General features: G+C 41.5%; 4 protein-coding genes and 1 long non-coding RNA gene across 5 annotated transcripts in view; 2 read left to right on the plus strand and 3 right to left on the minus strand.

Moving 5' to 3' along the window:
* The window catches only part of COPZ1 (COPI coat complex subunit zeta 1), a 13,795-nt gene extending 9,219 nt beyond the window's left edge, over window positions 1-4,576 (minus strand). The window contains exon 1 of the mRNA XM_053455966.1: window positions 4,473-4,576. Coding sequence (XP_053311941.1) covers window positions 4,473-4,550 — 78 coding nt within the window. The 5' untranslated portion in view covers window positions 4,551-4,576. The remainder of the gene's footprint in view (window positions 1-4,472) is intronic.
* Window positions 4,577-23,518: 18,942 nt separating this feature from the next.
* NFE2 (nuclear factor, erythroid 2) lies at window positions 23,519-32,003 on the plus strand. The gene is made up of 3 exons (XM_053455963.1): window positions 23,519-24,132; window positions 30,145-30,328; window positions 30,671-32,003. Exons 2-3 carry the CDS (start codon window positions 30,200-30,202, stop codon window positions 31,742-31,744), a joined length of 1,203 nt encoding a protein of 400 aa, XP_053311938.1. The 5' UTR covers window positions 23,519-24,132; window positions 30,145-30,199; the 3' UTR covers window positions 31,745-32,003.
* A 3,387-nt stretch (window positions 32,004-35,390) lies between these two features.
* On the minus strand, window positions 35,391-36,392 carry LOC128473716 (uncharacterized). The gene is made up of 3 exons (XR_008346291.1): window positions 36,099-36,392; window positions 35,923-35,985; window positions 35,391-35,474 (listed from the first exon to the last, which is right to left on the minus strand). It is a non-coding gene; the product is annotated as an uncharacterized LOC128473716 (long non-coding RNA).
* A 1,822-nt stretch (window positions 36,393-38,214) lies between these two features.
* Window positions 38,215-41,474, minus strand: HNRNPA1 (heterogeneous nuclear ribonucleoprotein A1). The gene is made up of 10 exons (XM_053455967.1): window positions 41,352-41,474; window positions 40,487-40,603; window positions 40,018-40,164; window positions 39,727-39,937; window positions 39,542-39,634; window positions 39,359-39,451; window positions 39,066-39,254; window positions 38,838-38,966; window positions 38,666-38,732; window positions 38,215-38,532 (listed from the first exon to the last, which is right to left on the minus strand). Exons 1-9 carry the CDS (start codon window positions 41,364-41,366, stop codon window positions 38,677-38,679), a joined length of 1,050 nt encoding a protein of 349 aa, XP_053311942.1. The 5' UTR covers window positions 41,367-41,474; the 3' UTR covers window positions 38,215-38,532; window positions 38,666-38,676.
* A 640-nt stretch (window positions 41,475-42,114) lies between these two features.
* Window positions 42,115-59,605, plus strand: CBX5 (chromobox 5). Its single transcript, XM_053455965.1, has 7 exons — window positions 42,115-42,200; window positions 44,418-44,474; window positions 49,371-49,454; window positions 54,014-54,176; window positions 54,444-54,609; window positions 56,214-56,311; window positions 57,794-59,605. The coding sequence occupies exons 2-7, from the start codon at window positions 44,450-44,452 to the stop codon at window positions 57,942-57,944; spliced, it is 687 nt and encodes a 228-aa protein (XP_053311940.1). The 5' UTR covers window positions 42,115-42,200; window positions 44,418-44,449; the 3' UTR covers window positions 57,945-59,605.
* The last annotated feature ends 12,484 nt before the right edge of the window (window positions 59,606-72,089 follow it).

Raw genomic sequence — 72,089 nt, forward strand, 5'->3', positions numbered from 1 at the left:
GTCCTCTCCACCGCTATAGACTGTTTGCTAGATCAAGGCTCCCAGTAGCACTACTGTTCAGCGGGGCCAGTTATCAGCGATCTCCTCAGCCAACCCACTAACACTATGGAGATCTGTGCCAAGCCCATGGTTCCCTTCCACCCCGTGCCACGCGTCCATGAAAGGAGGAACGCCAGGATATGATGTTATATCCCACCGCTCGGCAGTAAGGGAGGCAGCCACTGCTGGGGGCATATATTTGGCACCAAAGTAAATTCCGGGGCAGAAATAAAAACAATGGCCAAAACTCAAAACACTATGAGAGGAGTACAAGGTTTGTGTGCTGTTTTTTTTTTTTTTTTTTTTTTTTCTTTCTTTCTTTACTCTTTTTCTTTATACTTTTTCCTTGGACTGTATGCGCTTAATGAAGCCAATATGTATGGCAACAAGTAGCATATTAATCCCCTGTCTTTATATTATCTACTTTACCCCCATAAAGGAATCCAAAAACAAATCATAACCCCAACAGGGACAGTAACCCAACAAAATGGAGAAATAATAGTAACAATAAACATACATTCCTATAAACAGGAAGTCAAGATTGCTGCTCTTTTTGTATACACAAAGCAGTTTTCTAATATACGAATGCTTTTTAAACTATAAACAACAGTACATAAGTTAATTTAGTGTAAAGAAAGAGTAAAACTTTAATGTAAAAGCCACAGGTCCGCTCTAATTAGCCAACTCAATAACACGATCGTCTATTCCAATATAGTAAAGAATACTTGTAGACACATCGAGATATATAATCCCCTAGTCGCTGAAAATTCTTTTACAGCTCTTTCCTCTTGGCATTGTAGAATTATATTACCCAGGAGAGCTCTAAGTACGCTCTATGACACCCATGACTCACATTATTAAACTACAGGACCGGCCAGCCTGTAAAGAGCAAAGATTTTGTTAAACAAATGCATTATGGAAGGTCAAATAAATGAATATTTTTTTACGTTTCTGTTTTTCCATCAAAACTTATTATATGAAAATGTGCTGTTTACATTTGTATGCCGAGTTTTTTTTTTTATTATTATTTTTTTAATTAAAAAAAACAACATTTATTCCAACACCATTACCATAAAGTGGCTGACCAACGGATAATTTATATCAAATTTATTTTTTATTTTTTAGTCTTTAGGCCGTTTTGGCCAATACTGATTAAGGTAAAGTTATGTCTTAAGTGACACGCAAGATTCACGATACAGAATGGGCCATAAGTATAAAGGGCAATTCTGGGAAAGTTTTAAATATGAAACAAGCATAATTTATTGTATCCCTTTAATGATAAGAAGTTCTTTTAACAAGACTAGGGCTGAAACAACTAATCGATAAAATCGATAATAATCGATTATGAAAATCGTTGTCAACGAATTTCATCATCGATTAATCGGATCGATTTTTATCGATTATAAAAAGAGGTTTTTTTCAGAGCAAATGCTCTGAAAAACTCCTCTCCTTATATAATCCGACCTCAAACAGAGACCGGATTATAACACCGGAATCCAGATCCCCCGCGACGCTGCAGAGGACCTGGATTCCCCTCACTGTCGGCCGGTCTCTCACTTCCGTCTCTCTCCCCCTCCCATCTGCCTCCTCCCATCTGCCTCCTCCCCCCTCCCATACGTCACTCTGCCTCTCTACCCGGCACCGTTACTGAAGGCACTTTCCCTGCAGCTTCATAGAAGCCACAGTGTAAGTGAAGGTGAGTAACGGAGTCTGTCTGTGCGATGCAGACACTCACAGGCTGACAGAGAATCATCCTCTCTGCATCGCACAGACAGACTCCGTTACTGCCCTTCACTTACACTGTGGCTTCTATGAAGCTGCAGTGAAAGTGCCTTCAGTAACGGAGCCGGATAGAGAGGCAGAGCGGTGTATGGGAGGGGGGAGGAGTCAGAGGGGTGTATGGGAGCCACCCTCCAATACACCACTCTGGCTCCTCCCCCTCTCATACGCCACTCTGCCTCTCTACCCGGCTCCCTGGTGTCTTGTCAGAAACGGAGGTTCACAGGAGGCAGAGTGGAGTATGGGAGGGGGGAGGAGGCAAAGTGATGTATGGGAGGGGGAGGAGCCAACGCGATGTATGGGAGGAGGCAGAGTGGAGTATGGGAGGAGCCAGAGTGATGTATGGGAGGGGAGGAGGCAGAGTGGTATATGGGAGGGGGAGGAGGCAAAGTGATGTATGGGAGGGGAGGAGCCAAAGTGATGTATGGGCGGGGGAGGAGCCAGAGTGGTGTATGGGAGGGGGAGGAGCCAGAGTGGTGTATGGGAGGGGAGGAGCCAGAGTGGTGTATGGGAGGGGGAGGAGCCAGAGTGGTGTATGGGTGAGTTATAGTGGTGTATGGGGGGTATTATGAATTTTTAGGGCATATAGGGGGTATAAGGCATATGGATATTAGGCATATCAGGGGGGCATAAACATATCTGGGGGTAAAGGGTATATCAGGGGGCTCAGTGGCATATAGGGGGTATAAGACATCGATATTAGGCATATCAGGGGGGCATAAAACAAATCTGGGGGTAAAAGGTATATCAGGGGGCTCAGTTGCATATCACTGGCATATAAGGAGTATAAGGCATATCAGGGGCACAGTGGCATATCAGGGGGCACAGTGGAATCTGGCATATAAGAGGTATAAGGCATATTTGTGGCAGAGTGGCAAGCTGGGGGTCAGATGTGCATAACTGGGGGCAGTTTGGTAAATAAAAAAATTTAAACAAGGCTTTTTTCTCAGTTTTTTTTAAATATGAAAAATAGTTAACATATGAATTAATATTTACTAATAACTTTGTATTAAAACCTAGTTTGAGAAGCACTGTGTTTGGGTTCTTGTAGCTTTTATTATTATGTCAGTAAAATAAGAAGGTGAATAGAGAGAGGCCATTGCAATAAAGAGATGAAAGTGTAAATTGTACGTTTTTTATTGCAATTTTTCTTCAATTTAAAATAATGTATTTTTTTATCCGATTAATCGATTAATCGAAAAAATAATCGGCCAACTAATCGATTATTAAAATAATCGTTAGTTGCAGCCCTAAACAAGACATTGTTTAACCAATTCTCCCCACGCAACACGTTTGTCCTACAATGAACCAGAAAGGGATTGATGTACCGCTTATCATGACAGAAGTACTCCTTACTGCATATGTAATACAAGCTGAGAGATCCAGCCTTAAACATGCAAGTGACTCGGTACACTACATGTATGTTTTAATATATGTCAGGCAAGCAAGACTGCTTTCCAATACACGCGAATAATTATACAAAGTTTAAGTTTGGAGCGGCCAGTGCTACAACCACAAATACAGCCACCCGAAGCGCATGACCGGGGAAGGCTGTGGGTCATACTAATCAGATTTCCAGGAGGATTTTTATCTCCATTCGGTTGGCGTCTAAAGATTTTAGCTTCACTCGCTATGTCACCAAAGAGAATGTTTCACCTCTACATTTGTGAGCAACGTGACTAACACAAGGTACAGGTGAGTCTGTGTGCGTAACACAAGAACAAACCGTCACTGTAACGGAGCTCAGTCTGTATTCTTTACAAAGCCCAGATTTTCATCACGATAAAGGAAGACTACTGACTACTTCATTGCTCATTATGAAGGGCCACCACTAGCAGGGGCCGGCATCATTCATAAGAAATATCGAAAAAAAATATCACAAGGTAATAAACGGGTTTTCAAGTGCTGGTAAAATACTACGTATTGACACCCAACCAATAACGAAGCACGGTTTATATCACAGAGCAAATCTATTATTATTATGCTGTATATGTCACCACACTACTCAGCACTGTACAATGTTTTCAGTATGCTCATCTTTTAGCGGAATTTATACAAAATGCTTAATAAATGATCCAGTCTACTTATCGACCCAATTCCCCCGCTGCATGCATTATTCCCACATACAGAGTTACCGTTAGTGTGAAGGGTGTATTAAATAATATTAAGCTGTGGTAGCGGTGAGAGACTCCTGAAATCACCGCCAGTCCTTACATTTGCCCCCCCAGCTCTTAAGCCTCTGGTGGTGGCCCAGAAATCATTCATGGGTTCCCCCATTTCATGAAGCTTCTTAATGATCTGGAAGGGGCAGCAGCCTCCTCTGAGGTTAGATAGGGTACCGAGGGAGAGCGTTTGATCTGCCCCCTATATATGTAGCATAGAGGCTATGGTCACTTAGTAGTATGCGGGGATAAGCCTACTTATGGGCAAACTGAATGCATTTCATTGAAAAAGATGGCAGGTAAACTCATGCTGGGCTCAGGGGCAGCTCTGAGCGGCCTGCTACCCCAACACACGCCCTGGATGTGGTTCTGATTAACTCGCGAAGAACGTGCTACATTACGATTCATAACATAAACATTCTCCTCCGCGTAAACATTAACTCGGGTACCCGCTAACCCATTTTCACAGCCGGAACCCGGGCCCTTACTTACCAACAGCACCGCATCCATCTTGCTCTGTCCTGCCGACGTGGAGCAATACCCGGATTGGCAGACCAAGGTGACAATCATCAAACGAAACCACTCCCCCCTCTTTTTGATTGGGTAATGCTTGGGAAAGGCGAGTGTTGCTCTTCATTGAAGTTTTTGATTCGTCGGAGCCGTCTAATAGTGACAGTAAAGGACTCGTCGTCTTACAGCTTGAGGCGGAAGCTGCTGCCATTGGGCCACCGGTTTCCATGGTGGTTACAAAAGCCTTTTCCAGTTGGCTGACAGTTACGTAACATGGTTGATTTACGATGAGTGAGTCTAATATTATTTTCTGATTGGACCCTTTCGTAAGGCCTCGTTTACCAATCATAACTATAGTTAAGGGAACTGGTATGTAATTGGGTAGAGCGTTCTCTTGGTAACGGAGACGTAGCTTCCGCTTTGTTGCTGCTGTGTGATGTGTTGGACTGGCTGATGCACGTCTCTTGTGTATCTTTCTCTATAAGGGATATTTCTTTTTGCAACCGAAAACGGGTTTTCCTCTCACATCATCCTTGATATCCCGAATATCTTGGGCCTCGTAACCAGGACCGAATCAAGGCTCTGATGGCCCCGGGCAAAAAACATAGTAGCGAGGAACCCTTACACACTAATGCCCATAGTCACATATGCACTGCCCATGTACAAACATATACTCTGCCCTTACACACATCTGCCCATAGACACAAATACACATACTCTGCCCATATACATGCCTGGCCATACACATACATACTGGCATCTTACAGCACCCCTTTCTCTCCATCAGATACACTCCCTTTTCTCACTATCCCCTACTAGACGTTGGTGCCAGCGAAAAGTTTGTTTTCAGGGAAGAAAATTTAGTCGTATTCGTTGAAATTTGTACATCTTTGTTAGTAAAAGATTTGTCCAACATTATTGTTTTCAAAAATTACATTTGTCGGTCCGGGTTGCCATGGAAACACATAAACGTGTAGAAGAAGTTGAATTAAAATGGCGAGATTATCCTCAGTGTAGTTAAAATGGCAGCTGTGACGAACAAAGATTTTCGTATTGCTTACCTTCGTTTTTCATTTATTTTGTCCAGTATTGCGTTAATTCGTTCATTATTTGGGCGAAAAGGTAAAATTTGTCAAGTCCCAAATTGGGACAGAGGTAGAGCTTGTCAGGACAGCAGGATTCAAGATCACTGGGACATGCTGTCTGCAGTAAGCCTGCCCTGGCGAGCAAATACTTCTCAAGTTCCGCCCTGATTCACTGGGGGAGAAAGTTGTGAGGTATGTCAGGGTGTCATCAACATTGTAGGCACTGGGGCCCCTACTCCCCCCCAAAAAAACAAAAAATGTGAGCTGAGGATTAACAGAAGTATGCATATATGTGTATGTATAAGAGAGAGCAGGGGAGGGCTAGCTTCTTTCAGTCTGGCGGCAAGGATATGATGTCACACAGTGGATGCCCATCCACACACACACTGCCCTTACAAAACAACAACAAAAACTCACCGTTCGTGTTCGCCCGAATATGAATGCACAAGTCTAGTAATCATTACTTCATAGTGTAAGATTCTTGCAGTTATAGCTTGTCAGGAACTGGGTCCATACAGACTAGAAGAGACCACTAGATGACCGGAACAGTGCTTAGCAGACAGACCTCCTCCAAGACAGGAATCAGGAACAAAGGTTACAGGGACAAGACACCCCTCGGCCGGGGCTCAGGACTGTAATCAGGGTAACAGAACAGGGATGAGGAAGCCGACTCTTGCAGACTCAGGTCCAGAAACAGGTGTGCATCATAACAGGCAGGAAGAGCTGACAGAACACTGGAACCAGCATAGCACAGAAGCAGACGAGCTGAAAGCGCTGCAGTCTCCACTCTGCAAACTCTCAGCATACTGCCTGCGGCCATATGTCAGGAACTGGGTCCATACAGATGACTGTAATGACCCAGAGCGCCCAATGATGGAGTTCAGGATGAGCATATGGAAATCCAGGAAAGGATTACAGCAAAGGGAGAACTGTAGCAAGGACTAGGGAACAAGCAGAAACATGCAGCTCCGCAGCCTGGGTAGAGCATGACATAGCTTCAAATTCAAGCCCCGTACTTGCCAGCAATCCTGTAGAATTTTTCTCTGCTTCATGATATAATTGATGGTAACAGCTTCACACAAGTATCAGACACATATATTACATTGTTGTATTAAGAATCCACCATAATACATTTTACATTCTTAGAAATTAGTCTGTATTGAAAATGAAAGAGGATGTTCTCCGTTCTTGTTACAGCTCCCAACAGAGATAAGCTGCGGTTTCTTAGGGAGAAATGAGTAGATTATAGTAAATTGCAAAATTACTTAAAGGGTTTTAACAGCCAGATCAAAGTCCAATTTCACAACGATCCTAAATTAAACACATTTTTTTCGGTCACAGCTGGTTCCTTTCTTCTGGTTGCATCATCACTTTTAAATTTGATATGCTGTCCAGCTACTTCACTTGTCATATGTGCATGATATATTTTAATATGTTGAGATAGATTGACAAACACCAGTTCACACTTTTAATTCTAAATTGAATACCTAGAGTAGGAGATTAAGGTCAGAGCAGGTACATCTGATTCAAGTCAAGGATATTGTAGAATATTCAATTTCCTCAGATTGGCTTCATTTGTTATAACATTTGTGTTTTTGTTTTTTTTATCATTTTACTTGCACTTGCATTTCAGTTTCCAGTGTAGAAAATAAATTAGCTTAAATTATTTATTTATTTTTTTAATTTCATTTGAAACCGCAATGGTCAGAGGTAGAGATAGAATAACATTATCCAAGTAGAATTGTAGAACATGGTTGAGCGAAGAAAACTCTACTTGCTAAAGTAATGGCTAACATGATCTTGAGAGTGAGAAACCATGGGGATACTTCCAGGCTCAATCGAATAAAGCATCAACTGATGATGCACTAAGTTCAAGTCCCATGGAGGCATTCTAGGTGTTGTAGTAGGACGTAAATGTGAAACTGCCATTAAGAACCCTTTGATCCAAGGATGTTCAGCAAGTCTATAGCTGAAAAGAGAACTAAGGATGGAGATCCGGACTTTCAGAGAAGCAGGATGTAATCCTTGGTCAAAACCATGTTCAAGAAAATGAAGATCCTCAGGAGGAAAAGGAAGCAAGCGAGAAATTCATGGCACCAGTAAAAAGACCTTCCAAATAGTTCCATGCTTCAAACAAGTGGAAATCTTTCAGCTATGTAGAAGTGTCTTCACCACCCCAGGAAAAAAGCTCCTTGCTCGTTAGTAACATGCTTTCAATCTCCAAGCTGTCAGCTTAAGTGTACCTGGGTTTGAATGGCAAAAGGGCTATTAATTTAGAAGGTACTTACGGAAATAGAGGACAGGACTGGCCTGACATCCTCACCAGATGTGAAAAACAAGCCCTCCAAGGCCAGGCTGGAGCAATCAGAATTACTGATGCACCTTCTAGTTGGATTTTCTACACAACTCTGGGTAGGAGTGGGAGAGACAGAAAACTGGAGTTCCCCACTATTTGCAGAGTGTCTGAAAAACTTCTGAATTTAGAAACCATTCTCTTGGAGATGCCTGCTTAGATACCGGTAATCTGTAGTAGTATTCAGTCCATCTGATATGAATCGCTGATAGTCTTGCTAGATACAACTCTACCCATGAACGTATCTACCCTGGGAGGACCTCTATATGACTGCTTCTTGTACCTACTTGTTTCTTGATGAAGACTACTACAGTTGAGTTCTCGTTTGCCGCATGCAAACTGTTTTTGTCTTAGTTGATGTATCTAGTGACACATACTCCTCCAAACTGCCAGAGGTTTTGGTGGTTGCTTGACAGATGTCCCATATGTGCTCCTCAACCAAACAGACTTGCTTCTGAGGTGATAATTATCCAATTGTGGATACATCCTGACTAGGAGTACCAGAAACTGCGGTAGGAGTTTGTTGGCTGGAGGCAGAGCCACCCTCAAAGATTTGTAATGAGGAGTCAAGATCGGAAACTCCAGATAAGCATCCTTGATCTATGGCAGGGGCGTCCAACTTGCGGGTTCGAGTTGCGGCCCGGGTGAGCAGGGCCTCACTGGCCCCAGGGAGATTTCCAGGTGGGTCACCCAGCAGACCATCATTCAATGCGCCCACCCGGACACGAAGTTCAAAGCAGCCGTCATGTGGCCGCGAAATTCAAAGCAGCTGTTGTGTGGCTGTAAGACCGCCTCCGCTGGCTGCCGAATGGAGGCAGCAGTGCCTCAGCTATTCGTCCTGCCCCTTTTAAGACCTGACATTCAAGGGGGCGGGCTCATGTCGGAGGACAGCAGGGGGAAAAAAACACGAAAATGTAAGTATTACCACATTTTTTTTAATGGTTATAGAAAAGTGGACCCATATTCAAATACAAAATGGGGGGTGGCTGGGTTGTGGCATTAAAAAATCAATAGGGGTGTGGCTGGGGGGTAATACACATGGAAGTGGGGGCATCAGTAGACAAGAGGTTGGTTGGGCATCACATTAGTCAATACAAAAAAGGTGGGGGCATCAATACACAAGGGAGGGGATTGTCTGGCACATCACATAAATCAGGGCTCGACAAATCCCAGGTCGCCATGGCGACAGAGAATTCTGTGTTTGTCAGAGGCCTAGGTGTTTGTCAGCCTTTTACATCCACCAAAAATTGCCCCCGCGTCACCACAGCCACTCCGAGCCCGCCCCCGAGCCTGAGATCACTCCCACGGAGTGATCCGGTAGGCTGAAAACGTGGTTGCAGGAAAACCAGCAATCGTGTTTTCAGCTGCCACAGACAGCTTCAGGGAAGGGGGTTGTGTGTTGATTAGGTCCCCCTGCTGCCTGATCGCTCCATGAGAGCGACAGTGCAGCGTTAACCCCTTCAATTTTAGGCATTTTAGGGGTTAATTCCCCTTTTGTACGGGGCTCTGCTGCTGGTGGTCTGCCTCGAAGCCCAGGCAGACCAGCAACAGCAAAAACGAGCCCCCACAAGCCCTTTGATGACTCCTGTAGGCATGGAAGCCTACAGCAGTCATCAAAGAGACTCCCCCTGCAATGGCGTCCCAGCTTCAGAGAGGCAGCTTCAGGGACAGGGGGAGAGGGTGTGTGTTTCGGGGTCGGTGTGGCGGAGCCTGTACTGGTGTGTGTGTTTGGGTGTCGGTGTGGCAGAGCCTGTCTTGGTGTGTGTTTAGGTATCAGTGTGACAGAGCCTGTCCTGGTGTGTGTGTTTGGGTGTCGGTGTGGCAGAGCCTGTCCTGGTGTGTGTATGTTTCGGTGTCTTCGTGGCAGAGCCTGTCCTGGTGTGTGTGTTTGGGTGTCAGTGTGGCAGAGCCTGTTCTGGTGTGTGTGTTTGGGCATATTTGTGGCAGAGCCTGTCCTGGTGTGTGTATGTTTGGGTGTCGGCGTGGCAGAGCCTGTCCTGGTGTGTGTGTTTGGGGGTCGGTGTGGTAGAGCCTGTCCTGGTGTATGTTTGGGTGTCAGTGTGGCAGAGCCTGTTCTGGTGTATGTGTGTGTTTGGGGGTCTGTGTGGCAGAGCCTGTCCTGGTGTGTGAGTGTTTGGGTGTCTGTGTGGCAAAGCCTGTCGTGTGTGTTTGGATGTCGGTGTGGCAGAGCCTGTCCTGGTGTGTGTGTTTGGGTGTTGGTGGGGCAGAGCCTGTCCTGATGTGTATTTGGTTGTCTGTTTCCTGGTACTTTTCTTACTGCAGGAATAAATAGAACTATGTAATTTTTACTTATTCAGAGATAAAAGTCCATCCTGAATTTGTAGTCACTTCAGAGGACAAAACTTTCTTGGCCCAGAAATCAGTGAGAGGAAAAATAAAGGTTTTGTGTTATTTACTCAATCTGTATATTTTATTAAAAAGGATTAGTGGCACTAAATTGTGGCGTCCCGTGTATGACGACTTTTTTTTACTCCCAGTCACATAAGATTGTATCCTATATTATCTGCCCAGCACTGATGTCATCTTTATCCAGGATACATCGATGCCGATGAGTTTAGATTTGTGATGGGGACGCCCGCCGAACGTTGCTTCCTCCGCCACATGGCCACCGTGACACCAGCGATTAACCCCTTCAGCGCCAGACAGAACCAGCATACAGAGAGAAGGGGCTGCCTTACCACTGTGGTATGTGCTATGTTTCTCCTGTACTCTGCTTAGCTCCCCTACTCCCAACCTGCAGCATCCTGCACATTCCTCTGTAGAGTCTCATACCTGCTCCAGGGTGCCTGCAGGTTATTACTTTGTTTTGAACTGGACAACATCCGCTATGTCAGGGTGCTGGTACGTGGCTGCACAACCCTGGAGAGTGCAGTCGCCCTGCACCAGGCCCTGTCCCACTCCGCTACTGCGCAAATACTCCTGAACACCATCTTTGGGCACTCTGGGTCATTGTAGCCGTCTGACCATGGACCTGGGACCTTACAACTATACATTATACAGAGTCAGACAAGCTCTGTATACAGAATGGTGCGTTACATAAAATGTATCAAAAGCCCATCTTGTGCTTTAAAGAAATAGTTGATTTGCATGGGTGCACAATAAAAATCAAAAGATTAGCTGAACAAAGACGTATGACAGGACATGACAATCAATGATTAAACAATTCTGAATCTTATTGTGTAGCATAGGATTGTTTTGTTGGAGTTAACTAAGGCACACAATCAGGAGTAGTCGACTTTTGCAATTCCATCTCCTGGGGACCACAGCTCTCTCAGGACAACAGATGATGATCCAACTGGGTAGGAGTGATTGATGTCTTAGTAGTACAGCACAAATGAGATGTTTACTTTCTCGGAAGTTTTTCAAAGTGCCCTGGCATCAACTTTACTGCTTTCTTCTACATTTTGCCCTTTTTTCCTTACTGTAGCAATAAGGAGGAGGTGGTATTATTAGCGGAAGGCTGAGGCTTTAGATAAACTCCTTGAAGGGAGTAAGGGGGACCTGGTTACTGATGTGGTTTATTTAAAAGAAGCTTCTGTAGTGAAAACCACATTCCCATCCTGAACAGCAAATATATTGTGCAACATGTCCTCTGACAGCTATACAACGGAAGAACAGCTAGACCCGCTCTGCAACTATGGTACTATCAAGGCAAAACATGGCATGGGCCCTCAAAGGTTAAGGGTCCCGCCAGGGGAGGATCAAGGCCAGGTTGTTTTTTTACAAAAAATGCATACTTGATTTGGAAACTTTAGTTCATTTTAGAACAAATATTACAAGTTCCACATAATGTTTGCAAACTATTTGGTTTTTCAAATTATCATGGTGGGACTCAATGGTCTTTACAGATATCAAAACAACCCATAAAACTATGTTACTGAAAAGAAGACAACCCAGGGTATTTTACCAGGGCCATTTGACACTTTTTTTAAATGTATTTCTTCCCACACAAACATTGCACGTTGCAATAAGTGACTGCAAAACCCTCCCTAACTATTTTATATACAGCAGTATGCTCAGTTAATTTAGCCGCTCCCCAATTAAAATTACCTCATTGTTTTCTTGGAAAATTAGTCAAAAAAGCTTATTTTTTGGATATTTTTACTAGATTTTTTAGGTACCTGGGAAGCATTGTAGGGATGTATAGAGATCTAATTAATGTGTTCTATGACCCCAGGGATCTCTTTTAGCACATGGGAACCGCTGTAATGGCACTGGTAACATCACCTGTTATGGCTTCCCAGCACAGCAATTGCCCATAGGGATCCTCTGTGCAGGGGAATCCAATGGGGAACCCTCAGAACGCTCTGCGCGAGCAGCCTTGGTTTCACCGCAGCGTCAGGTAATGTAACGTGACCCTATTGTGTTCCTGTCTCCCCAAGCCGGTCTAGGTTGGAAGGGCCCTTTCTGAGCTATTTTGAACTGTCATGAGAATACAGTAATGAGTGGTTGCAGAGGTCGTAACTGTGCCAGGGCTGGTCCCTCTAGGGCAGACCTGGGCAAAGCACGGCCCGCGGGCCACATCCGGCCCGCTGAATAGCTCGGACCGGCCCGCAAAGAGTGTCCTGGTGACTCACCAATGAGTCCGGTGTCCCCCCCCGCCCCGGTCACTTACCTTAAACTCCTGTGTTGGAAGCGTTTGTCTCGGGTGCCGGCGCTTTACGCTGGGCGCCGGCATATGACGTCAGACGCCGGCGATCAGCAGTGAAGCGCCGGCACCCGAGACAAACGCCTCACGCTTCCAACACAGGAGTTTAAGGTAAGTGACCGGGGCGGGGGGGGGAGATCCTGAGAAGGGGGGGTTAGGGAGTTAGAGGGGAGATACTGAGAAGGGGGGGTTAGGGAGTTAGAGGGGAGATACTGAGAAGGGGGGTTAGGGAGGGAGGTCTTACTGTGTGTGTGTGTCTTACTGTGTTTGTGTGTGTGTGTCTTACTGTGTGTGTGTGTGTCTTACTGTGTGTGTGTGTATCTTACTGTGTCTGTGTGTGTCTCACTGTGTCTGTGTGTGTCTTACTGTGTCTGTGTGTGTCTTACTGTGTCTGTGTGTGTCTCACTGTGTCTGTGTGTGTCTTACTGTGTCTGTGTGTGTCTTACTGTGTCTGTGTGTGTCTCACTGTGTCTGTGTGTGTCTTACTGTGTCTGTGTGTGTCTTACTGTGTCTGTGTGTGTCTCACTGTGTCTGTGTGTATCTTACTGTGTCTGTGTGTGTCTCACTGTGTCTGTGTGTGTCTTACTGTGTCTGTGTGTGTCTTACTGTGTCTGTGTGTGTCTCACTGTGTCTGTGTGTGTCTTACTGTGTCTGTGTGTGTCTTACTGTGTCTGTGTGTGTCTTACTGCGTGTGTCTTACTGTGTTCATAGCTTATTCAGTTATTGTAATAAATATTTTAGCCCATTTTTTAGCTCAAAATATTTTTTCCTTTTTTTTCTCCTCTAAAATCTAGGTGCGTCTTATCAGCAGGTGCGTCTTATAGAGCGAAAAATACGGTATGCACTCCGAAGCCTTGTTCATTTTGTTCACTTCTGTGCTGTGCTAATAGTTATTCAGGCCTTACTTATTCAAGCACCTCTACCAATGACGTAGGCTTGAATAACTTTATTAAACAGCACATAAGTTAACAAAATGGACAAGGCTTCGGAGTTTGTAGTTTGTAGAGGTCTGGCCCTCTAAAACCATTCCAATTTCTCATGTGGCCCCATGGGAAAATTAATTGCCCACCCCTGCTCTAGGGGGTCAGGATGACCCCTGTAGTTACGCTACTGCACAGCATAAGAATTACATGGTACAGGACATTACTATATTGCAGTACAGGCACATACATAAATGGGTCGAGCTATCCAGGGGCGGACTGGCTGAAGGGAATTCTGGGAATTTTCCCGGTAGGCCGAATATTCTTGAAACATGAGCTGGAACACTTGGGGAGATCACGGTTCTCTCCCTAACCTGCCAAACATTGAGTGAGCCCTATGCAACAGACCTACAGGCAATGTTCCATCTAATTTTTCTTAGTTGACGTGCGCAGAAAATTTATCTTCTGCAAAAATTTTCACAGAGCAAACTGTTGTGCACACAATTTTTGGACGTGTGCGCTCTCTAAAAAATCTATGTGCGCGCGCACAAGCGCACAGCTTAGAGGGAACACTGCCTACAGGTAGACTCACAGACTCAGAGGCCTTGGGCAGTGAGGTAAGGGGATTAACGCACATATCAAAATATGAATCGGGGCATGCTGGGGGGTAGTATGAAGGGGAAATAATGCTGGGTATAGAGAGGGAGGGGGATGATTTTGCATTCACAGAAACGTAGTTATCATCCTCCATCACCACCTGCTGCTCTCTCTTACGGTCGTCTGCACTTCAGCTACACACCTAGACCTGGAGACGGACAGGGAGGGGTTTTGGAATTCTCCTCTCCCCTGCTGCACCTTTCAACATCTGGCACCGAATTCCCTCTCTCTCCTTCTCATCTTTTGACGGACACTCTGTCTGTAAACACTTTACCACCAGCTCTCTCACTTTCTTTCTTCCGCCATCACAACACTAATCTTGGGAGATTTCAATGTACCCACTGACGACCCATCCTCACCTGCTGCCTTTAAACTGCTGTCACTCGCCTCCTCACAGTGGCAGTCACCAAATCTGCCCTCGGCCTATTTACATTCAACCTTGCCATACCTCCCACACCTCCTTTACCTAACAAAAACATCACAAACCTACCGAAACCTCTGTGACATTAACACTCAGCTTACTAGCACACTTCTGCCACTTCTCTCAAGCATCTCTACCTCTTCATGTCGCTACAGCTCAGTTTAACCATATGCTATCCTCACACCTAGATATGGTTGCTCCTGTAACTGTGCGCCACCCCCCACATTGTCCACCTCAACCATGGCATTGCACAAAGACCCATGTCCATGGCTTCCGTAACACAGCTCTTTCCTAGTTCAAATCATTACTTTTACTGTCTCCTTTACTGGAACTTTTTATGATGAAAATGGTGGTTGGGGATATGACTTATATGAATTATGATGCGTGATAGTGGTCAGGGGCAGCTCTACACTTACACATACATACACACACATACATACATACACATACATACATACACATCATAAACACTCTTTATACACACATGGCCACGCCAACACCATACAGTTGCACACAATTACACACACAGTTATTCCAACTCCATACACTAACACATAAGTGTAGATGTCCCAACCCATTGCATGTCATGGGCCACAGTGATATTAAGAACTGTGCTTTCATATGCATCTGTATGTGTGTATATATGTATATGTATATATATATATATATATATATATGTGTGTGTGTGTGTATATAGATAGATAGATAGATAGATAGATAGATATAAATGTGCATGTTTTGTGTTGGTGGGAGGCACAGCTGGGACTTTACAATGGCTGATCCTTGCATGTTTCCATGGAAACAGACCGCTAGACAAGGCAGCCTGCTACACCAATGCCTGGGTCAAGGTTTTTAACTTACTGAGTTGCTGGCAATTGATCTGTGATTTAAATTAGTGAGACTTCATCTGTAGTAGGAGGAATGTGCTTAGCTTAGCAACCGATTGGCAGCTCATTATACTACAGAACGGTAATTTTTAGCAATTGCTTTTAGTGATCACTTTGAGGAAAGCTTAGACTGCCAACCATGTATGAAATATGTGGTTGGAAAACTAGGCTCAGCTTGCCAACAAAATATTAAATATGTTGTGGTACTTTAACACTCCAATTTCTTAGCGGCGCCCAGGGCCAGACTGATGACCACTGTAAGCCCAGTGGCCACCAAATGACATAGGTGCGGCCAATGGATGGATGGATACGCGTAGCCACATGCTATGGTTTTATGCTGGAGCGGCAGACCGTGTGAGTATGGGGTGCCAATGGCTATTGGCCCACCATTTGCCTGGTGTGCCAGATGGCCAACCCGGGTCTGGCAGCACTCTCCTTATATATAATATATATATATATATATATATATATATATATATATTCATTAGCAGTAAGGCCTAGGGCAGTACCGAAGTCAAATATGTTATTTTTTGTATGTGTGGTATCAAACTATGGTAATTTTTTTATTTGTTAACTATGAATGATTTTATTCTCCAGCAGCTGCCTAATAACAATCATACTAGGTAGAGCCATAGTCCACCACCATCCCTGGGAACTCTCTGCTTCTCCGGGTGACCACCAGAAAACCCAACTCCCTGCCCTTTTCCCAGTTAACACCCACTGACAGCAGGAATGCCCTCTGACGCCAGCGGGACCGACCACCGACTTCACCAGGACTCCCTGCCCCATCTCAAAAGTCTGCCACCGTTTAATTTTTGTACCCAAATGTACCCAAGATGTACAGACACTGGAGTGCCCTATTAAAATGGTTGTGAGGTAGATCATTATAATCTTTTATTTTTTTAGTGCTAACTAGTTCCATAGCTTTCTTGTACGTAAATATACCATATTTAAACAGAAATTAAAGATGTAGAGACCCGGTAGCTAGAGCATACCTGATATACTGCACAATGAGTAATGGTTGGTAATTTTTGGAAATGGTAAGGTTTCGTTTTTTCATTAGAGATTTAAAAAGGAAACGTACTTTGACTGGATGTAAATGTGGTGCCTTGACTTGCTTTGGGCAAAATTAGGTTGTAAAACCTCATTATATATTTGTAGGTCCAGTATTTTGCTAATACACAGGGCCGGCCCGACAATGGAGCCGAGTGGGGCAACTGCTCCAGGCGGCACTTTTGAAGGGGCGGCACTTTGCCGCCCCAAGCCCTTTTTTTTTTTTTTAAAAAGCGGAGGCTGAGTGGTTTTCACTTACCAAGTTGCCAGTACCCGCTCGGCGCCCCTCTCTCTCCTCTGTGAGCCCTCTAGCTCCGTCTTGGTGCCGGCTTGTAATGTTGAGCGCCGGAAGATGACGTCATTTCCGGCGCTCAGCATTACAAGCCGGCACTGAGACCGAGCAGGGAGACTCGCCGCAGGACTGCTGAAAGGTAAGTACAAGGGGGGAGGGTAGATAATGGGGGGGGAGGGTAGATAATGGGGAGGGCGGCAGGGAGGGAGAGGAAGGGTAGATAATGGGGGGGGGCATTTTAAACTTCCCCCCTTGGCGGCATTTTGTCTTGGGCCGGCCCTGCTAATACAGCTGAATCTTTGCCTATGCTGCAACTTATTCGCAACAGGAGTGGACATAGGGATAGTTTACCTCTAGGTAAGAAAATCAACTTTTTAATATTTGCAGACAGTTATTGGATAAACAGTGTCCAAGCTTTCTGCTAAAAATGCATCACACATCAACATATATGATGGACAAAGCTTGTCTGTCTCTAATCCGAATGCTTTCAAGGTAAGGTATACATAGTATATGTTGTAGGGACATACAAAATTTTGTTATGGCACTTAGTATTGGTGTTACTACATATACTGTAGGAACACCAATACCAAGTACCATAGAAAATTCTGTAATCTTTGAGTGTGCAAATATCTGAAGTTTGGATGGTATGCACATGTATGCTGACGCATAAGCTCTCACATATTAACACTCACACACAGACATACATACTGATACTACCTAGACTCAGTTATACAGAGATAAGTGGGCTCAGAGCTAAAAGTTACCAGTATTTTCTGATAACATAGCTTTATCTGTGGTCAGCAGGGAGAACACCGCGCTCCACAGCCAGCAGTGCAGGCCTAGAAGATGCATTTGATGCCAATGGTTAACATAACAAGAAAAGCATACCATAAAATACCATTCTTGGCGCTTTTGGAAATGTGGTGGGCTCTTCTAACATCCCTGGGTGTAACTATGCAGATGTTCTATGTACTGCACTGTAGTGGATTTGATTACTATATTATAATTTCTCATCAAGAAATGGTAAAAGCTCTCATTGAACATTCTTTTCTGTAAAATAATAATGCAATGTTTTGTGGCATGCTTGATGCCATTTTTTAGAAGAAAGAAAAAGCCTGAATATAAGACTATAAGTAAATATTAATTCACATGTAAACTATTTTTTTCATATAATAATATATAATATAATAATAAATATATAATATATATAATAAAAACTATGATTGAGACAAATGCATTTCTTGTTTTTTTTTTTTTTCTTTTATTTTCCACTCTGCCCCTCAGTTATGTACATCTGCCACCAGGCTTGCCACTCTGCCCCCCAGATATGCCAGTCTGCCCGCCTGATATGCCTTATACCCCCCGAATGCCACCCGATGCATGTAGACAACCTCTGCTGCTGCTTCTATGATGGAGCACCAGAAGGTCATGTCACATCTGCGCTTTGTCATAGAAGCCGGCGGAAGTGCCACACAGCAGCAGAGGTTTCTGCGTGCATTGCACAGACGTCCGTCCACTGCCAGAGAGGAGGAACCACTGCAGCGCTGCGGGGGATCTGGATCTTAGTCTTATAGTCAGACCTCTATTTGAGGGGCATTAAGCCTGTACTGGGCAATAAGATTTCTGATGGCAGCCCTGTGTGTATATAACAATAAATTAATACAATTGTGGATTGAATGTGTGTATTCAACAGAAATACTGTACTGTGCACCTACTTCCCTAGCCTGGAGGCTGAGTTTGTTATTGTTTTTGAAGGTAACTACTAGACTTGTGCAATTGTATTCGGGCGAACAAGAAAACGAACACGAAAGGTGCGTTTTTGTTGTTTATCCCGAATACCGAACATACAACATGGTGGCATCCCCGTATTAACCCCTTCTACAAAAAACGAATAATGTACACGATAATTCGCTCGAACCGAACACAGGAACAGCGAAGATTTTTTCCCCCACAAAGACGAACACGAAGGCAAATACAAAGAGTTGGCCGGCGCCGAAGTCTAGTAACTACTATTAATATGATTTGCCCATCAAACATATAGTTCTTATTCTTTATCCAAATATTTTGACAAAACATCCTGTATTTTCAGTTTACAAGATGCTTTCTCAAGAGGATTAGCATTGACCAGCTCTACATTTATTTTACTATTAAGAATTAATAAAAGGGTCACTTTAAGCCTGTAGGCTCATATACTAGCCTACCTGGAGTATCTAAGAAATCAGGAAATGTTATATATATATATATATATATATATATATATATATATTATGTACAGTATATAGTTTGAAGTAAAAGGGATTAATGTACAAGGAAATGTTGGATGTTTAAAATGCATTATTATTATTATTAGTATTTTATACACAGAATTTGAAAATAAAGTAACGGTTAAAATCAAACTTCATCATAAGAATTCAGTTTTGAGACAAAATATTTCAGGAGTAGTTCCTCATTGGTATTCATTGTGATTTTCACAAAGAGCCAGATATCTGTATTGCAGAAGTTCGTTATTATGAAAAACCGCAATAGTGCAGTTACGCAACTTGGTCAATGTCAAGAAATACAGGAGGCAGGTATGCGGACAATGACAGACTGTGGAAGAAATTGGGTAAGAAAAATGTGAACAAACCATACAATGCCTACTCTTTGCTTTAAGAGCCTAAAGTGTAATGTATAACAATGCATTAGATAACCTTTCAGTTAAATTTGAAAGAAGTCTAATCCCCAAAAATGCATTTTTATTATTTAATGCATGTTGGAGTCCATTTTCAATGGACTCCAATGCATCTTTCTGCATGCAAATTAACGCAAGCATTCTTTAGTTATTGAACTTAGAAAATGAGGTTTCACTTTAAAGTCCTCCCCTGGATGCCTCTACTGAAAACAGAAAGCATTAGTATGTATACTTGCATGTACTCAGTAACACTCTCATTGAAGTCAATTAGGCAGCGGCCAATGGTATGTATGATTGTATATCACCAGTGTTCAGATGGGGTCAATGCTATTAGCTGCTGCTAATTTGTAATTGTGTGTGTGAGCAGGGATTTGTAATGGTGTGTGTGTGAGCATGGATATGTAATTGTGTGTGAGAATGGATGTGTACTTGTGTGTTGCGAGCATGGATTTGTAATTGTGTGTGTGTGTGTGAGCATGGATGTGTAATTGTGTATGTGAGCATGGATGTGTAATTGTGTGTGTGAGCATGAATGTGTAACTGTGTGTGAGCACAGATGTGTAGGTGTTTGTGTATGAGCAGGTATGTGTAAGTAGGGTGAGATGGAGTATGCGTTAGAATGAATGTGTACATGTGTTAGTGAGTATGAGTAAGTGTGTTTAATTTGTATAAGTGTGTTTACACATATGTGCCAGAGTGTATGTTGGAAGGGGGGGCAAGGGGCAAAGAATGCACAGACAAGTTTTTTGGGGGCAATGATGGAACTGACCAGCTGTTGGGGGCCCCGGGGGAAATTTTCGCACCAGGTTTCCAGGTACACCCCTGTGTGCATGTGCAAAAAGGATACTGCGGTATGCTTCCTAGGGTCATTAGTACCATATTTGCTCGATTATAAGACAAGGTTTTTTCAGAGGAAATGCTCTGAAAAATATCCCTCGTCTTATATTTGAGGTCGACTTATAATCAGACTTCAAATAGAGGTCTGACTACAAGACTAAGATCCAGATCCCCGCAGAGCTGCAGGGGAACTGGATCCTCCTCTCAGCCAGCACTTCTTTTGGGGCTTCTATGATGCCAGCTATAGTGCCAGCGTAACATGACCTTCCGGTGCCCCAGCGGAAGTACCGGCCAGCAGCAGCGGAGGTTGCCTACGCTCATCACGCAAACGTTCACTGGCTGCCAGAGAGGAGGATGCCTGGCAGCGCTGCAGGAGACCTGGATCCTCCTCTCTGGCAGCCGGTGGAACGTCTGCGTGCATCGCACAGAAAACCTCTGCTGCTACCGACACTTCCGCCGGGGCTTCTATGACTGAGTACTGGAAGGTCACGTCACGTTGTAGAAGCACCGGCAGAAGTCCCGGGTAGAAGCACAGATGTCCACCGGCTGCCCCCACTTAACACCAGGGAGTCTGGAGCACAGGGGACAGTTCTATGGATGCATTGGTAAGTCGGGGAGAGGGCACATAGGGGGTATAAGGCATACCAGGGGGACATATTGGTAAATAAGGCGTATAAGGAAGAGTGGCATATCAAGGGGGGCAGAGTGGCATTAGGGGTTATAACGCATATCAGGGTGGGCAGAGTGACATATATGGGAGGTTTAAGGCATATCTGGAGGGCAGAGTAGCAAGCCGTGGCGCAGATGTGTCTAATAAATGCAATTTAAAGTCTACAGTGTGAAGGATCATTCAAAAGTGGAAAACATTCAAGACACATTCAAGTTGCCAATCTTCCCTGGAGTGGACATTATAGCAAGGTCAGACTGTGCAATGCTCAGAGAAATTGCAAACCAAGAGTTACATCTCAGACTCTACAGGCCTCAGTTAGCATGAACAATGCAATTTGGACAGACAAGACCAAAGTGGAGATGTTTGGCCATAATGCACAGTGCCATGCATATCAGCACAAACACCTCATACCAACTGTCAAGCATGGTGGTGGATGGGGGATGATTTGGGCTTCTTTTGCACAGGGCTTGAGAAACTTGGAGTCATTGAGTCGACCATGAATTCGGCATAACAAAGTATTCTAGAGTCAAATGTGAGGCCATCTGTCCGACAGCTAAAGCGTGGCTGAAATTGAGTAATGCAACAGGACAATGACCCCAAGCACATCAGCAATTTTACAGCAGAATGTCTGAAAAAGAAAAGAATCAAAGTGTTGCAATGGCCCTGTTAATGTCCCCAACCAAATGCCCCCAAACCTCAATGAACTGAAGCAACATTGTAAAGAAGAGTGGGCCTAAATTCCTCTGCAACAATGTGAGAGACTGATAAAGTCATACAGAAAACAATTACTTTTCTAGCAAGCTATTGAATCATAAGGTGTACTTAGTTTTTCACACAGTTTTTCATTTTGGCTTTATTTTTGTTGAATAAATCATGACATGGTTAATACAATTATCACTTCTGTCCCATCACTATACCTCTATCACTCTTACCTAGTTGTCTTCTTACTCTGAACTGATTCAGGTCCTATATATATACAGTAAAACACCTTTGTTATATCACAGTACACGTGGAAGTATTGTGACCTCTATGATGCTCACTTAATATCATACAAAGAACATAAAATAAAGAAACACGTCCTGTAGGGAAAAATGTCTCATTGAGCATAAAACAAGGTTCTGTGTACAGTGATGTATGTTAGGTTTTTTCAATGCTTTTTTTCCCAATAAAGCTCCTTTAACTGCAGACCTGGAGGCTTCCATTTTTGTCAGTCAAGTGATACCGTATTTTGTAATATTTCCCTGCTTAAACATCACACTGTGCTCATTCTTAATGGTAATGCTAAAGAGGGATGTTCCTCCATTAACTTTTATTAGAGTATGTGGCTGAGTGATTAACATGAGCCATTCTATTATTTACCAAGGGCAGTATGATAATGGGTCTAGGTGTTTATCTAGTAGATAATATAGCTAAAACACATACAAATAGCTAATATACTATTGGCTGAAAACATAATATGCTAACCACAAGAACTATTTTCAAAAATAATAAATTAATATTTATGGTATGTAAAATCTATATAATCTGATACAAGTAATAAAACATGTTGGGAGTACATTGTGAGGCATCTCACCACCATGGTAGAAATGGTAGAGATGGTGGACAGTCTAACAACATTTGATTTATTTCCTCCTTGCCGCTAGAGCCCTTACAGTGCAGGATATCTTCCATGTTTATTTAGGAAGTGCTCCAGCTCCATAGACTACTGCGCACCATCCTTTTGAGTCAGTAGGCCCAATTTAAACCTTTAAAACACAGTGCGAGTATGCAACATTCTTTGTCCAGATGCACGCATCAGTATCACATCCAGTTTGCTTGCTGGCTTATGAAAGGTGAGACCATATCACCTCAATGGAAAATAAGGCTTTGTTTAGCAAGCATTAATTCAGACATGTGTTTCATTTATTCTTGGGCAACCTTTTTTAAAATACATTTTATTTTATCGGCTCATTTTGATGGAACAAACAGCCAAGTTTTTTAACCGAAGCCCAAATTGCTGGGGCTTATATATCTAAGTATGGAAAGGGGTGTCCAAATGCTCTCCAGCAAGAGCCACGTTGGATCACTTGATTCCAAAATCATCTTGGTGCCCTTCAGAGAGTGCTAAGAGGAGGACCACTGAAGCCTTTAAGGAGAGTTTGGAACCAAAACGCATACACCATGTCTCTCACTCAAAAAAAAGAAAGCAAAACAAATCTAGGATCCGGCTCAATCGTGACATTAACATCACTGGCTAGCGCACATATATTTTCTTATAACCTGCTTCATTGACAATATAAGGAATGCCGTGAGTAATAAAGTAAATGCTGTTTATTATAATTTAACCAAACTGTATGATGCACTAATGTCTCAAAGTGCAAGTAAAAAACTACTTGGAAATATATGTAAGCTCCTTATCTGACTTCACCAACTGTCCCTAATCTTATGCCATGGACCTCAGGGCTGTATTGGAGGGAGCAGCCCTCAGGAGGGTGGGGGAGTGTAGGAGGGTGGGGAGAGGGTGCCAATGCCTCAAGTCTGTGGTTTTACAAACTTATGCAAAGAGCAACAGCAAATACACAGAACGCTAGTCTCTACCTACCATACGTCAAGGCAAGCACCATTAGTATGGACAGAATTCAGGCAGGATGGGGACAGAGAGGTTAGAAAGGGTAACGTGAAACTGAACGAGGAGGCGTACAAGGTGAAGGAGAAGACAGGAACAAAAAGGACTACAGGTAGAGTAAGTTGCATAGATAAATTAACTGAAGAGATGGCTGTAGAGATAAAGCAGATGAAGTGCAGGATGAGTTAATGAGAATAATGGAAGACTGGAGACAGATATAAAGTTACAGGGAATGCGGGTATAGAACACTCAGGAGAGAAACTATAAGGGTAAAATGTAGAAGAGTATTTCACAAAAATCATTCAAAGTTAGGCATTACATTTTGACTGATTAAAAACATCACTGAGGCAGCCATAAAGACAAGGCAATTCAAGATCTGGAGCCAGTCCAAGGATTCTGCTGATATACACCCTACTGGGTCTTCCTCTGGATATACCATGAAATGATTCTCAATATTACAACTTACTACTCCAGGGTCACCGTAACATCAAGGCGATGCATTTCCATAAACCTTGCGATCAGGTGAGAATATTCTTTATATTCTGTTGAGGTTTTTCTTATCTTATCTGTAGAGGCACCAAAATGCTTTTATACATTTAGAGTGTATTTTTTGAATAGGTTTGTCAGATTATGATCCGTGCTTTGCTTTCCTTGCTAGGACATGCTTCAACATGTTTGTTGACTACAATTCCACCATCCTCCTTGCAATTATACATTTTCTGAGATTATGGGAGTTCTATTCCATCTTACAATTGGCCACCAATGGTATAACCTCTTTCAGTAGACTCTATATTGGTTGGTTACCTAGCTGCCATAGTTATTCTGGCTCCGCTATAAGACACCTGATAGTTTAGACAAACCTACACGCACTTGGGTATTTATTTTTTAATTGAAGCTAAAAGGCGTTGTTTATTGTAGGCAAAGGATAAAAAATGGGAGAAGATCTAGTTGACTACGTTATATTAAAATGGTGGGAAGACGATAATAAAAGAAAAGGAGTATCAATATACCAATATATAAGAAGGACTAAATGTATATTTCATATGATTTGTGAATTTCCCACCCCCTGTTTTGAAGACATGAAAATGGGTAACAGGGGCTATCAACATTTAGTTGAAGGGAGGTGGTGGGGCAAGTCCAGCCAAGTGCCAAAGTAATGAAGCAGTCCTAAACAAATTAGGATGCCCATTTTATATATGCAAAACCGATAAAAGACATGGAGAGCCACGCATTGTGTAATACTTTGTTACTTTTGACACCATCGTGCCCTGACTGATAGATAACAGTATGTAGGAGGCCAGATGAACTTTATGTAGATCCGAACTATTTTCCTCCCTTTCTGCATAAATGGCCTCCAGAAGCATCTACTCTCTTCTTCAGAACCCTAACCCCAAATTCTGGGTTTATATAAATCTAGAGTTATCTGACTTGAAGAAGTTAGCATTCCAAAAACACCCCTACATCCCTGTTCACAATTCGGACCCTGGCCCGTTGGCTGCATTGAAGATAGAAATAGAAAAGCATTACAGAGAAATACACCACCTGATCAAAGGGAAACATCAGCAATATTTGCAAAATTAAACATAATATTGTAAAATAAACAGTAAATCCTGTGTAAAATGCAATCCACTGTTACTGACAGTTAATAAGCACATTTATGAGTACCGTAATAATAATTCTTAATGCTCATAAACCTACCCAGAGGGAGAGAACAATGAGAATGGGGTAATTGCTGGAGGGTAGAAAATTAAGCACTGATTTCCTAACCTACAAAATAAAACATCACAAGCCTATTAGGATACTCTAAAAAAAAACTACAAAATGCACACAATGATAACCAAAAAGTGATCTGGTTCCGCTTGGCTGGGCCATTCCCCTGGTTTCCATGATGATAAGACAACTTTCAACACTTAGCATCATAATATCTTTTTACATATTTGGGTTAAGTGAGTATTGTTTTTGCTTGCATATATTTGGAAATAATAGAGGACCCCCTGCTGTCTATTAACAGAGTGGTTGGTTACTATGTATGTAAGTGTGTGTGTGTGTATGTATGTATGTATGTATCTATTCCCATATACATACATATACAGTAAATATCACATAATGACTGTCTCCTTGTGTTTAGCCTTATCTGTTACATGCAGAAGATGGAAAAGAAGGGAAGGAAGAGGTTTTGTGGGAGGAAGGCAGAAATTAGAACATGCAGTCAACAATTGAATATAAAACAAAACAATAAGTGAACAACGGTGCAAAGAAAGTACCACGCACCCTGCTATTCTAAGAAAGGGATTGTTACTACTGGGGCACCTCAAGGATCGGTACCAGGATCAATACTTTTTAATATTTTTATGAGCAATGTTACAAATGATCTCAAAGGTGAGGTGTGTCTTTTTGAAGACAATACAAAAGTCTGCAACAGGTTAGAAATTCTCGATGGAATAAGCAAAAATGGCTAATTCAAGTAACTTAGAAGAATGATCAAGAACGTGGCAACTTTGGTTTAATGTTGATAAATGTAAAAATATGCATTTAGGATGTAAAAATCCAGCAGCAAAATATACCTTTAGGGACAAAAGCGACAAAAGAAGAGAGAGACTTAGGAGTAATTATTTCTGATCACTTAAAGGTAATGCAATAAAGTGTCGGAAAAAGCAAGCAGAGTGCTTGGTTGTGTTATTTGAGGCAATAGGAAGAGAAAGAGGAAGGTAGTTATACCTTTACAGATCTCTGGTCAGACCTCACGTAATATATTGTGTACAGTTCTAGAGACCCCATTTCTAGAAGGATGAGTATTGGCATTCTAGAGGGAGTTCACAGAAGGGCTGCTAAATGGTATATGATCTGCAGGGGGAAAAAAGGATTACATTCTGTATAAGAGAAGAGAGATAGAAATAATTAAATACATGAAGGCATTTAGCAAAGCGCAAAAGTGACATTTATTTCAAGTGATGAGACATTTTAGAACATGGGGTCATAATCTAAAACTAGCGGGTCAAAGGCTTAAAAAGGGAAGTCAGTAGTGAGTTAGTAGTCAGTTAGAAGGAAGTTTTACTTTACTGAGGTGGTGGTGGCTAAGTGGAAAGGCCTCCCATCAGCAGTGGTAGAGATAAGCACAGTAAGGGAATTTAAACATGCATGGAATTATCATCATCAAGATTTCTATGCAGCATTATAGACTCACGATTATTTTCATATATCTTTTACATGGGTTTATTCTATTACGTTATTTTCTTTGGGGTGCTATATAAAATAATTAGTCAAAATGTAATTAAACTAAACCCCCTGGTATTCCTTGGTCTATATTTTTGATAATTCTTCTTAACGTTATTACCTTTGATATAATAGCCCCATCATATTCCATGATGCTCTTTAATGGGTAGAAAGGATATCTCAAGTAGGGCAAAATATAACAATTTGGAGTTACAGAAACAAAAGAAGTGCCCTGCTCAAAAAAGGTTACAATCTAAAAAAAAGACTTAAGCTATGTTACACAAGTGGTAAAAGCGCCACTCTTTGTGATGGACCAGTCACACTAGTTAAATAAATTATAATATCTAAAAGCAGGAGAGGGATTACTAAAGATGAGCTAAAGGTAGGTGGGAAGAAGGTTAATTTGTTAGTTGTGAAGAGTCCTTAAAGAAGTAGATCTTAAGGGATTTTCGTTGAAAGACTGAGGGTAAGGGGAGAGTTGGATAAGAAACGTCATTCCAGAGAATGATGGTAACCCTTGAGAAATCTTTTAAGCGTGCATGAGAAGTTGAAATCAAAGCAGAGGACAAGTGGATGAGCAGGGTGAGTGGGTAGTAGGGTATTTGTAGATAAGTGTGGAGATGTAAATTGTGGAATCGTTTTAAAGAGCTTTGAAACCAGTGAAGAGGTAGAGAGTGATGTGTAAAGAAAATAAGCATTCATAGCAGCAGCATCCAAGTGCCCCTCTATTCTTTTCCATAGAGTCTTTAAAGCCTAGCAGGATCAAGCAGTGAAGAAACAATACAGAATAGGGCGCAGAGCAACCATATCTTACGCAGGGCAGTACACAGAGTATCACACCCAGGCACAGGGAAAAATTGCTCTGTCCCTTTACCTTCCTGGGTCAAACATGATAACACTATATGCAAACACCATACGCCAACGTACAGTCTAACACCATGCACTGACACTCAAACAATGTACACTAACACGCACTAACACTGTACATGTATTGCCCCCCCTTACTTGGGTCTGAGACATAGTGCTGGCCCAGGCAGAGGAAGCAGCACTCAAGGGTTAGGAGGAGAATTGCACAGAGAATGGACATGAGTAAACACCATTCCCCTGGACTGAGGGGAGTAACCTGGAGACCCGGGCAGCAATACCTCACATTGAACCTCCGGGTGAAACCCAGGGAGTTGGATGAAGGAACCATTCTTTGTTCAAGTTTGAATCAGTCTTTCTTGGGTCTACCAACAGACTCCAGACATAATCATTTGTTACTGTTGTGTAATTACTTTCTACTGTGCTTGGATTTTTTTGGGCCTATTTTTCCATTACAACCGTCGAAACTCTTGGCACCACGCAAGAAAAAAAGATAGCAGTCTGGTCATTACTGGGCTGATTTCTTTAAGTAACTATGTGTTTTACAACTGACCCAGGGTACACAAAGTTTAGTTAATTTCTTTCTCAGTCAATAACATTTCCTTTGCTATTTTACTACAATCCATTTGCAAATCTTTTGTCGTAATTGTTCTTACAACAGGGCCAGACTGCATATAACGAGGTAGACCTGGCACTTTAAGGCCAGCAGTCATCTGATTGGACAAAGTTACATTATATTTTTTATATAGCACCAGCAGATTCCCATAGCGCACAGAAGTGCAGATTATGGTTGTATATGCATGGCTGCACATGGCTGCCACACATGGTAACTTTTTTGTCTTTTGTGTTTGTTTTCATTGTTCAGTACTTGCCATTTGCATACTATAATATTTTGAGGGATTAACCATTTTCAAATTTCTAGCCAACCTATTTCCACTTTTCAATTGTAATGTATGCCACTGAACCATCTTGTACATTGTAAATGTTTTGGTCATTGTCCATCTGTACTGGGAAAGGCCTTCCCATGAGTTTTCAAGATACAATATGGGTGCTGAGCAGGTCTGTGGATACAATCTGGATGCTGAGGCAGGTCCTATGTGTGTAATCTAGGTGCCAGGGCTAGCCTTTGGGGTGAACGACCTGTGATGTATGCCTGTAATTCAGGGTTTCCATGCATTATTTATTTTTATCTATACCTTCACTACATGGTTTGTATATTGTATTCAGTTGATCTACAACTGCAGAGATGTTTTTCCTTGTGTTATTTATTTGATCTATACATGAACTAGATATGGGAGGAAAAAAGAAGCGTAGCACAGTAAATATGGGTACAAATGGACTCTGGGGTTGATGATGGGGGAGTCCCGCTCTGTCTGCGGCTGCTGCGTCTTGACATGGAGAAGAGAGTCACTGCTCTAAATGAGCCCAGAAAGCCTCTTGCCGGGCAGGGGAAGACTGGAGACCTTATACAGTCAACGCAAGGGGGACGAGTCATGTTTCTGATGTGCTCACATTTCTCCGTGTGTGGGATACAAGGGGGGGGGCCAAGGGAGCGGCAAAATTTGTGTCAAATGTTTTGGATCATGAGCCATTCTCTCCCTTCTCCATACTCTCCTTCTCCCATCATTCTGGTGTAGGTTGACCCCCAAAGAATATTGTTCCAAAACTGGACAGGCAGTTTAAGTGTTTTCTGCTAAAGTCTTTTCAGGCTTTCCTAATCCTGAGGGCTACTAGTCATTTGTACCTTGTTGTAAACCCTCTGTGTTTACCTTCATGAAGTCTGCTGTTGATTGCACAGTGACAGTGATACGTGACAATGATAGGGTTTTTCCTTCATCAAGAAAATAATTGTGTGTTAATCCACCACAGTTGTCTTCTGTGGTCATCAAGGCCTTTTGATGTGGATGAGCTTACCGGTACCTAATGATGGCCTGCTTTACTTCCATTGCCAGCTCTTTTCACCTCACATTGAGACATCACAGCAATAACTTCCTAATGCAAATTCCACATTTGGTATGAAATCCAGATCTTTTAACTGCTTACTTGGTAAAGAAATAATGAGGGAACAGCCCACACCTGGCCATGAAAGAACTTTTCAGTCAAAAGCTCAGTTTCTTTTTTCTTAAAGCATTAACGCAGTTTGGATGTAAGTAACCTCAGATGAAGACAGATACTTAAATCACATCCTTATTGCTTCATTTTAAATCCATTGTGGTGGGGTAGAGAGCCATAATGATGACAATTGTGTTATTGTCCAAAAATTAATGGAACTAACTGTATTATGATGCTTTTACAATAAGGAAGAATACAAAGTTAGCAGCATACAAAATAACAATGTCTTTCTCCAAAATACTCAGATGAAGAAAATAGCAGAATTCCCCTTAGCCTGCAATGTAAACTATGACTATTAATAAAGGCAGAATTAATATGCCATTTATTTGTTTTTTTGGCTTACAGATGCTGAATATCAAGGACAGATCTGGACTCCAAAATAGTGTCCTAATATAGAATCATGCCCCTGTGTCCTCCTCCTACGGCCCAGACTGATGATACACGTTTGCAAACCTTAATGGGAGAACACAGTATACAAGACGACATGGACCTTGCTTGGCAGGAGGTCCTGTCAATTGCTGAACTACAGGTCAGTAGCCATGTTATAATATCTTATTACACACCTTTGCTTTTACTCCCATAAATGTACCATGTAGTCTTTATGATGACCAGTGTCATATTATATGGTTATTTACTAAAAAAATAGGCTGACCTAAAGAAATTAAGCTTCTTGTCATGATCCAAGCTAAAGGCACACTATAATGTCCCATTCAACCACATCAACAAATGCATAGTAATATACTTTGAAAGTATATTTAGAATAGTTATTAATTAGACACAATAATTTAAAAAAAATGCAACAAGCCCGGAACTTTTTGATGATAACACAGTACCTGAACCTCTTTGTAACAATACATTTTATTTTAACCAGGACCTGAGTGTGCAGAACAATTCTGTATATGACACTGGTGGGTATGAAACTCAAGCACCCATAATGCCATATCCTGGATACGGGATTTGCCATTACCCAGATGCATTCGTGACTAACCCCAACCATAACATTCCAACGTATGACCGTTCTTATGCGGATACAGTACCAGCTCATCCTCAGCATCTGCCATCCTTACCATTGGGCCCAGCATTAGGGCCCACAGCTTACACAGGCATGCTTATCTCATCCAGCATGACTCAGATTAGTGCACATGGACATTGCCCAACAAAGAATATACCTTCAAGTGGGCTGATGTGTGCACCCATCATGGAGCATACATCCATACCAGATGGGGCTATGACAAAAGTTCTGAGTTTGCACCAGCCATGCAAGGGCCAAGATGACTTTGAGTCAGATTCAGGCTTGTCTTTGAATTTTAGCGATGGAGAGTCCATGGAGTTGGAGAATATGGAATCACAAAGACTGCGGACAGAATATTTAGAAATGCTTCCACCACTGAACTTTCAAGATCAGTATGGGTTGGCCCAGACTATCACACAACCATACATGAGTCAAATATCTGAAACGCATTCATTTAATTCAGCTCAAGACCTTGTGTGTACTCGGGATGAATTAAGAGCAGCAGCTATGAATATTCCTTTTCCTACAGAAAGGATTGTTAACCTGCCAGTGGAGGATTTTAATGAGCTTCTTTCTCACTATACATTGACAGAAGCGCAGATGGCACTGGTCAGAGATATAAGGAGACGGGGCAAGAATAAAGTAGCAGCTCAAAACTGCCGCAAACGTAAGATGGAAAACATTGCTGTCCTGGAGAAGGAGATAGGGCAACTGAAAACAGAACGTGAAGGACTGAGAAGAGAACAAGAGGAGGTGGGAAAGTTAATGGGAGATCTGAAACAGAGTCTGGCACTTCTTCACCAAGAAGTAGTTAGTGTTTTAAGAGATCAGGGAAACCATCATTACCAGCTGGAGGACTTTATGCTCACTCAAGAATCTGGCAGCACTCTGTGCCCCATCCCTTTAACAGAAGAGACTAGAACACAATACTGAGTACCTTAAAAAAAAGGTAGCTGCAAAGCCCCATTCAAGAATTATATGTGACATTTTATTTAACAAAGAAAGAGAATCAGCGCCACCAGCAGCAATGGAGTCTATGTTAGCGGCAAATAATGCAAACAATGTTTCATAAAGCCACAAAACAGCTTTCAGATAAGTATGAAAATTATTAAACTGTACAAAAAAAAGTTGCAGCTGAAATGTTTTTGGATATAGTCATTTGTAACCTTGTAAATAAATCTGGATTAAGAGCTTTTATTTTGGTCTCTTCTTTGCTATCTTTCAGACTTGTGCATTTGGAGTCATACAACCTTTATTTTTAATGAAATGTACCAACTTTGTGCGTTTGTAAGAATCTCTGGTAATGAGGTGGCTACCCAACGAAAATTAATGGCAAATTCTTAAATTTTCATTAAGATTTGTTCTTTCGTTTGCCATGTTTTGGACAATTACAAGCCATGTTAGTGCTCTTTGGTGAAGTGGCTGGTTAGGGACTGTTTTTAGGAGGGTACATATAAATGACTGATAGGTATAGGGGGTGGTCTCATTGATGGCAAAAGCTGTAATTACAAACAAACTGTGGGTTTTATTTTTAATTCTGGCCAATCAGTGTTTACAATGGGAGGGGATAAACATTAGGTATATAAGTGTGCCGATGCCATTTATAACTTTAGCAGTTACAGACTGATGAGAGTTGGAGTGTGAGACAGTCAGTGACAGTTCAGTTACCGTATTGAGGTTGAGATCGATGCTCACCCACCGTACTGCACGTATCATTGGACTGGAGAAGCTGTAGTGTATATTAGTTGATTATTGATATACATTAACTGCAGCATTTTTTTTCCATTTTTATCTAATTGATGTATTTTAGGGATGTTTTTTTAACTTAATATTTAGTTTAGTCACCACCTCTAGTTTGTGGACAACACAAAACAATAAATCATTAAAAATATTGGTGACAACATTAGGGATTTGACTGTCCTTGCTCATAGTGTGATTTAGTTCTTGCGATATTGTTCCCGAGTAGAGTTAAAGACATTTACGCTACAAGCGAAACCTCTAGTTGATAAATATTTGTTCCAAAATTAGGCATTGGACTGTGTGAAATTCCTGAGTAGGGATATACCGTATTGGCTCGGATATAGGCCGCACCCTAAAAGTTTGGTGCTTTTTTAAAGAAAAAGTTTTTTTCTTTAAAAAAAGCACCAAAAAAACATGCTGCCACTCTGTTCCCCGCCCCCGAGATATGCTGCCACTGCCGTGTCCCCCCCCGAGATATGCTGCCACTGCCGTGCCCCCCCCGAGATGTTGCCACTGTCGTCGTCCTCCCCCCGAGATATGCTGCCACTCTGGCCCCCCCCGACTTACCAGAGCAGACATCCGCTGAGTGCCGGCACCGGAAGTTGTATACGCGTATTGTGTAGATGTCCCCCGCCGGCCCCGCAAGACACCCAGGAGTCTGCTCTGGTAAGTCTTGGGGGCAGAGGTAAAACGCATCGTGCGGACAGTCACCGGCTGCGGCGATGCGGGTTAACAACCTCCGCTGCCGGGACATCTGCACGATGTGCTTTAACAATCTCCCTTGCCGGGAGACCCCGAATATAGGCCGCACCCCCTATTTTTTTTTTGGGGGAAAAAGTGCGGCCTACATTCGAGCCAATACGGTATATATATTTTTTTTTTTAAATACGTAGTGGCGAGTAGGAGAAAAAAATGGAAATGCTTGCGAGAAGGAGTGTTTCCAGTTTTTGTGGCTTGGACAAAGCTGGCGGAAGGTGTGTAAAAAAGGCGGATGAACCCTGCTATACCAGTCTCAGGTAGGCTAAAGCCTTCTTTCTCAGAGTAAGAATGCTGCAGCAGCAGTACCGAGCAACCTGGCTCTAGTAGTGGTAAAATCTTGTCCATCTAACAAAGTAAGGTGCAATTTTAGTTATGACCAAGGACTCACAGAGGGACCATGTGCTGGTGCCTTAGTGAGATCCAGGCCAAAAATTGCTTGTAAGCTACTCTGTGGTGAAGCATGGCATAAAGCCACTTCCACCACAAGTAACATAACGGCAAGCACTGCCAGCACTCCCCAAAGCAAAGATGGGCAGGCAAATGGTAGCAGCATATCCATTTTTAGTCCAAAAGGAGAGGTGGTCTAGCAGCCGAAGTGGGATTTACTCCACCTTGTGACCATGTGGAAAAGGATATGGTCCTGGACTTGCCATGTACAACATCCTTGTTATCTTGTTTTTACACTGAAGCAATGAAAGCTATGTTTTCGTCTAAATATTTTTTTGTTCCAGTCCCCTGGTCTCGGAAGTCTCGTGCTTTCTGGGTACTGGAGCACTTTGATGCATGCGATAGAGCATTGTTCTGCTTAAAAATCATGGTCTTCTTGAAAGACACTTTTTCCTGTACCACTGCTTAAAGAAAGAGTCTTCTAAAAACTGGCAGTAGGCTTAGGAGTTAAGTTTGAGTCCATCTTCAACCCGAAAAGGTCCAACTAGCTTATCTTTGATAATACCAGCCCATACCAGTACCCCTTCTGCACCTTTCTGACGTCTGAGCCGATGTGTAGCTCTGTGCCCGTTACTGATCCAGCCACGGGCCCATCAGTCTGGAACGTCAAGAGTCAATCATCTCATCAGTCCATAAAACCTTGGCCCAGTCTTGACGTGTCAACCCAGCGGTGGTCAGGTTTCAGCCTTCCGTGCCGTGGCCACGTCTCTGCGCACTGAACACTTTTGGACACTCCAGGTAAGTTACAGTTCTGTAATATGACAGCACTGGAGGATAATGGGCTCCTGGTGGCTTCATCTTTCTTTATTCTCAAATCTCTGGCAGTTCATTTGCATCTTTTATTCTCAACACGTTTCCTAGAACCCTGTTGACTATTTGCAACAAAATGTTTGATGGTTCTGTGATCAAAAGTTGTCTTGACCACAATTTTGTTAGGATTCGTCCATTCTTGCCATGGGCAGAGGCCACCATTACAAGCCGTATTAGGCTCCAATCAGCTACATCTGCAAGTGCCTGCCCATTGGCTACCTATATCCCAGTCACCAAGTTGAAACACTGGACCTGTAGAGGCCTTAATTTTGCATGTACCCATCACTGCTGTTATCTTACACTCTAGCCACCTCCTATTTCTTCCCATGACTAGTAGGTCTTGTCCACCATTATCATCTCTTCCCACTTGTGTATCCAGTATTTCATCTGCACTATATCTGGAATTTCTTACTCATTTCTGTCACAATGACTCCAAAATTCTCAGACCCACCCATTCGGAAAAGAATATACCAAGGCTCTGTCAACAGGCATCTTAAAAGAAACTACCCGTTATCCCCAATTGTCAGAGCTTAATACCAGTTCCCCACTTGACCCTCACAGTCCCTCTTCTGTCTCACTTACACCTCAACAGATTGTAAACTGGCAAGAGCAGAGCACTCTTCTTTTGTAGCAATAGATCTTAATGTGTGAGTATTTTCAATTGTAAATTGCATTTCATATTTTTGCTGCCTTTTGAAACTAATGTTAGTATCAGATGAAAAATGTCTTCAAATATTGTAGTTTTTACATGTTTTCATGCAGCTGCAAAAAAGTTTAGTGAATAAACACCAACTGAACAGAACATACAGATGTCAAACAAAACTATCAAAAAAAGGGAGTTTATTTAAAAATATTTACAAAGACATATATACAAAACACTTTGTTCAGGCGTCCAATGCCAGGTTCCCTAAAAAGAAATTGAAATTTAATTAAAACCAAGAAAGTATTGTATGCTTGTCACAAGTAGCTCATTAATTAAGGAACACAGGGGCACAAAGCAACCTTTATTTCATTTCTCCATGAGTGGAGAAACTCAAACATGATTACACCTTCAATATTTATTAAATATTGATCTATTTATATAGTGCCATATATTCTGCAGCGCTATGATTGAGAAAACAGTAGTGCGTCACAATTCTGATTTATTGAAATAGATAAAAAAGGGCCATTTAATAGATAAAGCTTCATTTGCATTTTTTTTGAAGTTTCATGCAATTAATTTGTAGGACATTGCATTGAAGTTGAGAAGCTGCGATATTGTATGCTTTTAGGATAAAGTTCATTTATGCAGATGGCATATTTGGAATCCCTTTAAATTAACAATAGAGAAATATAGCGAAGTTATCCACGCTTACCACATTCTTTTATGAAATGCATGCTTCCCTTCTGTGGTCACTGTATTTAGATGCAGAAGTTTCCTAATTTATGATAAAAGCAATACCCATATATTAGAAAAATACAGGCAGGATGCATAACATTAGATTACTTAAGATAATGCAACAAGGAGACCTGCATAGTCAAGACAGTTTACCTCAAAGCTGTAGTTGGGTATCCTGGTCAAACCAAGCAGCCAGCCAGCCATAGGGTCTCACCTGTAAAATAAAAATGCAATACATTAGTCTGTACTCTGCGTGTTATACAGGTGTTTCGGTGCCATTTGTCACTTCTGCATATAGAGCTTTACTAAAAGAGGGAGCCGCTGATAAATACAAGTCCCCTACGAGACACTGTAGGAGTGTAGGTGGCATGAACTGAAGTCTGTTAGTGGCCCTGCTAGCACTTTCACAAGTCCTCATAAAGACACTGCATATTTAATACACAGCACCAAAAGGACAAACTCAAAAACAGACAATGGGCTATAAAACCTAAATTCACGGCTATGATCATTACTACCTATTGGCAGATACTCAAAAGAAAGGGAAAATTAGGAATGCATAGAACCCTTACATTTAAGCATCCTCCACTTGAATACAATCTGACAATAACTACACATATTGGAATATATTCACGAAAGAAAGTCTGTTCTTACCTACTAGTAAGGTAACAAAACTGTCACTTCTGTCTTGAACTGCCTGCTAGCGTTAACATGAAGACTGTACTCGTCTGCCTCCTTCCGATGTGCTGATGAATCCCTTTATCGTGCTAGCCGTAAAGTGTGTACTTATCTGCTTTACTGGATGCTTGGCTACTCTCAGCTGAGTAAAGTCTGGTGAAAACGTCTTGCTAGCAGCTCTTGATCGTTAAGCTATTTTTCCTGACTGTCTTCATCCTTGGGAGGACCAAGCTAGCTTGCTTTGTGGATAAGTCAAGTTGGCACTGTCAGCTGGAGGGACCATCCAGCCTCACATGAAGGCAGAATGTGTTCAAGCAAGACTATACAACCTCTATGGCTGATCTATGAAGGTTTGGCAATAATAAAGCAGTTATCAATACTGGTTTAGGAAGCTCCCTTTAGTATTGCATGAAGATCACGTAACACGTTTTTGGGTTTTTTGGCGTTGCATGTACAGACACCTCCAACTTGCTTAGGATATAGCATAACCAAACCACTAAAAGATACCGATTTGACAGCATATTGAAGTAGAATTCATGTGGATGTGTTTGGTGCTCATAACAGTAAATCCAGTAGTCAACTGAAATGGTGCAGCAGAAAACTCATGAAGCCATTAGCTGTGCATTCTCAGTGAACCTTATACTCATAGAATCTCCTCAGCAACCCAATACAGGCGGGTTTTTCTTTTAGCCAATATCATTACATTGGTTAATATATAAAACCAAGTATACTGGAAGAGTGGCTGATGCCCAACCATGTCAAGATCCAGTGTAAACTAGGCTTTTGCTTTCATAAACCGTTATTAAAAGGGTGTTTTTAATTTTATATGATCTGGGCTGTTTAATTCTGCATACTAATTGAGCTTTTTCTTAAGTTACCTCCATTAAGAGATTAGAATCCCGTGTGGCAATAACCAATTCATAATTGAGAATACTGTCCCTTCACTAAATATGGCTGTATTTTTTTGTATTGGCAGGCCTTTACAAGGATTACACAATTGTTATGCAGTACTTGCGTAGAATACATAAATGTCACTTCTTAATACAAGTTCTTGAACCAGGAGAGATAGGATTTTGATATTTTATAGCACAGAAAATTAGACTGCTAACTCGAAATGAAAGCATGCTACAACACACCCCAAGACGAATGCTTTAAGTTATGTCAAGTCCATAGACAAGCAACTGTCCAAAACTAAAATGTTTCACAGCAGACGTGAAGCTGCCTTTGTCCATGCATTTTTTGGATGATCTTTAGACTGGGCTCCTACTGCTTCCTATTTTAAAATTCGCTACCCTTATTTATACAGTGTTTCTACTGCCATTATCAGTCTCTAGTCTAAACTAACCTGCCTACCCATAGTTAGCAGTTTAAATGTATATTAAGGCTGCTCTGTGCTTTTATACCATGCTTCCCTGGACATTTTAAAACTTGAAATTGCTTGTCAGGCCTGAAGGCCAACTGTGGCACTGCGGCATCATAAGGCACTTCATATGCCCAGAATACATTATCAGCAAAACACCAAAGGCTTACAGGGTGCACCGAGTGACATGCTAGTTAAATATGTATCCGGTAGTATAAACCAAAATGCAAGATATTAAAAAAAACAAAAATGGATTTATTCGGGAGTCATGATCAATTTGTACAGTTTCTCAAACACCACGACCGCAGGGAAAATAAAATAATCCTATACATTAAAAACCCAGTTTAAGGAATGCTTTACACTTCCAAACATAAGCTTTTTTTTTTTGAAGACTTATGTCAAATAGTCCTGTGAGCATTCCTCACAAATAAATGATTTACTAACAATTCTTCATGTAGCAGCTATGCCCTGCCACAACTGTGCTTGGCTGAATTCAACATTTGTAGTAACCTGTCGCTTGCCTGGCTCTCCTCTCCTGCTAAGCACTGCCTCCTGTTGAACAATACGGAATAGATGTGTTAATCTAGGCATACTTAGGCTTGCACTTAACGAAACAAGAATTACCTGCAATGGATGAGCATTCACTAGATCACTTTAGTTTTACAAGTAGTTTATTAGTTCATACCTGGAGGAACACTAAAATCTTCTTCCACCTCCATAACTGCTGCCACCAGATCCACCACTGTAGCCACCTAAAATAAAGGGCACATGTTAACTAACTGCAAGTTTCCATTCTGGATAAAAATCATTCCCACAGGGCAATGCACTAATAGATCTTAATTCTGAAACCGGCATACCTCCACCGTAAGGACCACCAGAGCTCCTGCTACCATAATTGCCACTTTTCATTGGACCATAATTGGAAGATGATTGACTAGTGTAGTTTCCGAAATCATTGTATCCTCCACCACTGCCTCCGTAGTTGCCTTAGGAAGACAGAAGAAATACATGAATAGAGAACTTATATACATACATATATTTTACACACATTTGCACTATTATACAGATATTGAGTCACTATTTACCATTTCCTCCACTGTAGCCGCCTCCGTTGTTGTAACCATCATATCCACCTCCATTTCCGCCATAACCAACACCTTGTCCGCCTCCATAGCCACGTCCACCAGAGTATGGTGGGCTGCTTCCATAATCTCCTTCGTTACCATAAGAGTTACCATAGTTATCACCGCCATAACCACGTCCACTGAACCCACCTAATTCATAATTAAAACAAAAAGACAATAAGAAGTGGCATAAAGAGGCAGGTTTAAACACACATATTAAACATACACAGTGTAAGTCCATCAATTAAACTTACCACCTCTACCGCCAAAGTTTCCGCCACGTCCTCCAAAGTTGTCATTTCCACCAAATCCACCTCTACCGCCAAAGTTCCCAGGACCACCGCGACCTACATGTAAACAATAACCCTAGCTTAGTGATCTGACCAATAACACACAGAGGCAGTTAAATCTACAGGATTAGCAGTAAAGAAATTTACCTCTCTGACTAGCTGATGCCGATGCCATTTCCTGCTTTGAGAGTGCCTTCCTCACTTCACAGTTGTGATCATTGATGGTATGATATTTCTGAACTGTAACAGATAAATGCAAAGATAAGTCTCACCCAGACATAAAAAGTAACCTATAAAGAGATGTAACACCTAAAGCTTTCAAACAAACTTACTGACAATCTTGTCCACCGAATCATGATCATCGAACGTAATAAAAGCAAATCCCCTTTTCTTGCCGCTGCCTCTGTCTGTCATTATCTCAACAACATCAATCTTTCCGTACTGCTCAAAATAATCTCGTAAATGATGCTCCTCTGTATCTTCCTTTATACCGCCCACAAATATTTTTTTGACAGTGAGGTGTGCTCCTGGCCTCTGAGAGTCCTGAAACGGTCAAAACAATGCATTAGACGAGATACCAAGAGTGTGAAACGACCTAATCGCCACGAGGTACAGTCGCTCACCTCTCTGGAGACAGCTCTTTTGGGTTCAACCACGCGCCCATCAACTCTGTGTGGTCTGGCTTCCATAGCAGCATCAACCTCCTCGGCTGATGAATAGGTAACAAAGCCAAAGCCACGGGAACGCTTCGAGTTTGGATCTCTCATCACCTGTCACAAAGAGAATATTATATATGTATTTAATTTATCTTACTTATATTTGAAGTAATGTTTACTTAACAGTTTACAATTAAATGCTCTCAACTTTACAGCAGGTGCAGCCTTCCACCATGTCTCTGGCAATCACACCCAACACAGCAAGTACTGTGCAGTGAATACCAGATTGTGGCTTTTCACCCCCTAAACTATCAAGGAAACAATTTCACAAACATATTTAATATATTTTATATTTAATAGTTATTAAGCAAAAAAAATAATTAAATCTAACAGCAGAAAAGCGGAAGGAGTTTAGCTACCAAACTACAACACTTACCACACAATCTGTGAGGGCTCCCCATTGCTCGAAATGGGTACGCAAGCTATCATCTGTGGTCTCGAAGCTTAGGCCTCCAATAAAGAGTTTACGCAGCTGCTCAGGTTCCTTGGGTGCCTCAAACAAAAATACGATAAAATAAACATGCAAAGAACACACAAATATATAGGTTGGTAGATAGGGGGAAACTGCCATTGAACAATAGAAAAATATTTTTTATATAAAAGTAAAAAAAACCAAAAAACCCTTGCCGATAAGGCCAGCTATTTTGAGGATTACCTCGTCTAGAAATTGACCGTTTTTACCTCAGAAAGAAAAGGCCTGTGGCAAAGGCACAGGTCTTACTAGGCCGCACAGCATCTAACAAAAGGAATTATTAGAGGGGCTAAAGTGAACAACAACGGGCAGGAATATATCCTCTCCGCAATTAAACTACAATGGAGGAAACAATGTTTCACGGGAAAAGAGACAATATTATGGATAAGGGCCAAGAAAATAGCGCGACACACTAAATCGCTATAGCGACGCCATACATCCTTTAAGGGGAAGTGAGAGCGGCAGACAATGAAAATGAACCGCCAAACAAAATGGCGGAGACAAAGATCAGACGACGGAAAATATATAAGTATACTTATATGGTATAACCTAACGGCGATATAATTACGCACACAAACACAAATGGGGGTGCAAAAAAAGTGTTACGGGAATCACAGAGACTAAGAACCGCCCAAACTAAAGTAACCCATCCAGTTTAGGCCAACTACGTTTAATATAAATATATATCTAGTTATATATCAGCGCAAATTAACTACAAAGCGCGATCGCTTATTTAGCACAGCATGGTATCCCGTGAACGAGGCCTCACCTCTGATTTGTGCATGGTTGCGGTTTTCCGATGTTATTTTCACACCAGTACGATCCAGAAAGCAATGACTAGCCCTGGTGCCGTATTATAACACAAGGAGACGACGTGTAGGGCAAATGGTACCGCCCTCGCAGCGCTCCATTGGCTTACGATCACATCCGGCGCAATTAATTGGTTAGCTGAGAGAGCCATAGCTACCACCGATTGGCCGAACCATTGTCATGGAGACGGAGAGGTCCTACCGATTCCCCGCCCACTGCCGACGCTACGACACTAGTACGATTTTATCGTTTGTAGTTGGCCTATGTAGATTAAGCTGCAAGGTTAAATATGCGTGTCTCGGTAGGTTCCCGATAGGGGCTTGGTAATGTGCCTATTCTTCACCATTAACGTGCTGGCGTTGGTGTAAGGTAATACACAACGTTAACATGGAGTTCTGGTATCGTGGGGCGGTATACGGCGCGGAGGGAGGAGCTGCGCGTGCGCTAGATTGGTTGTTTTTGGCGGGGTTTGGTAGCCGAGTGCATTGCTCTTCCGTAACATCATAGACGGCCTTTTAATAATAAAACACAATTTGTGGGGAGCTCTTATAGTTTGAACCCAGTCACTTCAATTCCGTGATCCCTGCGGCGGTTAGCTAAAGGGAAACGGGATTTCTGCGAGCAGACAGAATCCAGAGGAAAGTGGTTTGAGTGATAGCATGGATTGACCAATCGTTAGTTCAGCGCGTGGTAACGTCCAATGGGGAGACACAAGGGGGGGTGGGGCTTAGGGCTGCTGCCGGTGCCAGAGAGCAGGCGTGCAGGAGGTTGCGGGAGCTGCTGAGAGCCAGCGGGTGATTTCGTGCAGGTACCGGGGCCTCCCACTAGACCAGGGTGTCCGTGAACAGCGGGACTGTCATGGGTGGCTTGGAAAAGGGGAGCAGTGCTCTTCCCGTTTCTTGCGTGCATGTCTATACGTGTGTCTGTTTCCTGCCAATAGTGTACGCGGTCCTTTGTAACGTACAGTGTCCGAGCCGGGTATCTGGTACACCACAGGAAATCCACATATAGCACAGGGGCGAATTAATGTGCGCCCGGAACACGTGGAGGCCAATTAAACCGTCTGAGTGAAAATGTCCGGTGGCGCCAGGTTTGAATAAATATATGTAGGAACGTGTAAGGGCCGGGATACTGAGTGCGATTTCAGATGGTCAGAGTTTATTGGCTGTGGCTACACGGAGCTGCTTTTATTCCTTCCCAGTCCTTCACCACCTCTGAAGTGTTAAATGCCGTTATGTAGATAGGAACCAGTCGGCCAATTTTTCCTGATGCGAGGACTTTAATCAGACCTTGGTCTCGTCTTAGATTCGGTATAACCAGATCTCCATCCCATGTATGTTTAAATTCCCTCAAGTGTATTAGCCTCTACCGCTTTTGCTGGGTGGCTGTTCCACTCATCTATCCCTATCAATAAAGTAAAGCTTCCTTGATTCCATATAAGCCCCTGACCCTCTAGTTTCGGATTATGACCCCTTGTTCTGACGTTTAGGGACACCCGAATCTGTGCGTTTGGTTCCAGCATCTGTCTGCCCGGCGCGTGCTTCTTGCGGGAAATATTCCATTTATCTGCTTTAATGTTTTGTGTTTTTAGGGGGTGCAGCCGGACCAACCAAGTTTTTGGACGATACCTTCCGTTCGCCCAGAATATTTAATTTAAAAAAAGAAATTGTCCTAATCGCTAAAACTTGTGTTTTTGTTCCATGTTTGGGGTCAAATTGAAATCCCCCCCCCCGAGTCCCAAAGTAATCCTAAAGTGTTCTGTTCTAATGCAAATCTGATTCCTTAATTATGGCGTATTTACTAAGGAGCAGTTCTCTGGAGGTGTAAATAGATTGCGGTTTCAGGACACACACCAGGCCATTCCGACGATCATGTTTATTTAATAAAGGCGCGTTTTAAAAATATTTGAGTTTGTTCCCGGTTATTTGTAAACAGGAATATAACTCTGGCTCAGGGATCCTTGGCTGCCTGCGGAATGCTCCTACCCTGTAACTGGGGGTCCTTGGGGTTCTTTATTCACTATCGTCCCCACTAATGCCCCCCTTTCTCTTTCGCATGCATCAGTGGGGGTTAACGGAGTGCCGTGTGTTTAGTGTACCGGTTGCTTCTGTCCTGTTTCTGGTGCTTTCCCCGTGGCAGGGTTTAGGTTAGAACCCAGTTGGCTTCCCTGTGGTAGCGCGTCCTAAACTGGGGGTCTCTGCAGTGTGTTTCACATAGAAATAGTCTGCGGCACAAGAGGAGACTAAGGACTGATACGTCTCATATAAAGGAGCAGCCGTGTAAACGTGAAATGACTGATCCTTCAACAAAAAAAGGTAGTATTTATAGAAAAAAAAGCCAAATTATTATTATTAATATAGTGCCATCAGGTTCCGCAGCTTTGTGCAAATACTGGAAATCCTTTTGATTATTGCAGTGGGAGTGTTGTCCTTGTCTGTTCTCTGGGTTTGAAAGATTATTCCTCCCCACGCTCTTGAACCTGGAAAATCCTGTAGCCTGACAAGGTGGGCTCAGGACAGAGAAATCATGCAGGCAGTCAGCGCTCCCCAACGGCACCGGAAACCTCAGCTCCGCTTTAGCAGATCTCTTTAATTTTATATGAAATATCTCCGTAATCTGATAGCTCAAAGTACAGCTAGCTTGAATAAACAGACTGTATAAAACAAATAAAATATACATCTGTCAGGGCGGGAGTCCTGCTCAGAATTTAAAACCAATCTAGATGGTTACATCACTTTGTTTCTGTTATGTAGCTGTCTCTAGTTGGTTCTGATACAGGAAAGATATTTGCATTTGGCGACTTCTCTCATTAGTGTGAGCAGAGCCTATAGATCTATTACATTGTGTGTATGTATGTATATATAATATGTATATGTATGTAATATGCCTCTACCCCAGGGGGGGTCCTTGGTTAGAACTTGGTCTTGCTGCACTTCCTGAAGTATTTGTAAGAAAAGCTTTAATGGTGACGGATGTACGAAAAATTCATGTCTTTCGGTCAAAAATCTCTCTTTTTCTTCATAAGTTTTCCGGCTCCTCCCATTCCCGAAGTAGATAATGGACATCACTGAGGCTCCTACAGGTACAGGACACGACAAGCACCTTGTTATAAAATGTTTTGTGAAATAATCTGTTTTTTTTTCCTCCCCTGTATCACATGTACTTCAGGAAGTAACACGCCGCTTGGAAAGCCTTCGAGTCGAGTATGCTGGGGGAATGACATTTGTAGCACGCTGTATACCCGGCTGTGTGTAGAGTAATAGTGTAGTAATAGCAAGCATCTATACGGTGATTCTTGCACCTTCGGAATGCATTCTGTTGCTAAGTACTAAAGGCTTTCTGGGGATGTAGTGTTGTGAATCTGTATTTTAATACACAAAATGGAATGGTGTCTTTGGTCTTCTAAAACTCTTAAGGAGAGACTCCATGGATCTTCTCTATGAGCATTTAATACAGTGCGGTACACAGTAATGGGGGGTAGGTTTCAGTTTGTTCCTTTATTTTTCAGGCCTATGTGGCTATTATTGTAGATGGTCATGTGATATTTTAGGTGACTTTCCCAGCTTAAGCTTCTCACGGATTCTCTATTGCGATGCTAAGGAATTGCGGTTTATCCATAGACCGCCGCGGGAGCTTGAGGCTCAGAGATTGGATTCACTACAAGTTGGTGTGATAAGGAGTCAGGATTGAGCTGAAATAGAACAATATACATGATAGAAATACGTTTTAATGTGATGCTAAAACAAAACAAAAAAGTGAGGAATTCCACTGTTTAATGTAATTTTGCAGGCGTGAGAAAAGCGCTGTTGAGGTGTATGCGATTCATTTGAATATGTGCATATTATCCCATCCTGTGCCCAGGGAGTAAACACTGCGTAGTCCGGTAGCCCACTGTGATCTAGAAGGACAATGGACTCCATCGGCTTAATAAACATGTTAGTGAGGTTCCGTCCCAACCAGAAACATACGTGGCCCCCTCACCTGTCTGCTCCTTTCATATGATGGCTTGCGGACTGGTGCATAAGAATAGCCTTCTGATTATATCAACAGCGTATTTTAGATCGGGGGGGATGGGAACACGATGCACGAGGGCCTTCTGGCTACTGTTGTATGAGCGATAAACTGTAAATGTGTAATAGTGTTGGGGCAAACTAAAAACGCTTATTCTGAGCTAGAAAGACAATCAATGAATATTCGGTTATGCAAGACTATTATTGTTTTATATAGCGTCATCCTATTCCGCAGCGCTGTACAATGAGTACGCAGGACATAACATGACTTGGAGAAACAAACTTGCAATCTTAGAATAGTTTTAATAAGATCGGCACTTACTGTACATTTCTTGTCTTCTGCTATGCTGAGGAACGTCGGTCTGCAGCCCAACTCTCTCACCGACGTCTATTATAAAGTCTCATATAACTAACGGAAAGATGAGGCTGTAGGGGAGGTTTACATCAGAGCCTCCTAGCATCACAACAGCTGAAATGTCCGATCAGATACCCGTTAGAAAATATTTCACAACAGTCCCGGTAAATGAGTAATGTTACCATACAGGTAGTTGGCACCAGCTGATTACGCATCTCTGTGTGCCGCCATTATTTTGTAAACATAGGAGAAACTCGATTCATTAACATCTTCAAAGAGCTCTTCGTTTTCTATATTGTTCTTTTTCATTTCAGGGTAGATACAGGTGAGGCTATTGTGTTTTTGTATCTATTGTTGATGCTTTTGATTGTAGATACAAGTTATCTCGTGGCTGGTGTATAAGTCTTGATTCATTTTATATCGGAGCCGTGAGTTTTATCATTCATTTTTAGGTGGCTTTTGTTTCTTAAAATATAATTTCCAGCTTTCCCCTTGAATTAATTAGGATGACGTGTAAATCAGAGCAAGAGCATCTTTGCTGAGGCAGTTCCCATCCGGCTGAAAATGTTCAGTGTTGTTACATAGTAGTTGTCGTACCTTACAGCCATCTGTTACTTGAAAGCCAGGACCAAAGACCACCCAACAAGCAGGCAACCATCCTCTTCTACTTGATGATTTTGAGATCACTGGTTTGTAAGAAAGGTGTCGCTGGACATTTCCAGAGCTCTGAGCCCAGCAACCACATAGGTCACATACACCAAATGCCAAGGCTGATTATATGTGCAGCATTTTGACAATTATGCATGTAATCGAGCGTACAGACTTAAATACATAACTCATATAACGCGCATCAACTACTACTTTCTGCTGAAGCAGAGGCGTTGCTAGGACTGGATAGTTTCTAACATGAATATTCCACACAACAGGCAAATCAATGGCGAAATGTTTACATAGGCGAAGCTCACAGCCAGTTCTATATTTGTTCTGGAACCATGGCTCACGCCATGCTCGCCGTCCTAAAAATAAAATGACTAGCTGGCAGAGGATTGTGATAGTCCCACGGAAGTTGGAGAACTACGTGTTGGCCACAGCTCAGAATGGACCAACTTCAGTGCTTGAGGGTGGAAAACAGACTTCAATTTTTGTATAGCTTGACTATGGGCATGGCAACTTAAGTTAGTAAAATACCTATTTTTGTCAATAAATCCTGGCCTGTTTATGGTCCGCGAGGGCTAGTGTTATGAAGCCCCTGCTTACATTAATGTTAAAAACGGAATTAGCATTAGCAGAGCGGAATTAGTATAGTACTGAAATAATGTTTGGGGGAAGCCCTGGTGAGGATGATGAGCAGGTTAGGAATATTTTTGACCATCGCTATAGTGGGTGATTCCAATGTCATCTTGTTACCAAACTTGGGATTGTTTGGTTCTTTCTGAATGTACCAACATGGATTACTAGTGTACATTTTTTTAAGTATTATTGGGGGGGGTGCTTTTGTTCTTATCATATATTTTCTTTGTGCTGTCACTGCTGCTTGGACCCATAGTAAATGCCCCCCCCCCCTCAGTTAGTTGAAACCAGTCAAGAATAATCCATCTGTTGCAGGTACTTATTGTTGTAAAAGGTCTGTGTAAGCGGGTCTTACATGCACAATAATAATAAGTGTTGAGTGTCTTTGATGTATCCTTAATAACCGATAGTCAGGCTTTAGGATCGGTAGACTGTTTTTTGGGTTTATTTAAAAACCGGAGAGTTGACAGGAGAGTTGTGGTCTCAGCTCATTCACTACACTGATGGGCCAACTCCAATGAACTTCTGATGCAGGAAGACCTATGCTGCTCCTGTATGACGTATCGTTAAACTGGTGAGATTTCTCAAGTTTGCTAATCAATTGAAGTGTACATTATGCAGGGCCAGCTTAGCCCTTCTTTGCTGGAGAAATATGCCATTGTTGGCCCCGCCATATTGAATAATGAAGTAAGGGAGATGAAAGGTCAATTCTCTTTGGGATCCTTTTAGTGAACTTCTGTGATGCTAGAACTTTATGAAGCTGGAGGATTGTATCTCTGGCTAAGGCAATGAAGGCTGATTTGTTGTGACATAGTTTGTTGGACGGTGGCACACGCTGTCTGTGTTAAATGAGAGCTCGGCATAACTATGGTTTCTATTCTATTAAAAATAGCTACTTGGTGCAGTACTGACAAGGTCGACGAGCCATGTACAATTCATATTCCAGTACTTGTGGATAAAAGGGAAAATAAAAACATGGTGTTCCTTGTGAGTTTCTCTTGGCCTTCATCCTTTCTGCCCTGTACGCAGCTGCAGCGTATATCAAAGAAAAGTTGAGTGAATACCATAAGCTCATGACTTAGTCGGCCAAAATGATAAAATATCTTGTGTAAATGGACTTATCTACAAATATATGAATGGCAAGGTGAACATTTAAGCATAGATCAGTTCATTGTGCTAGTCATATCGTTAGCATACTAGCCATCCATAGCACACTTATTGTACACAGCCAACCCAGCAGCGTATTTACATACAATAGGAGTCTGATGACAGATAAGAACCAATCAGCCCATCTAGGCTGCCAAATTTTCCCTGAGGTAAAGACTTTTACCTTAATCAGTCTTCGGTGTTGTCTTACATTCAGGATAAAAATATGCCTGCCCAATCCAGCTAGCCTCTACCACGTCTGCTAGAAGGCTGTTCCGTTTATCTACCACCTTCTCAATAAAGCAAAACTTTCTTACATTACATCTAAACCTCTGAGTTGTAGATTGACTTCTTGTTCTGGCATTTCTCCTACTTTGAAAAACACTCACCTCCTCTGCTTTGTGAAATCCCCGTATGCATTTAAATGTTTCTATGAAAATAGCCTTTTATTTATATCCTAGAAATGTATAGGTTACAATCTGCATTCAAATAACAATGTTATATATATATCATTACACAAAGTATCATGCATCAAGGAAGAAACGGTTTCTTACAAACTTGCTAAAAAGTTGCAATCGACGCGGTTATAGGCTGCCAGTAATACTTTCCACTCCAGGGAAACTTTTGTGGGAACAATCGGATTCAAATATCTGCGTTTTTGTTGATGTGTACTCGTCACATTGTAGGAAGCAACGTATGTAGTGTGATTTAAAAATATTCCTCCCAGCTCTATAGAAATATTGAATTTTTGTTGCTCCAACTTGCGAGTTGACTTTCCTGTAACGGTGAGAAATGTTTCATGTTCTCTGTTTAAAAATATTACTGCTTTGTTTCATTGACTGTTTTGTAATAAAAACTGAGGGTTAGGGGTTAGATTGGAAAAAAAATTGATGCAGAGTTTAAAAAGTGGGCTTGTCACCATAGCAATCAGTGAAGTGTCATTACCACTTTTAAGAACACGTTCAAATTTTACACCAGCATCACTTATTGATTTCTGTGAATATAGACTATAAGAATATTGACTTTATGAATTTCTATGATTGTGGAAGTCATATAGCGTCTCCTATTAGTTGCCAAAAATAAAGGGTTTTTCATGTATTATGTATCTTTTATTATATAAGGGAAAGTAATTTATCTTTAAACCATTTCTTTGTTTCCCATAATTGTACGGCGGCAGCCTCCTGGTCAGGAAGTGTCCAAGAAAGTGTCACAATAGAAGACGACTTACCCCGGCCTGCTGTGAAACAGCAACTCAGTCAAGGTATGGAGTCTTTACTTACCCTAAAAAATGACTACCAATTCTCCTCCGTCTAGATTGTAAGCTTGTGGTAGCAGTTCCTGGCCTTTTGTTTCTGTAAGTACAAATGACGTGATGAACCACTTGTTATATCTTGTTTACCGGTTGTGGAATATGTGGGTGCTATATAAATCAATAGATAATGAGCGCTTGCCCACCGGGTTTCTTCAGCGATACCACTATAAAATAGAGCAAACTAAAGCTTTGTGACAGAAGTCCTCCGTCTCAGGCGTCGCTCTCCAACTTAGTATAACTGTCAAACACTGGACGCTGTGGTTTATTCACTAAAGTGGGAGTTGGCAGGAAGATTTGCAGGAGACCTGGGGTGGCCATTGCATGATGCATTATAGAGGGTCAAATGGCACTATTTCAGACCTGGAAAAAAATGTTCAGTTCTATATAGAATACCATTGACTTGTTTATCTTAATGCTTTCTTCGGATTATTTTGTAAAGTAAGTTTTAATGCGTTTTACTGAGAGTTGGAAATAAGTGGAACAGCCAATTAGTAGAGGTGGTTGGATTTCTACAGTAAGGGAACATGGATAGCATAGACATAAAGTTATCCTGAATCTAATGCAAAGCCATGGACTGATTACGGTCCGCGTCGCCACATCAGGAAACGTTTGCTGATTAGATGGGTGAACGGTTATTTAAATTAAATTCTTGCTTCTGTTTGCTGGCGAAGACATTCGTATGGTTACATTTTTTTGATTATTCTGCTGGTAATTGAAAATATGCTGCGGGACAGAAAGCGGTACACTTCAGGAGTTGCAGGGATAAAGAGGTAAGTCCCGCCACCCAGAGTTACCTCTATCGCCTTAATTTCCGAGAGTAGGCTGGGTCACATAGCTTCATTGCGTGATGCTGCAGGAGTAGCATGGCGTTCTGCCGGGCAAGCTGCTTCGAAGACCGTCTGAGGCTTCACAGAGTGAGTTTTTTTGTGTTGGGTGTGTTAGTGTTGATTGTCTAGTTGTGTTGGTGTAAGTGTGTGTGAGTGCCTCTTCCGAGGTCAGACTCTGCCCCTGGACTGGTACTGGTGTATTGGGCCTGGTAGGACTTCCCTGCTTAGCTACAGGGGGCCGATGAGGCCGGTTTCCCCTAGGTGCTTGCTTTATGCGACCCTGAGAGGCAGCAGGAGGGGATTAGTGTATGTGTGTGTAATGTACATTTGCGGGTGTGTGTGGGGTTAATGCCATAGTTGGTGTGTACAGTGTGTGTGTTGGTATATGTTGTTGGATATTGTGTGGTATAAATGTGTGTGTGTCGGCACATAGCATGATAGCATGCTTTTGCATTAGTGTGCTACTACATGATGTTAGTGTGTATAAGTGTATGTTAGATACAATTTAGCAATTAATGTTAATTTACTAATGAAGTTTATTAAATAGATGTTTCATGTTTCAACTAATTTATACACTAGAAGAGAGAGGGGAAATACGACTGAGACTTTAAATATATGAAAATAAACATGGGGAGGTGGCCAACAGCCTCTTTGGCTGTTTCTAGATCCAAATCAAATTTGTGGATCTCTGCCCTAATGCTGTAAATATCCCCAGCTGACCTCACTTTCTCCATCTTGGAATGGCTGAGAGTTTTGGGCAATGTAGCTAGAGATTTGGTGCTGCAGATGCCCTTCAGTGGGGGAGATCTTGTGTCCAGCTGTCAGACCCCTTCCCCCAGCACCGAGGTGTGTGATCTAATGAAGCCCTCAGCTTTCCAGGAGATAAAATGGGGGCTTCTGCAATTGCTCAAAAAGATCCATATTTCAGGCACCCAAAAGCAATTGCAGGTTTGTTTATTTAAGTGAATGATTATACGGATCTATTGCTCTTATTCATCCCGTTACCTGTGATTACCAGCCAACCGACACTCGAGTAACGTTTGGTACCCTGTGGCTCTGGCTTCCTTTGTCCTGAGACTGGTGGTAGAGTAAATATTTAGTGAACTGATCAAGATATGTGTATGGATGAAATTGCCCCAAGGTACTTTTAACCCTCTAGTAGTTAAATCACAATGATTATCCCTATGATAAAGAATCATGCCACTTTCAATAGAGTTACTTGTACTTGAATGTATTAAGGGATCCACTTAATAAAAGTTACCATTCCCATTAGACATGGTCACATGTTAACCTCCGCTTTCTGTATTTCACATGTTATGCCGCTCAGTCTTCCATGTTCACGGTGTTATGGTCATGTAGGAGAAACGTGAGTTTAGGGCCTCCTTCCAGACTAAGCCGTGTAGCTCTCAGTCCTTCATGAAGGTAGTATCTGATTTCTTTTCCTTCCCTTCGCTTCCCTTCCCCCCAAGATGTGGGGGGAGGGGCAGCCTCAGCCGCTCTCTCCTCTCAATTTTTCAGTGTTGCTTTCCAGCCTGATGGGGGTGGGAGACGACTAAAACGGGCTGAAGGAAAAACTTTAACCCTTTCCAAGAGACTATTTCATGTACAATAGAATGCAGGTCCAGCTCTGTATATCTCCTCGCAGTGATGAGTGTGAGTGGTGTAATAAGCAGTACTAATTAAGTTCTGCCAAACATTCTGGTTTTCAGTTGAGTGTTTGGCCCCCTGTGCATCCAATGAACGTAACCGGATGCATGATCAGAACGTATTCTTGATCTTTATGATTAGCCCATTTTCCTTTTTTGCTTGGTTTCATAGCTTTGATGAGGTTGATTAAAACATTATTTAATTCACTCAAATCAGTGTAGGTTTTGGTGTCTAAATGTCACTATTCTGCGATCACGCTTTGTCTTTGTTGAACAAATGTTAAATATCCCGCTTTGTTGCTGTAGTTGACAGTGTATGACTCTTCTCACTTGTCCTGTCTGCCGACTGACTAAGACTAGGCTATTTACCTAAGCCTTTTTGTGTTACTGGCCACAATGATCTACTATAAAAAAAAATTATTACAAAATATTAAGCACAATACAGGCTACGCTAGCTGAATGCTTGTGGCATCGATCATCTGGATTACTGTATTTATAGAGCCTGCTTCCATTTTTATCTGATTTCAACCAATGATGTGGACATACACTATACGGCCAAAAGTATTGGGACACCTGACCATTACACAAACAGGGACTTTTATGATATTGCATTCTAAATATATAGACATTAATATGGTCCCCCTTTGCAGCTATAACAGCTGCCACCTTTGGGATGAACTGCAACAGAGATTGCGATCCAGGCCTTCTCATCCAACATCAGTGCCTGACCTCACAAAAGCTGTACTGGATGAATTGGCAAAAATTCTCATAGAAACTCTCCAAGAACTTGTGGAAAGCCTTCCCAGAAGAGCGGAAGCTGCTATAGCCGCAAAGGGGGACCAACTACATATTAACGTCTGTCTGTTTAGAATACAACGTCATTAAAGTCCCTGTTGGTGTAATGGTCAGGTGTCCCAAGGTGTTTTGTGTACTAAAATATAAAAACTACCAGTGTTTTGAGAAGTTAATGGTCAGTTGGGTTTCTTTATAAAAAGAAAGAGTCTCCTCGCCAATTGAATTATGGAGGGCTTACTTGGCCCTTGCCATAGACTTGTGCCAGTGTCGGCCCTTTGTATTAAATAGTAAAACAGAGGCATTGAAACCATAACAGTCCTGCCAGCTCTCCATTTACTGAATATACCTCAGTAGGTTTTATTCCAAAAATATGATATGGTATACCCATCAGGGATGTTTAAATCCAAAAAGAATCATGTCCATCAGGACCCCAGCTTAGTACAAAGATTTATGTGTTTGTTTTGGGTGAAACAGATACACATAGTAAGATGCATTTTCCAGGAAGCAGATTAGATTCTGCAAGGTTTATCTTCAAGTTCCATTGTCGCCTAGTTTATTTATATCATTTTTGGTTCCCATCTTGTATATCATAAAGTACAGACTTAATCTGGGCCCCCATACCCCTTCCATCAGCCCACCCATTGTACATCCATTAGCTCTGCCCATGTTCCACCCATTACCTTGCCTTATGATCCTCCCATGCATACACCTTATTAGAGAAATGGCAAGCTAGGGTTAGTGTGACCTGCGTGCAGTATTTATGCGCTGATCTGCTGTAACTAACATGCATAAATACTAACTTACAAACTCGCTCTACCACCGTGCACTTATACATGCTTATCACGCAGATGCCAAAAACCCCAACACATTGTGCATAAGCCTAGGCTCAAGCATGCTAACACCATGCACCAACACATACACATTCTAACACTATATACTGACATATACAGTGCTCACGCTAATGCCATACAGTAACACACGCAACACTATACGCTCACACAACATATCTTATACACATTCACGCATCGACTAAAAATATATATATTTATATATCACACACACAGTCAGTCCTCACTTAACATCGCAGATGTGTACTTCCAGTTTACAACTGGACCAATTTCGCCACGTTATGAAATGCTAAATTTGTTCATAGATATTTCTATATGACTTTTTGTATTGCAAGCACTGGTCAAACTAGAAGTGAGCACTAAACAGAGGGCTATGCCTACCTATTTTGCAGGAGCAAAACAGAGCATGTCCAGTAAAACGGGGAAGAAGAGTAAGAGAGCATCTGATGCCTCTTCATCCTCAGAGGAAGAAGAATATGTGGTAGAAAAGGTGCTTGATCGAAGAGTGGTGAAGGGACAGGTGGAGTATCTCCTCAAGTGGAAAGGCTTCTCTGAGTAAGTATAAAGTGCTTCTTTCTTGCGCCTGTTTAGGAGTGGAATTTGTTAGCTCTTACTCGTTAAGGACATTGGATGTTCTATTCTATCATAGAGATTTTGAGATGCTATGACATGTCATGTTCATTGTAAATGCTGGTGTTACGGAGCTCAAGCTAAGACATGTCTTCAGGTTTTAAGAAAAATGTGCATGACGTATAATTAAAAATGTTGAAGAAGTTAAGTTTCTCAACTCCCAAGACATTACCTTTGCTTTTTTTCACCCAGGGAGCACAATACATGGGAGCCTGAAAGAAATTTGGACTGCCCTGAACTTATATCCGAATTTATGAAGAAGTATAAAAAGCCCAAGGAGGGTGAACCTAGACCTAAGACGGAAAGCACGAAAAGGAAAGCTGGAAACGAAGAAATTCGAGCCAAGAAAAGGAGAGATGTAAGGAAACAAACACTGTTCAAATTAGTGGCACATATGATTATCTTTAACTTGGGGGTGGAGAAATTTGGTTTGGATCTAGGAGACGCGCACAAGATTTAGGAGCCTTTTCCCCCCAATCATGGTTTTATTTTCATATGTTTAAAGTTTCGATTATATCACCCCTCTCTCTACCATTGTAAGTGCCCTTAATATATTACATAAATATACTGTGTCCTATAAAAGATTAGATTATCTCACAAAATATGTGATAAATACAAACGGTATGGATCAATGCATGAAATATTTGTCATACATTAAAGATCCATTTCATAAAGAATTCATAAATATCAACCCATTTAATAGGCTGATAACTTGATTTATCAAAAATATGTTAGTTTAATTTCTAAATAAATTGATAAATACAATAAATGAAGAAAAATCTAATGTTAATTTAATAAAATTGCTAAATACATTAGTACATTATTAAACATAAATGAAGCAACATGAATCTAGCTGGAATGGCGCTCACTGTGCCTGCGCAGCACTTCTGTTCTGTGTATCCTTGGTGCTTGCACGGATCACATGATGCTGCTTGTCCCCATCAAGTGTGAAACAGCCAAGCAGACTTCTGCCCCTTTTCTCCATCTCCCAGGTGCCACTAACTCTAGGCTTACCCCTGACACACATTCGTGATAACGCCATATGCTGACATCCACAGGCGCTAACACAAAGTACAAACACATGCTAACGCCATACAGTCACACACACATGTGGTTAAACATACATGCAAACGCCATACACTAAAATGCACTTACAGTAACACACATCTGCCAACTCCATATGCTAATGGACACTCATGCTTACACCATACATTAACACATACTGTAACACTATATATTGCCAGACGGTAACAAACACAACGCCATATGCTCATACGCGGTAATGCCACACTCTTAAATGCACAATATACACTCACATACAGACAATATACATACATAAAATATGCACTTTCGCTAACATTGTACACACTGAATGACGCTACAATACAGTAGATACACTGGCCTCTAGCACTATACACGTGTATACATAGACACACTGATTCCAGCACTACACATGCATACAAATACAATGACTCTCATGTCACCCTCTTCAGTATCTGAATTCATAATGCCATCCCTGGCTCGTCCCTTGGAACCTGGATTTGTCCAGCCCTGCTCTCGTTTATCAATAATTTTATATGTTGTACTTCACTAATAACACAACGTTCTTTGTGTGCGGATTCCTTTAAAGTCATACAAGTAAATAAAAAGTGTTATGAAAATATTCATAATTGAATCGGTTCTATGGCTGGCATTAATGTACTTAGACTTAAAAATATATGACAGCTGAAAGCTTTCTATTAGGGTAATGTATTGTTTTATATAGTGCCATCATATTCTACTGCCCTGTGCTATGGGGTTGCAATGTTGGCAGAGTTTTTTTTTGGTTTTTTTTTGTTTTGGTTTTTTTTTAACAAATGCTATCAACCTTTAATGCATACGTGATATATTTCACATTTCCCCATAAGATCTTCATAGAATTCCTTGAAAGTAAAGTGATTGCATGTTTCATACCTTTTACAGAGTAATGACATTGCTCGAGGCTTTGAGAGGGGTCTGGAACCAGAGAAGATCATTGGTGCTACAGATTCGTGTGGGGAGCTGATGTTTCTCATGAAATGGTAAGTGTGGCAGTACTCTACAAAGTCGTTTTAAATCACATGTGCTCTATTTAAGTGTTGGTGAGTCTTCAAATAGGTTAATAGAAATAAGAGTACAAAATACTAGTGTGTACTAGACTTGTGTTCGTCCCTGCCGGCAACCAACAGTCGCTTGCACGGACATTTAACTGAGCAACTCTATTGGTCGCCGGCAGGAGCCTCCTCTAGCATCAACTGATGAAGGGCAGCTGCTCTTCATTGGTGGATGCCAGAGCAGGTCCGTGCCAGAGACCAATAGTTGCTCTTATGAACCTTTAACTCCTTGCGCGATTCTACAGATTCCCTCTCCCGTTAACCCCTCAGATGCTGCATAGAAGGTAGTCTAGAGGCAGTGACTTATATTGGGGGAAGGGACCAAGGAGATTCATTGTGTGTCTTTGTCTTCGTGTATGTTTTGCTGCCGCCATGTTCGTTTTTTCAGTTTTTGGGCTGAACAACGAAAACGCTCTATTCGTGTTCGTTTTCATGTTCGCTTGGATACGAATGCACAAGTCTAGTGTGTACAAATAGGAAAAACAATGAAAACTTCCACATAAAAACTTATGACAAAAACGATACTGAATTATGATGCAAATCTTTCCTTATTTTTGAATGATGGCTGAGCAGTGTCTCCGTATTTCAAATCAGACAGACACTTCTGACATTTCACGATTTTTACGATTTACCTACATTTTCATTGTTCACGAAGTAACGGACATTCACATATGGTTTCTAGATATGAAGTATTTATAATCTCATGGGTGGTCAGTAAATCACTGACCATTCAGTACCTGCAGACTTTATGCACAGAAAGGTAGAGCCGCTCACGTTTTCAAAGCTGTCTATAGTTAAAATGATCTAATTTGGGCTAGGCTTTTCTAACTTAAGTTGCACTCCTATCTTTCTTAAAGGGACACTCCAGCCAGGATTTGCACTTTAATGCATTAAAGTGCATATCCTGAGAGGTCTTTTAAAATTCTTAGATTATCTCCCTTGCAGATACACGAGGTGGGGCGGTCTGCAGAATCCCCCTAGCTATTTTCTGTGTAGCAAATGTTTGTCTAAATGCATGTTATCTAGATACCCACAATTAGCATCAGCGCTGGCTTAGTGAACATTGTGGGCTCTATTGAGACTACTTTGCGCATGTGTATAACACTATACCATTGAGACCACAGAGGAGGAGCGCAGCTGCAGCTTCTCCCTAAGGTAAGTATTTTATTTGAATAATGCCTATTAAAGTACCCATAAAGTAGTTCTTTAGTGAGACTTTAGCAAACTGTCTCCTAAACAAAGTAAAGAAATAATAAATAAAACATTACCTAATAGAGCATATCATATCTTGGCTGTTTTACGGTAGGTTTTGCACGTTTCCAATAAGCTGTATTTGCTTTCACATAAAAATGTAAAAAAAAAAAATATATATATTTTTTTAACATCCGTGTCTTTCAATGTGCATTACAGGAAAGATTCAGATGAAGCAGATCTGGTCCTAGCTAAAGAAGCCAATGTGAAATGTCCCCAAATCGTCATAGCATTTTATGAGGAGAGACTGACTTGGCATGCCTACCCAGAAAACACAGAAAACAAAGAGAAGGAAGCCGTAAAAAGCTAAAGCGCTCTACCTCCCCGTGTACATACCTCTCCTTGTCTACACTCATAAGTACCATTGCCCTACACTCCATACTCGTTCCGGTCCACTTTTGTCAAGAGAAAAAAAACTAAACGTTATTTTGCGTTCGTATAGTTAACCCTTTCCTGAAGCAGTCCAGCAGGACCATTTGCACAATAACGAAAACTCCTTCTAAAGGATGCACTGTAGATGTTGGAAACTTTGCGACTGTCACTTCTCCCCTTTTTTAAACAATATTAACGAGAACAACTAATCCTCTACAGTGTTAGGAATGGGGTCAAGAGTTCTATATATATAATGGGTTGTGGTGTTTATTGGGTTGCAGTCTGGCTCGGTTGTGAAAGGACATCCTCTATTAACAGTGGTCATTTTGTGTATTGTGAAGGGGAACCTCGCTGCTTACTTCATTTCTAGACAAATGTTCTTTAAGGAAAAAGACTGTTTTTTTGTATTGTTTTAAATATTTTTTAAGATATCTGTATACTGTGATGTTGGGTCTCTCTGCATATCCTCATGTTGTGCCTGCAGAAGTGTGGGATGGACTACCGGCAAGGAACCAGATTATCTCACATTTGGTAAAAGGAATCCGGGGGGCCGCGGGTCCATATGGGGAATGTAACTGTGAGAAGCACTTTTTATCAAAGACGCTAAGTGCAAATAGATACCATAATCTGTGACACTGGGAGTGTTAAAGAGACAGTGTGGCTTTTGTATGTGTGGTCCATTTAATGTGCCATTATTTAGTATTATAACGTCATGTTTTTAATAATCCTACTGGAGGCCAAATGAATGCCGCAAAAATGAGTATTGAGTATGTAATGCCCATTTAGAATGTTGTAGTGAAGCTTAATGAATTTTTTAATATTTCATGTCTTATATCAAATTTATTCTGCTCTTGGGGTTTTATAGAGTTTTTAGATGTAACCTAGATAGACAGTAGATGTTATTTTATGTTATGAATTTATTAGCCATAACTCATTTGCTCATTTCTTTCACTACACTGCCCTGAAACAGGCATGAAAAAGTATTTTACTTCTGCATCTGTGAGTACATTGCCAGCTTCCATCAATGTATTTAAACAGACTGTATTTTAAATAAAAGCTGCTTATTTTAACAGAGTTTGTGTAGAACAGAAAAGACCGTTAATACTAAATGTGCATTTTTCCCCTCGACGCTGAAGCGCCACGTGAATGAGTTTTTAGCTCAACCTATAGACTGCCGGGAGGTCATACTACCAAGTAATCCTCGGAATATGATGATATATTTTGGAGGTGAGGATCAGGTTGTAGTTTGCACACTGATGGAAAGCAATGGCTTAAATGACTACTTCTAATCAAATTCCGCAGAGTATATGAATGAGCGTTTCTGGAGAAAAGCAGATATCTGTTGCAGATACTAAGTATTTTTTATACTTAAGCATAATTTTAATTTGCATATGTCACACGGAACAGAAGACATACTTATTTCTTAGGTCTGCTTTTGACTAGTTTGATGTGCAGTGTTTACCTAAAATGTAATGTGTAAACTGCCAAAAGCGTTATCTAACATAGATATCAACATTATCACAAAAACGATTGCTTTCTAATATTTCCAAACTGTCAATATTTGTAAAGTTTTTAAAATAATAAAAGATCATGCTGGTTGCTTCTGGGGACTTATTGTGCTAAATGTTGTATATAACAGACTAGGCCATGCATGTCGCATTTGTGGCAGGCATGCATACCATCGTTCAGATCATTTTAGATGTCATTTTTCAGTAGTGTTTATAAAGGTAAGATATATCTTTTTCATACGATACAATATATAAAAGATGCGACTCGTGGAATAAGCCAAGTGGCTAATGATTTAGGTAAATTAGGAGAATGGTTGAGTGTGGCAGCGGCAGTTTAATGTTTAAATGTTAAATGATGCGCTTGGGGTGTAAAAAAAAAACAAAAAAAAAAAACACAAAGCCGCAAAGTATAGCATTAGAGGTGCTGAGGACTTGGACGTAATGATTTATGAGGACTTAAAGGTAAGTAGGCAATGCAGGCATGTCCAAACTTTTTTTTTTGAACAGTGCCAGATTTGATGAAGTAAACGTGCAAGGGCCGACCATTTTGCCTGACATTCTTTGAACCATTAAAATTAAATGCAAATTAACTATTTTATGCAAAGTTTATTGAAAACAGCATACTTTTCATTTTGTGACTTGGATTACAAATCTACACAGGTGTTAAATCACTCTGCCTTTAATATCAAAAAAAAACAGATCTTTATTTGGGCAACTTAGATATTTGGGCAACTTATCTGTGGGGGCCTTATCAGTCTGGAACGCGGGCCGCAATTGGCCCTCGGGCCGGACTTTGGACATGTCTGGCTTAAGGCATTCGTAGCTTTAAGGATGGGAGGTAGTTCTGCTGCTTTACACAACTCTCTAGGGTCTATAGAACTACACAACCGTCCTAGAGACCCCATCTTCAGAAGAATATCAACGTTTTGGAGATGTATCCTAACCCTGCTGCCTGCCCGGCGCCCGGAACTGCATATCCCAGGCGTCGGACGCTAGACCCCGAATATAGGCCGCACCCCCACTTTAAAGACTTAAAGTGGGGGAAAAAAGTGCAGCCTATATTTGGGCCAATACGGTAAAACAAATAATAAATATCTAACTGGTGAGGGATGTGTATATCAAACAAGGAGAAATGCTAGAACAAGAAATCTAAACTCGGGTGTCAGGGTTAGATGTAATGTAAGGAAGTTTTACTTTGCAGGGAGGGTGATAAGTGGAACAGCCTCCCAGCAGAGGTGTAGAGGCTAACACAGTAAGGGAATTTAAACATGCATTGGATAGGCAAATAGCCATCTTGAATCTAGAACAAAACCAGGGACTCGTTGAGTTTTGAGTCTTTAATGCAGAGGGGGGGGGGGCAGACTAAATGAGCTAAATGGTTGTTTAATCCTGTAATATTTGTTTCTGTAAAGGTAAATATGTTCTCCTGTGAACAAGGTGTATGCCTCTCTAATTTATACCTGCATTGTGGCTTTTTACCCAGCACCTGAGTGTGTGTGATGGAAGTGATGTGTAAGAAAGTAAAAAGGAAAAAAAAAGGGAAGAATAGGTCCATGTAGCTGATGGCTTAATCTGGCTCCTTGCTACCATGGCAACGTGTTTTAAAAAAAAAAAAAAAAAAAAAGGTGAAGGTGAGATCTACTCCCCCAGCATGCAGGGAAACCGTAGGTCTCTGTGCACACTTAACAAATTGCTAGTTCTGCCACCCTCTCGGCCTCCACAAGCTGGAACAGGCGAAACCAAATATCCCTAGAACAACTTCACTGCATATACATAAGTACAAGCTTGGTTTTTTCTTTTATTGCTCAACCCATGTTTCCTATTGTCTGTCTATAAAAATATACCGTATTTATCGGCGTATAACACGCACTTTTTTAACTAAAATATGAAGCTGAAACCCTACCTGCTTGTTATACGCCGATAAATCCTAGAGCCAGTGGCGGAACTACCGGGGTCGCAACTGCGACCGGGCCCTGGAGTTCTGCCAGTCAGGGGGGGCCCAAGGGGTGCCGAGCGGTTGCTGAAGACGACCGCTCGGCAACTCTCGGGCCCCCCTGACTGACAGAAATCCAGGACTCCTCTGCTGGCAGCCGCCGCCGCCTGCCTCAGCCGCCTGCCTCAGCCTCCGCCGCCTGCCGCCTGCCTCAGCCTCCGCCGCCTGCCTCAGCCTCCGCCGCCGCCTGCCTCAGCGCTTCAACTCTTGTGTTGGAAGCGTGAGGCGTTTGTCTCGGGTGCCGGCGCTCAGCAGTGAAGCGCCGGCACCCGAGACAAACGCCTCACGCTTCCAACACAGGAGTTGAAGGTAAGTGACCGGGGTGGGGTTAGGGAGAGAGAGGGGAGATCCTGAGAAGGGGGGTTAGGGTGTGTGTGTCTGAGTGTGTGTGTGTCTTACTGTGTGTGTGTGGTTTCCCAGATAGCAGTGATTCTGATGAAGTTTTTTTTGTTCAAAAATGGGGGTGCGTGTTATACACCAGTGCGTGTTATACGCCGATAAATACGGTATATATAAAGTAGGGCTTTTCATGGAAACCATAGCCGTGTATAGAAAGGCATTTTAATCTAATCTTAGATATTTACTATGTTTTTTTTATACAAAGTAGGAAAATAGAGGTCTGTTTTAACCATTATGAATTATACAGTTAAAGCAAATACACAAACTATGCATTTAAGGGAGTTGTGTTTGGGGAAACAACTTTTATGTCAATGATGATCATCTATTTGACATTTATAGGTAAATATTAGAAGATCTATATTTTCTTAATGTATGTTGCACTTCCAAATATAACACAGATACAAATGTCAGGTTTACTTTTACACTAGCATGCCATACAATTAGTGTTTTTTTGTTTGTTTGTTTTTTCCCCCTTTGTGAGCATTTTCGATTCCACTTCTGGTTTTATTTAATTTAAAAAATGTTACCAAGATGATTTGAGTTTATTTGGTCCAAAATTTTACATTATCCCCACTAAAGACGGTTACTCCTTCATACAGCGGGTTCCCAACTTCAGTGCCAGCTCCTATTATATTGCAGGAAAGGGGATGCCCAAACAGCATTTCGGGCATTTAAATCCCTTTCAATGTAGCACCGCACAGTGTGAGAGCCGTTACTTTGTCAGCTTCGAGGCAGTAATGCTAGCTGCTGTTGATAGAAAGGAGACCTGGCAGGCAGGCAATAAACAGCCGATGATCTGTCCATCAGCAGGGATCTTCCTACAGATGGAAAATTCTGCATGATGTCTACGGCTAGCTCTCCAGGGACATAATACATGCATGGTGTGAAAGAGTTGCAGAGGTAAAAAAAAAAATGTTCCCTTTGTTCTTGATTTGAATCATTATTTTGGTGGTTCTGTCAGTCCTGACAGGTAACACCATGACAGTAAATTAAAATATATAATAATTCTACAATGATCTCTGCTTCCTGAGATAAAAAAGCTACCTCTCTAACTTAAGGGCAATGTAAAGTAGTGAGTGTACAGCCTGTATAACAGTGTAAATTTGTTTTTTTCCATCAAAATAACTCAACACACAGCCATTAATGTCTAAATCTTGGCAACAAAAGTGAGTTCACCCCTAAGTGTAAAGGTCCAAATTTTTCACCTTGATAAGGGCGTTGGTTCATGCCGAAACTGGTCGGTGTTTCCAAAACTAAAGAAAATAACTGCTTTGACTGTTAGCCTGGCTGGTGTTTCTACTTTCTCCTCATTTATGATTGGGGGTGATACATTTGTATCTAGTGACTACCTTCTCTGTTTCCCTTGTCTCTTTCACTGAGAGCCTTTTTGTTTATTCATTGTTGCTACCTACAGAGTAGAGTCCACGTTATAAGCAGCTCCTGTGATCCTTTGCTATATAACAGGGGTGTCCAAGTTTTTTCTGCAGTGGGCCACTTCATCAGAATTGTATACGTGCGAGGGCCGCACTTATTTTTCACTGTGAGAAAATATAGCCTTTAATAAAATATGCAGATTAAAATAAAGTAAACGACACAAAACATGGTTGGCTGGGCATGATAGGCGTGTGCTTGCTGTCAACAATCATATATAAATTAATGGTTATTGTATTTTTTTTGTCCAATTTTAGTGCGTTAACCACACTTTTGTTAAAAGTAACACCACAATTGGACAAAAAAAAAAATCAACAATATGACTTGGCATGATAGGAGTGTGATTGCTAACAGCAAACACACTCTTTTTTTCTACCAAGAAGGTAGCAACCAGTAAATGCTGGAACCTAGGCATGATGGGACTGTGACTGCTGTTAGCAGATTGCTGTTAGCTGTTAGCAATCACACTCCTATCATCCCAAGTCAGCCAGTACATGGTGGCTCTAAGTGCAGACCCCATACTGCTGGCAGCATCAATACACAAGGGGGGCAGCTAGCCAGGTTTCAGCATGTACTGGCTGACCTGGCATGATAGGTGTGTGATTGCTAACAGCAAACACACTCTTTTTATACCCAGGCAACCAGTAAATGCTGGAACCTAGGCATGATGGGGCTGTAACTGCTGTTAGCAGATTGCTGTTATCTGTTAGCAATCACACTCCTATCATCCCAAGTCAGCCAGTACATGCTGGTACAGGGTGGCTGTAAGTGATGTGCAGACCCCATACTGCTGGCAGCATCAATACACAAAAGGGGGCAGTTAGCCAGGTTTCAGCATGTACTGGTTGACTTGGCATGATAGGAGTGTGATTGCTAACAGCAATCACAGTCCCATCATGCCTAGATTCCAGCACTTACACATCCATGCTAACACACACACACACACACACACACACACACACACACACACACACACACACACACACACACACACACACACACTCATTCATTCATTCATTCATTCACAGATTCATTCCCTCAATCAGGCATACTCATTCAAACACCCACCCCCTTAACTGCACTACAGCTCTCGATGCCGCTCACAGACTTCAGCAGGGGACGTGGCCTCTGTGCAGGACAATAAGACCTCCCACAAGTAAGCAGCAGGGCTCTTGTGATCCTGGCTGCCGATCTCACGCGGGCCGCACCTCAAGGTCCCGCGGGCCGCATGTTGGACGCCCCTGCTATATAACAAAGCATTAGATATACCATGGAACACAGTGAAGACAGTCATCAAGTGGAGACAATATGGCACAACAGAGACGTTACCAAGAACTGGACGTCCCTCCAAAATTGATGAAGAGACAAGAAGAAAACTGGTCAGGGAGGCTTACAAGAGGCCTACTGCAACATTAAAGGATCTGTAGGACTTTCTAGCAAGTACTGGCTGTATGCTATATGTGACAACGGTCTCCCGTGTTCTTCATATGAATGGGCTATGGGGTAGGGCGGCAAGACGGAAGCCTTTTCTTACAAAGAAAAACATCCAAGCCCGGCTGAAGTTTGCAAAAACAAATATCAAGTCCCCCAAAAGCACATGGGAAAATGTTATGGTCTGATGAAACCAAGGTTGAACTTTTTTGCCATAATTCCAAAAGGTATGTTTAGCGCAAAAAACATCACTGCACATCTCCCAAAGAACACCATACCCACAGTGAAGCATGGCGCTGGCAGCATCATGCTTTGGGGCTATTTTTCTTCAGCAGGAACTGGGGCCTTAGTCAGGATGGAACTATTAAGAGTTACAAATACCAGGCAATTTTGGCACAAAACCTTCAGGCATCCATTAGGAAGATGAAGTTCACCTTTCAGCACGACAACGACCCAAAGCACACATCCAAATCTACAAAAGCATAGCTTCACCATGTGGTAACATTAGTATTGTTGTCAATGTTTTTGCCAGTTGAACTCTTCCTGTAGTACATGTCTTTTGATATGTTAACGAGGGCACCCCTACAGTGATTCAATATGCCTTTTGAATGCAAAATCTTAGTTCAGTCTCTCTCTGCCCACCAACCTGCATGGATGGGGTAATCGGTAGTGTGCTGGGTTATGTTGGACCTTTAGGTTGCAGGTTAGTCTTGGAAAGTGTTACATTGTATGTTGGGCTGTCACTCATTTATTGTATGTTACTGTGTTTTTGTCTCTTATTAAATATCTGTTAAAGTAGACGAACCTTTGAGATATATTTTTATATTTGGTTCAAACACCACACACCAGAAGAAGATTTTGGAGATGTCCTCGCAATCTGACAGATTTGGAGCGCTTTTGCAAAGAAGAGTGGGCATATATTGCCATGTCAAGATGTGCCATGCTGTGAGTTGCTGTTATATGCTGTTGCCCTATTTCTCTTAAACCTTTATTTTTGTCTGCATGTCTTCTGCACTTCCTCTGCTTTATTGGCCATGTCTCATCCTTCAATACGTTGCCTTTGGTTTGCTAGTACACCCAGTCACAACCACCCCTTCCCTTCTGCATGCTCTACCTCTTGCATCCTCCCTCTTCCAGCCTTTTCACATACTCTTCTTCCTTCTTTACCCTAATTCGGCTCTCTCCAGTCCTTATAGAAGATGTTTCTACTTCTCTGTGTCACCACTGGCTTCACACACTCATCCACGCTTCACATTCAGTCAATTTATAAAAAATTTAAAAAAATAAGCCCCCATACCTAAAAACAAAGCTCTTATTCACCCTCACCTAACACAAAATGAAACTAAAGTTCTTTGAAATGGTTTCGCTACCTACATCTTTTCAATTATCTCTAGAAATGTTCCTGGCAACTGATTCCTGTCGGATCTCTGCTCTCTTATCTCTACCTCTTGTCTTCAGGCCTTCCACCAAAAAAAAAACCCATTTAGAGGAAACCTCAGCTGGCACTCAGAACTCAGCTGATACTCAGCCCCCACCTACTATTACCTTACCATTTTTATCCTCAAGTCTGCTATCGGGTATCTCCCACCATACTCTCGACTCTTTAAATAAATGATAAAACTGGACATAGTTACAAAGGCAGTTTAGTGTCCATGGCAACCCTTCTAAAGAAGAATATGTACAAAAATACTACTTTAATATGCATTCTTCTGAAACAAAAGAAAAAATGAAACATTGCTTACCTGAGAACTGCAGCTGCCCCCTTTCTGTGCTTTGACTCCTCCTGCCACTGATTGGCAGGAAAGCACGCCCAGTGAACTTGATGGCAGCACTTTCTGCTCATGGACATGGGGGTCTTCATAGCATTCACCAAGCCAACGCTGGAGCTGACTGGAGGCAAATATATCGTGTAAGGAGGTGTGTTTGGCTGCACACATCTTATGCATAAAAAATAGCTAGGGGCAAGGGAAGGGGCAAAATGTAGTGATTCTGGAGAATCTCCCAATGAAATTGCAAGGGGACATACACATATTGTATGCATTTAAGTTCTGAGATGCAGTTGGGTAGTTGCTTGACATCATACATTTACACTTTTACCTCTTGCATAATATGGCCTACCTCATTCTAAATTGTAAAATTATTTGAGCAGAGCCCTCCTCCCACGTCAGTTCATGAAATTCTCCCCTGCTAGCTCTGTACTGTAAGTGTTATTGTTGCATCTAGGAATAATAGTTCTGCCACAAAACGATACAACACACACACACACACACACACACACACACTCTCTCTCTCTCTCTCTCTCTCTCTCTCTCACCCTCTCGTTTCACAAACATCAGACATCCTAACGCCTCACGAAGCAACATTGACACGATCACTGGGTGTAAGGAGTTCATGAAATTGGTTTCCATAGCTGAGCGGTTGCACACAAACCAAAGATCACCATGCATAGTGCTGAGTGATGGCTGGAGTGGTGAATTGTGCTTCACTATCTGGAAGTCTGATCTGGGTTTGACGGCTTGGACGAATCTGGGTTTGACGGCTTCCAGGAGAACACTACTTACCGGTATGCATAGTGCCTACTGTAAAGTTTGGTGGAGGAAGGATAATGCTACAGCATACAAAGACATTTTACACAATTATATGGTTCCAACTATGTACCAGTTTGGAGAAAGCCATTTTCTTTCCCAGCATGATTGTGCCACACAAAGCAAGGTCAAGACATGTATTTGGTTTGGAGGAACTTGAGTGACTCGCACAAAGCCCTTGGAACACCAATTGTAGAGCAGGCCTTTTTGTCCAGCATCAGTGGCTGATCCCACAAAAACAGATAAAAGATCTACGGAGAGACACAGAAGATACTCCTGAGGAAGCCGCATTTTGGCGAAACGCGACGAGAGGATTTTTACCGAGATCTTTTACCTATATGTACTTTTTATTTCATACATTTTCATACATTTCACAAGTACACATCCATACATAAATACAAACACATATATCTCACCTCTCCTGCAGCTTTCTCCTGTGGGGCCACATGATGTCTCTCCGTACTGATTCAAAATAGTATGACAAATGTAAAAGGAAGACAAGATAGAAGAAAAAAAAACAAAACAAACAAAAAATCAAGAGGCAAAAGGGAGAGAAATCCAGAGCATGCTAAAGGCAGGAAATCCAGAGAAGGGGCCCTTCCTGTATAATTGCTCCAGGGCCGAAAGAGGCTTAATCCGGCCTTGGCACTCTTTTAGCATACATGAACAGCAGGCTTTTCCTAGCATGCTACAATTGCTCAGGGTGGGCCTCAGGAAATGTCTACTTTAGAGAGAAGAATGTTTAAGCTATATACACTAGATAACATAAGAGAGCAGAGTATTTATTGGAGATTCCGCACTAGGCCTATCCAGTGAGAAAATGTTAGAGTAAAAAAAACCCTAACACTGTGGATCAAACCCTGTGATATTCCACACATGGGGGGATATTTTGACCTAAGCTGTCTAGGGTGATGGGTTTAAGGGGGAGTAGCCCTTTTGCTGCAAAAATAGAAAGGTGAGCTGCTGCTCAATGAAACGGGAGATCTCTGGTCTTCCCAACTGGCCTGTTCGCAATATGGAGGACTTTGCCTAGCAGCACAGTTTCTATAACATGCTGTACCTGGTGCTGCACATCTTTTAATAAGTGAACTACTGAGGTATGATGTCATATCTCAGCAGTAAGAACACCTTCAGAGGGGGTGCTGCCCTGGGCCAGGCAAAGGACATTACCCTAGGTAAATGTAGCACTGCCTACAGATGGCCATGAATGTTGGTCCAAGGGAGATTTCACCTTTGTAATCTAATCATGTGAAAGATATCTCTAAGAAAGGAAGGCAAGAAGGGTAGTTTCCTAGGTATTCCAATTTGCAGGTAAAACTGTCTGAAGGGTAGGGAAGTGTGATCGCAGTCTACAATGTTTCTTGAGTCTACTGAATTAACTACACACTTCAGAGAATGATAAAATCCAGCAATTATACCATGAAATCAGGCTTTTGGACCTGCAGGTACCAACGGTAGTGAAGGATCAACGTTTCCTGCGATAAACCTTGACAAATTTGATTTGCATTTACAATACTAAAATGTTACTCTTGGCTGTAAATCTTTACTGCTAGTAGCCGGTTTTGTATTTTTGTTTTTTATTCTAACTCATATAAAGAAATAGTTTGGGATCCTATAAAGGCTGCGCACTTCTACGGACATCTTACTTAGTCCTCTAATGTACATGCTTCCTGTCTTGTTTAATAGCGCCACCTAGTGGTTATAGGCCAGTAGGTATTCTAGAGTTTAACAATGCTTGTCTGGTAGGCTAAATGCACAGAAAAAGAAAAACTCTACATTTTTTAGTAAATGCTTTTTTTTATTGGTCTATCTTTTAGTTTTTGGGACCAACTTTTGAGAGTACCGACCTTTCTTTATGAAGTACAAAGCCGTACTAAATAGAGGTTTTTGAACTAAACAAGCTATTTGAAATGCTTCAGTCGATTAACTCTTTGCATTTGAGACACAAGCAAAGCTCATTACACGTCTGCCACAATAAAATACGTATTGGAATTTATGAGCATAACTATGTACTGTATGAATAAAACTCACAATAATATGTAAAAAAAAAATAATTGTGTCAAACTCAGAAGACTGCAGATAAGCTAGACTTTTTGGACATCTCCTGTCTTAACTCAGGTGAACCTCCATGGAACAGGCCCTGCAGTAGCCACACTTCATGGTACCAGGGCCACAAAGCAAAATTGCAGGACTCCTGCAAGCGTTACTGAAGGGCTCCTCTTCACGAGTCTTCCCTGCTTCATTTCTGGGTCCCAGAACATGTCACAGTGCATGTGTATACTTAATACTCACTTATTATAAAACGAATGCCATAAATAAATAATACTAAATAAATAATATTGGCAGAGAATGTCATTAAGATTCTAAACTTCTGACCCAAGAGGCATTGGGTGCCCGTTATTGCCATGGGAAGGGGGAGTTCTTAAAGTATAACAAGAACTTAATTCTTATTTACTTTGTTGCCAGGGGCTCCAAGTTATATATTCCTTAAATTACATCTACCCTCGTATATGGACAGAGTGGTGTTAATTTCCTAGGTACTCCAATTTGGAGACTCTCGTCCATAGGCTGAAGATCTATGTTTTGGCCACCTCTTGAGTAGTGCATCAAGTATGAATAAAGCTAGAGTTCTTCATCCTGTGGATGGTTCTGTTTCATCTGCTCCAATACCTGTAGAAGGTACAGCATCTGGCCTCAGGTCCCGATTTTCAAACATGTACAACTGTTTAAAAAGCTCCATATTTCTTTCCTACTGTTTAAGTACAAACAGTTTCTTCTTCACAGCTGATTTCTTTTTAAATTGCAAATAATATATTACTAAATATGGTGCATGTAATTTGTGTATAATGTCAACAGATGTCTTCTGTAAGTATTCTAGGGGACATTTCAATAGTTTTACTGCCCCAGTGGTTTGTCCTAGCAGTTTTATATCAAAAATATATGTGTAATGAAGGGTGTGGGGTACAATAAAAACCCAGGAGTTTGGGGTGGTATATTGTCAGTAATGGCAGATTATTCTGTGGTTTCACAATTACCTCTGAAGCGTTTATAATTCAGAACAGACGACGTACACTATCTTAGAGGAGAACAGGCAGCTTGTTAATGTCCTTGTTTCAATACAATTAATTAGTAGACATGATAACACCACCATGTTCTCCTATCCATTATATCACATCTTTTTTTTAGTAGGAGATAGGAGAGGATTTGAGTGTAGTATATTTATTTATGGGATAGGCATAAAGCTATCCTGAATCTCAGACCAGAGCAAGGACTCTACATCAGGAAAAATGGGCAGACTAGATGGGCCGAATGGTCATTACCCAAGAATGTCCTGAACCTTTTAAAAAAAAAATAATATATATATATATACACACACATATATATATATATATATACATATATATATATATATATATATATACATATATATATATACATACACACACACACACACATATACAGTCACATAAATATTTATATACTTTATGTGTGTCATTTCCCAGACTGTCCACTGTGTGGCACTATGCACCATTCCTGGAATGACTCTGCTTGGATTTCCATGAGAGGGTTAGGTTTCAAACAAGGGCTGTGTTCTTAAAACGTTCCCTGACATTCTAAAAATGGCATATATATATATACACATTCTAAATTCAGTGATTGCGTGTGGGGGGCTGCATGTATTTATAGAGAGAACAGGGACAATGCACTGGAGCAATGATTTAATTTCTCCTATGCAGCCTGGTCAATGAAGAATTTTTGGAGACAGCAGAAAATGGCAAAATCAATGTCATATAAAACACCTATTCATAGAGATTGGAGCCCTCTCAATTTGACAAAAAAAATAATCAAATACTAAAAAAACACTAAAATAAACTCAATGATACATTATAAAATAACAGTGCAAACACCGTTACTAATTTAATAAACCTGATCTGGTCAGAATTTGACATTGTCTTCACTATTATTATTTTTGTAGCTAGTGTTAAATATTAATTAATTAAAATCAGGTTTCATTAACAGGACAAAAATCATAAAAAGTTACATAATTAGTTGCTAATTAATTAGTTTAGTGCACTATATTTGGTAAAATTCTATTATTAGAGAAGGAAATATTTAATACAAATATAATATGAATGTTGTTGCAATATTTTTGTATGTAAATTTACAAAAATTACCAAAAGAAAGTGAGACACAGATCTGATAAAAATATATAATATGCACAAAAATGGCATACATACTTGTTAAATCTGGTATAGCAAATTTAGTCAATAAGGGTACAAGTATGACCAATATTTAATGTATGACCGTACATTCCGAGTGTGTACTTGAATACTGGAATTTGACACCGTGATTAAAATTAATTTGATTACCATTTAAAAACACATAAAATGTGATGGCAATCACTTTCATGGCTGTAAAATAATTAAACTGTGCGTGTAGTCCACCATATAATGATTAAAAAGTACACAGTACACAGACTAAAAAGGTTGGTGGCAAGAAAGTCAACTATAGACAACATTTGGTTAACAGAATCAGAACATTGGCTGCAATTCAGACTGGCTGATCTACCACATCCAACTCGTTTAGCCAACATAGTTCTGCAACAACTTTAAGGTCTTCAGCTCTTAATTCACTGATAGCAGCACTTTAGGTAGGTGAACGCGGTGTGTAGAGGTCAGTATACAGCCTGCTGAAAGTAGAACGCTGAAGTTACTTTAAGTCATTATGGGTTGGAT

The sequence above is a fragment of the Spea bombifrons genome, chromosome 2, assembly GCF_027358695.1.
Source record: "Spea bombifrons isolate aSpeBom1 chromosome 2, aSpeBom1.2.pri, whole genome shotgun sequence".
NCBI classification, from domain to species: Eukaryota; Metazoa; Chordata; class Amphibia; order Anura; family Pelobatidae; genus Spea; species Spea bombifrons.

Excerpts from the sequence above, each read along its gene's own strand:
- HNRNPA1 (XM_053455967.1), bottom strand. Across the intron at positions 40,165-40,486 it reads GAGCCCTCACAGATTGTGTG|GTGATGAGAGATCCAAACTC; the intron begins GTAAGTGTTGTA and ends TCTTTGTGACAG. Across the intron at positions 39,452-39,541 it reads GGCATCAGCTAGTCAGAGAG|GTCGCGGTGGTCCTGGGAAC; the intron begins GTAAATTTCTTT and ends GTTTACATGTAG.
- NFE2 (XM_053455963.1), top strand. The coding sequence starts at position 30,200 with ATGCCCCTGTGTCCTCCTCCTACGGCCCAGACTGATGATACACGTTTG. Across the intron at positions 30,329-30,670 it reads TGTCAATTGCTGAACTACAG|GACCTGAGTGTGCAGAACAA; the intron begins GTCAGTAGCCAT and ends TATTTTAACCAG.
- CBX5 (XM_053455965.1), top strand. The coding sequence starts at position 44,450 with ATGGACATCACTGAGGCTCCTACAG. Across the intron at positions 44,475-49,370 it reads CATCACTGAGGCTCCTACAG|CCTCCTGGTCAGGAAGTGTC; the intron begins GTACAGGACACG and ends GTACGGCGGCAG. Across the intron at positions 54,177-54,443 it reads AAGTGGAAAGGCTTCTCTGA|GGAGCACAATACATGGGAGC; the intron begins GTAAGTATAAAG and ends TTTTTCACCCAG.